At 40.7% G+C, this 63,846-nt stretch overlaps 1 protein-coding gene across 1 annotated transcript; it reads left to right on the plus strand.

Annotated features, from left to right (window-relative positions):
- The first annotated feature begins 11,017 nt into the window (after positions 1-11,017).
- Ube2w (ubiquitin conjugating enzyme E2 W) lies at positions 11,018-60,427 on the plus strand. Its single transcript, XM_055603406.1, has 6 exons — positions 11,018-11,077; positions 29,849-29,940; positions 33,523-33,625; positions 46,131-46,286; positions 49,474-49,549; positions 57,050-60,427. Exons 1-6 carry the CDS (start codon positions 11,063-11,065, stop codon positions 57,061-57,063), a joined length of 456 nt encoding a protein of 151 aa, XP_055459381.1. The 5' UTR covers positions 11,018-11,062; the 3' UTR covers positions 57,064-60,427.
- The last annotated feature ends 3,419 nt before the right edge of the window (positions 60,428-63,846 follow it).

Genomic DNA, 63,846 nt, shown 5'->3' on the forward strand with positions numbered 1-63,846 from the left:
TGTCATTGACACACAGGAAAATTAATGATTTTGTAATATAATTATACTGCAATTAACTGCCACTTTGCTGGAAGTGGTGATCTTCTGGCATATATTTAGAATCTCTTATGTATAGAATCATATCATTTACATACAATCCTTTGGCTTCTTCCTCTCCTGTTTGTATCTGTTTTATTTGCTTCTCTTGTATTATTGCTCTAGCTGAGACTGTATGGAGTGAGAACAGGGAAAGTGGACAATCTTGTCTATTTCTGATTTTGAGTTTTTCCCTACTTAATATAATGTTGGTTACATGTTTGTTGTATGTAGCCTTTTCATTCTCTTTCTCCTCTCTTTCTACCTCTATCTCTCTCTCTTGAGACAAAGTCTCTCTATGCAGTCTTGGCTGTCCTGGAACTCACACACCTCAAACCCACAGTCTCTAAAGGCTAATACACATGATGATACATTCGTTTTTTCCATTCGTCTGTAGAACTGTCAACCACCTAATTAGTTCTGGTTCAAGTATTTTCTGCAAGAACGATGTGCTTGGTTACATCAGTGACCACTGCCCAGAGATTCTAGCCATTCTCTTTACCTCTACAGCAAGCTCCGTGAGCATTGTCTCCAACCCAAGGTTATGTGTTCTTTTGGAAGTTGTGATCTTGATACCATGGTTTGCATGTAAAATGTGTCCCTCAGACTCATGTGTTTAAGCACTCGGTCACCAGTGGGTGGCATTGTTTTGGGTGGGGCCTTGAGGAGGTGAGAACGCTGCGAGCACGGCCTGTGTGTATCACAGGCTTCCACCAACGCAGCCTTACCACGGCTTGCCTGGCACAACGAACTCCAGCTCCTCAACCGCAAACTTTTCCTGTCTTAGGTTGTTCCTCAGGTATCTGGTCACGGCAACAAGAACAGTAGCTATATTCAACTCACAGTGGAACTATTTGGACATAAACCATACCACAAGTCAGACAGCAGCTGCGTTTCTCATTTGGCTTCGTATTGTTGAATATTTCTTTGGTCACTCTGGTTTTCTTCAGAAACCATCAGCTTTGCCTATATGTTTAATGGCACACTCACAACTCAAGTCTCCACCATTTCCTCATTAGTGGGTTTTTAATCTGTTTTTTTTTTTTTGTTAGAACACTATCCAGTCTGTGGTGAAATCTCTATTGCTTCAAAAATACTTTTGCTGTTCTTTTGTTTGAATTAAGATCCAAACAAGGCAAGCGTTTTGCCTCTGTTTACTATGTGTCTTAAATATCTTTTAATCCATGAGGTTTTATTTTCATCCTCTTCTCTCTTATGACATTTGTGGAAGAAACTGACTCATTTGTCTTGATGAATTTCCTATAATCTGACTTTGGCTGTTTCAAGATATGATTCAACAAGTTCTTATTCATGCACCTTCCTCATCCGGTATTTCTCATAAACACTGATCATGAGATATAACATCGTGATTAGATTCTTTTAGCTATAACACGTTCTATTTACTTCCTCTTGTACTATTTTAGGAGGCACATAAAATCTGGCTGCCTTGCTTTTAATGATGTAACACTGATCAATACGTTCATGTGGATAGCCTGATTCATTTTCTACAGCTGGCCCTCAGTGTCTGCAGAGGACGCAGCGTGCTTCCAAGACTGCCCTGCAAACAACAGAATATGCAAATGCTCTGTCCTTACATATACAATCATTTATTATTTACATATGACCTATACATATCTTCGGAATAGCTCTACATGGCACAATGTAATGTAAATGCTGTGTAAACAGTTGCTCTACTGTATTGTTTAAGGAAAAATGATAAGCAAAAACATCCGTATTCATTTAGACATAAGCAATATAGGCCTGAAGAAGCACGATACAGGAATGAGATGTCAGGTGAACACTGCTAGAATGGTGGGGATGGCAAAAAGAGTGGAAGGCAAATTAGGACAAAATTATGAAGTTTCTGTTTTGCTTGAGACAGGGTCTCATTATGTAGCTCTGGCTTAGCTGGACTTTGCCCTTGAACATGGAGGTAACTATCTTGCCTCAGCTTCTGCCTCACACCTGGGATTATAGGTGTAAGCCACCAAATGTGACAGGTTTAGATAAGGAAAATCGTTCATCTGGATATCGATGAAGAAATATGCAACACTCCATTTTACAGTGAAGAATTCCAAAGCCAGAAGACCTCTGGATCCCTTACCCTGCTAGGGGAAACAGACTGAGATTCAGCAGAGGGGCTGCAGTAAGACAGCCAAGTTCTCCTGTGGCTGGGTGCGATGCACACACCTGTAATTCTGGCACTTGGAAGGTGGAGGCAGGAGGATCAAGAATTCAAGGTCAATTTCATCTACTCAGTGAAAACAGGTTGACCAGGATTATGTGAGACCCTGTCTCAAAAAAACAAACAGAAATAAGGTTAGGAGCACTGGCTGCTCTTCCAGAGGTTCTGAGTTCAATCGCCAGCAACAAGAAGACAGGTCATAACATTTACAATGACAGCCGGTGCCCTCTTCTGGAGTGCAAGTATACACGCAGACAGAACACTATATGTAATGCATAAATAAATAAATTACAAACAAACAAAACGGAAACAACGAACACAACATGAAATACAATTAACAGTTTCTTTACGAGTGGTTTTAAAAGAGGCGGTCCCTGAACTCCTGCCTCTGTGTTTCTGCCTCAGCTTCCCGGTTGGCTAGTACTACAGCTGCTTGCCACTCGGGCTCATCTTCCTTCCCTGCCTCCACCTCCATCACTCTCTTCTCCCGTCTTTGCTTCTCCTTTTCTCCCCGTTCTCCATGGTCTTGCTATGTAGCCAGGCTGCTCAGCCTCAGAAGAGCTGGTTGAAATCAATTGCTGAGATCACAGAAGTACTCCACCATACCTTCTCTCTTTTTATAACAAGTTTATTAAGGTATTACTTTACATATATAAACGATTGCTATATGTGTATAATTCAGTACAACCATGAGTACAATCTTATTTTAGAATATTTCCACAGCCTCAACAAGAAATCATAGAAGGTTCGGGAGATGGGCCAGTGTTTAATTCTATTCCATTTATCTTTTTATTTATATACATTTTAAACTCCATGACTAAGAAAAAGTTGCAGGGCTAGTGGGCACAGTAAAAAACAAACAAACAAACAAACAAACAAAAAAACTCAGAGAGGATCTGAGTTCAAGTCCGAGCAGCCACAAGACACCTTACAGTGGTCGGTAATCCAGTTCCAGAAGACCTAATACCCTCTTCTGGCCTCTGTGGTACTGCATGCATCTGGTGCAGATATATATATATATATATATATATATATATATATATATATATATATATATATATATATATATATATACACACACACACACACACACACACATTTCGCAAACAACCATACAATAAAATAATAAGACTTTTTAAAATCTCAAATATAATAAACATCACACACCAGAATTAACTCAGTTTGCTCAGTTGTTAAAGCACTTACCACACAAGCCTGGGAAACTGGTGTTTGGGTCCCCAAAACTCACATAAATGTGTGGTATATTCCATCCTCAGAAGGGAGAAAAAGGGGGGCAGGAGTACTCAGTGGTTAAGAGCACTGGCAGTTTTCCAGAGGACCTGGGTTCAGTTCCCAGAGCCCTCACAGCAGTTCACAACTGCCTACAGCTCCAGTTTGAGGGAACCTGACACCCGTCACATAGACATATATGCAGGTAAAACAGCAATACAAATAAAATCAATTAAATATTCAGCATGGCAAGGTGGTGCATGCCTTTAATCCCCGAACTTGGAAGGCAGAGGCAGGCAGATCTCTATGAGTTCAAGGTCAATCTGGTCTACAGAGAGAGTTCCAGGACCGCCAGAGCGATTCAGAGAAACCCTGTCTCAAAACAAAACCAAAACCAAAACAAAACAAAATGAAAAAGGGCTGGGTGAGGTGGTGAACTCCTTTAATCCCAGCACTTAGGAGGCAGAGGCAGGTGGATCTCTGTGAGTTAGAGGCCAGACTGGTCTACAGAACCAGTTCTGGGACAGCCAAGACTATACAGAGAAACCCTGTCTTGAAAAACCAAAAAAGAAAGGAAAGAAAGAAAGAAAAAGAAAGAAAGAAAGGAGGGAGGGAGGGAGGGAAAGAGGAAGGAAGGAAGGAAGGAAGGAAAGAGAGAGAGAGAGAGAGAAAGAAAGAAAGAAGGAAAGAAGGAAAGAAAGAAAGAGAGAGAGAGAGAAAAGAAAAAAGGAAAAAAAAAATAAATCAATAGCTATTGTCCTACAGTCCCCAAAGACTGTAGGACACTCCTAGACTCTCCTAGACTCTCCTGCAGTCAGCAGCATCCGCAATGAATGGGCAGCTAGCACCATCATTTTAGGATTACTTGGGAAGACACGAGGCAAGCACTCATTTCTTGGGTATTCACATGTTTTATGGTTTTCAAAACTCCATGCATTGGAAGCTCAGTTCCCATCTTGTGACACTCTTGGAAGTTGGTAGAACCTATAGAGCAGCAGACTGGAAAGACATTAGCTCCCTGAGGGGGCGGTGCCTTTGAAGGGTAGTAGGTCAATAGATTCCATTTTATATTATTTTAATTATTTTCTTGGGGGGGGGTTGTTTTGTTTCTTTAGACACGGCTTCTCTGTGTAGCTTTGGCTGTCCTGGAACTTGCTCTGTAGCCAGGCTGGCCTTGAACTCAAGAGATCCACCTGACCCTGTGTTCCAAGTGCTGGATTTAAAGGCATTCATCACCGCTACCTGGTTGATATATATTTTTTTCAAGACAGGGTTTCTCTGTGTAGACTTGGCTACCCTGGATTCAGTTTGTAGACCAGGCTGGCCTCGAACTCACAGAGATCTGCCTGCCTCTGCCTCCTGATTGCTGGGATCACAGGTGTGTGCCACCGTGCCCAGCTACTTGGCTGATTTTTTTTCAATGTCAAATATTTCATGCATGTATGATGCATGTATATTTGTGCATGTGTGATGTATGTGAATGATCTGTATGTGTATGGGCAGCAGTGTAGAGGTCAGAGGGCAATTTACAGGAACTAGTTTTTCCCTTCCACCATGTGGGTCCTGAGGTTCTAACATAGGTCATCTGGTTTGGCAGCAAGTGCCTTTACCCCCTGAGCCATTTCACTAGCTCTCATTAGATTTTTAAACTTTTTCTAGTATTTAATAGCATTTAGATTGTAATCACATAATTTCCCCTCTTATCTTTCCTTTCTCCAATCCCTGCTCTGTAAGCTTTGGCCATCATTCAGATTCACGGCTCGTTTTTCTTTGTTGGTGGTGGTGTCTGTGTGTGTATTCATAAATATATAAATACAACCTGCTCAGTCTGTATATTATTATTTTTGTATATGTTTTCAGGTTTGACCTTTTGGTATTGGATGCCAATTGGTGTGCTCTTCCCTGAGGAAGACTATTTCTCCAGCTCTCAGCATTCCTTAGTTGTCTGTAGTTCTTTGTCCAGAGTTGAGGCCTTTCACATTCCCCACTCTTGAGCATGTCTATTGGCGCCATTCTTGTCCGGGTCATGATTAGGAAGCCATATTAATGAGACTTTATGGTTGCAGCTTCTCTGCCATTTCTCAGAGACGCAGTGTCATAGCACACTTCCCAAGCCTTTGCTCTTAGAATCTTCCCACCCTCTCTTCTGCAGTGATCCCTGGATCTTAGGTGAGGGAATAGTCCTGTTGTAGATTATCAGTTGGACTAGGCTGTACAACTCTGCGCTTGGGTTGGTTGTGGTTTTCTGCAACGGTCTTTGTTTATTGAAGAGATAATTAGTTGCCTGGACCGATGGTGAGGGGTACACTTATCTGTGGGTGGGAGGATGAGTATTTACATCATTTGATTTTTTTTTAACATATGATGTAAATGCTTTATCTAACAGGTACACGTCATCTCGTGGACCAAGTAGTGGACATCCAAGACCCAGCAGCAAGCCTCTTTCTGATGCCAACAAGTGAGCACTCACCCTCTCACACATGGCCCTTCATGTTTCAGATTATAGGGTGACTGGTGTCATCTATAAATTCCATGTACAGCTTGGCTACTCTAGCTGGCTTGACTGACTGCATGAGACTCATGTCTCATGATGATCTAAGAGAATGCATCTCACTTGGGTTTTAAAGAGGTTTATAGAAAAACAAAAAGGAACCATATCCATCTCAAATAATCACTAAAAGCCTATCTAAAGAAATCTGGGGGAAAAATAAGGCTCAGGGAAAAGAATGAAGCCCAGATAATCCCTGGTTTGTTTCAAGCACTAATTTTTGAATTTTGTGATACTATGAAAGTAATGCATATACAGTAGAAACTGAACTTTGAATTTTGACCATTTCTTAAAATGAGTGCTGGCTGTTACTACACTTACCTATGGTGCTAGACAGTTGCAGTGAACCACTAAAATTCCAGATATTTCTATATAGACTACAAGGAAATTCCAAGTTAATTCCTATGATTTAAAGCTCAAAATGGAGCCCGATGTGGTGGCCCACATCTTTAATCCCAGCACTTGGGGAGGCAGAAGCAGGCAGATCTCTGTGGGTTCCAGGCTAGCCTGGTCTACAAAGTGAGTAGAGGGCAGCCAGGGCTACATAGAGAAACCCTGTCTTGAAAAAAACAAAACCAAACCAAACAAACAACAAACAAGCTCAAAATGATGTTTCAATCGTGTCTTAGAGTTTTTGGTTATTGTGTTTGTTTTGTGCAGTGTTGAGGGTGGAAACCCCAGGTCTTGAGCATGGCAGGCAAGAAGACCCCATCGCTGAACTATGCTCCTTGCCCCTTAGGATGGCATGTTAAGCAAATCATTTAAGATTTCCATTTTCAAAAGCTGGGCATTGTCGTACATACCTTTGATCCCAGCAAGCAGAGATAGGTGGATTTCTGAGTCTGAGGTCAGCCTAGTATACAGAGCTAGGGCTACACCAGAGAAACCCTATCTTGAAAAAAAAAAGTTTTTTTTAAAATTTTGTTTTACTAGCTCTACAAAATTTGAAATACAGAGAAAACCATGCAGGTTGTGCCATAGGAAATAGACTGGCAGGGCTAGAATGAGAATGCAAACCTCAAATTCTCATTTAATGCCTTTTCTATCCTCCAGTAAGCTGTTTGTTGTTGAATGCCTCCATTTCAACCATGGACGGCTCCTTGGAGACGGACTCAGGCAAGAAGACCCTTGCCTCTGCCCTACCTCCTTGTACTTCAGTGAGCAAAGCCTCAGCAGATTGCTGCTGACATTCTGGTCTAGGGAGTCATAGACCCAAACCATCTAGGTACATTGCATTACAAACATCGCAGTTGTGACCCAGTGTCTTTTGTGGGTCCCCCGATATTACTAGAGGGTCTCATCTTTCCTCCATCTAATCAGAATGTGCGGTGGTTATCCAGGTCTACATTATCTAATTTCCTTTTCCCCCAGGAAGGGGTAATCCAGACACCTGCTCACCTATTATAATCTGTTTTTTTTTTTGTTTGTTTGTTTGTTTGTTTTCTTCCTTACAAGAGTTGGAAGTGAGAACAGTTGAGGAGATGAGGAAGACCTGCCTCTACTTCCCAGCTGATATTTGCTGTGGAACTGAAAGACTGAATACCATTGTAAGCATCTACATTTTAAATATTTTAATGGGGTTTGTTTCTTTGTATTTCTTCTTCCCTTCTCCTTTATCCACCCTAATACCTTCCAACCTCCACCCCCCCCCCAATATTAGGTAGGAGAGAAAGCAAGTTAGTGGGTAGAGGGGACATAGTTCTCTTTAGCTACTTCCTGCTAGTTAGGGTTCTTGGGTTCCTTGGGGGCAAGTCCAATCTTTGTTTCAGGATCTCTCCAACTTCTTCTCATCAAACTGCATCAACAACAACCAGGAGCAGCAGGGAATCGAGAGCATCATCAGCCTTCTTTGAGGACCCTCTTCCCCATCTCTCTCCAGGCTCTGGCATTTATTCCCTCTCCAGAGTTCTCAGAATTAAACTATCTGCAGCTGGCAAAGATCAAACCCCTTTCAGAGTCTGCACTAGGCAAATAGTCTGCTGCTGTGGCCACTCTAAAGCAGCCCCATATCCTACACCTAGAATTAAAACATAAGTAAGTTTTTAAAGACATCAAAACTTCCACTACATACCATTATTAATTTTTCTTTTTTAAGCTGGGTGTGGTGCCCCCCACCTGTAATCCCAGCGCTTGGGAGACAGAGGCAGGTAGATCCCTGTGAGTTTGAGGCCAGCCTGGTTTACAAAGCATGTCCACGACAGCCAATGCTACACAGAGAAACCCTGCCTCAAAAATGTTTGTGTGTGTGTGTGTGTGTGTGTGTGTGTGTGTGTGTGTAATTTTTGTTTGTTTTTCTGCATAGCCTTGGCTGTCCTGTACTTGCTTACTTGCTTTGTAGACCAGGCTGGCCTTGAACTTCCAGAGATCTGCCTCCTGAATGCTGGGATTAAAGTAGTACACCACCACGACTAGCACCATTATTAAATTTTGTATAAATAACAACCCTCCCTTTAGAGACAGGGTTTCTCTGAATAGTCCTAGATGTCCTAGAATTTGCTCTGTAGACCAGGTTGACCATGAGCCAGAGTGCTGGGACTAAAGGCATGCGCCTAGCTGAACAATAATAACAATTCCTTAATATTCATTGTATTTTTATTCCAGTTGTCTCAAAGGTATCTTTTTACAATTTGTTTGAATCATTATGTGACATTAACACATTGCATTTTTAATACTTATGTTTTATTGCAAATACTGCTTGTTTGTTTCCAAATAGAACAGGCTGGCGTCAAACAGAGATCCAGCTGCCTCTACCTCCCTAAGTGCTGAGATTACAGGCGTACACCACCACATCACACCCAGCTGCAAATACTGCTTTTCAACAGCTTCTCTTTTACTTCATTGTTGCTGAGCCATTTTCTAACAGAGTTGTGTCAACTCCAACTTTATGGTTAAAGATTCACTTCTTCTTCCCCTTTTGGTATTATCAGGCATTTTTTTTAAAAAGTTGCCTGTCTACTAATAAGCCACATGCTGAGAAAGAAATGTAAGCATCTTCATCCAATAATGGGCAGCCAAGAGTTTTAGAGAACACTTTATGGTCACTGAAGATATTCCTCTATACCACCTGAAAGCCACATTCTTTGCTCCTGAGCATGTTGGGAACATTCTATTGTGTACTTTTGGCCTTAGTTTTGCTTTCAGTGCTTGGAGATCAAATCCTGCATGTTAACCATGGACTTTTCCATTAACTATACACCCCATCCCTCTATTATGTATTAACTAAAGTATAAAGATGATAGGCTTAAAGTTTCCTAGGCTATGACTGATTTTTTTCCCCGCCTGTGAAGATGCTTTGAACACATATGAGGCTAAGACCTACTGTAAGCAACACCAAAATTCCTGTAACTACTTTTCTCCCTCCTGAGTAGCTTGCCTGGCAGGGTATTTGCTCTGTGATGAAGTCATAATGCTTTGTTTGTGCTGTCACCTTTTGTCACTTACACCTTTAGGAAGAATCAGCTTTGAAACAAAATTAACATTAGCTGGTAAATTACAACCTGAAATCACAGGGTCAGAGGTGTCTGGAATGAATAGTTGGGAACCTTTCCTACAAGCTTACCTCTTTCACTGGTCTATGTAGGTTTTATTCTATGTTGTAATGGTGATGACACAACTGAACGGACACCCGATATGCTTCTGGTTGAATCTTGATTTCCGAGTCATGCAAACTCCCTCAAGATCACATTTTCCATAGAAAAGGAGAAAGCCCGTTTCTGGTAAAAGAGTGAAGAGACTAGGGAGGGCAGAGAATACCCAAGGAAAGCGTCTCTGTGATGAGGATAAGCTGTCTCGATTATGCCATAGAATAACTGGCATAAAGATCTCTTCCTTTTTTGAACACATTTCCTTACGGATGTTCCCAGAGAACATCATGATCTATCTTAAGTGTGAAGAGTGATATCCTACACTGCCATTATATTTATATCTTAGAGAAATGTCTAAAAAAGAAGCCAAGTCAATAAAAATAAAGATTTAAATTTCCATTCGGGTAAAGCAGAAGGCTTCTCCTCAACATGTCAGCCTCCTTGACTCTTTTAGAGCTAGGACACGAGGTGCAAGCTTTTGGCTTCCATTTTCCTCTTATAAACCAAATGACATCTTCGGTTCCGGAAGAGCTTTAAAAATGTGACTTCTGATAAACGTTGGCAGAACTGGTGCATTCCTAGAATAAATTCTGTATACTCAGCGTTTCCTACCCAAACTCTTTCATGGGTCGGCTGATCATGAAACTGCCCCAACACAGAACAGCTGAAGAGAAATCTAAGCATGGCACAAAGATTAAGTGTCTTACTGGAACTATGATTATACTGATAAATCGCGGCGAGTCAAATCGCTAATCAAGGTTAAATGATGTAACAACGATTACTGTAGAATACGGGGGTTTTACAATGCACAGCGTTGGGAAAGGGAGCTGGAATATTGCACACAAAAGAAAACTTTGCTATTCTCTCTTCGCTTCCCAGCACGTTTCAACTCTACAAATCCAACTGCTCTTGCTTTTAAGATCACAGCGTTGCCCTGGTCTCAGTTTTCATTCTGTCCTATAGGGAAACCTGTGACTCTCTGCCCTCCAAAGTAGAAGCCTCCCGGGGTCTGTCAAGACAGCATCCAAAGGCGAAGTTGTATCTGGCTCAGGAGTGAAACGCTTTTCATACGAAGCTGGGTTTAAAAAAAATAAAAATAAAAATCCCCATAAATCTTACATCTGTAGCTGGAAAACCCTCCTCTGCTCCCCCTCAGAAATAACCCGGCGGATCCAAACAGCTTTGTGACCTCAGTCTACACTGCGGCCCGAACACAGGGTGGGCCCGCGTGGAAACTGGCTGGGATGCAAGGTACCCAAGGCGCCCCGCCCCGCCCCGCCCCCGGGTGCCCGCGTGCCAGCCAATCGGACGCGCAGGCCCCTTCCCATCGTCGACCCCGCCCCCGTGCCCGGGATGTTGGGCCCCCGCGGTGTGACGCGAGCACGGCGGCTCCGCCCCCTGCGTCTCAGGCCTCGCTGGCCTTGGGGGGATGGTTTCATCATGGCGTCAATGCAGGTGAGCGGAGCTGCTCCAACGGGGTGGGCGAGGGGGCCACCGAGATGGGGCGAGCGATCGGAGAGGGGGCTTCGCCCGGGACCGCAGGGCCCGGCTCCGGGCGGCCTTCCCCGACCTCGGGGCGTCGGGGGATCGCCGGGCGGGCGGGCGGGCGGAGCGGGGGTGTCGGCCGGTGGCCGCGGACAGTCGCGGCCGCGAAGTTGTGGCATAAAGGCGGCGGAGGGGAAGAAAGGGCGAAGTTCGGCGTGCGCCCCGCGGGGGAGGCTCCCCTCCGCGCCCCTGCGCGAGGACGGCCGCCGCGGGGATGCTCCCCCCTCCTCCCCGGCGCTCCCCGGCAGGGTGGAAACAGCTGTGCCCGCGGTCCCACCGGCCGGAGACGGGCAGAGCGTGGGGCAGCCGGAGAGCGCCTCGCCGAGGGCCGAGGACGACCGCCTGCCCACGGCGATCCGCGGCCTCTGCCCGGCCTCCCACGCGCAGCGTCGGATTCCCGGGCTCCTGCCCGCTGCTCTCCGGTCGTCATCCCGTGCCCCGTGGGTGCCTGCTCTCTGTCAAGCCCGCACTCCCGGGCATTCCCCGGCAGCCCACGTCTCTTCTTCGAAGCCGCCCTTCGTCCGTGTCCCCAGCGTCCTGTGCCACCCAGGATGCGAGCTCGTGGGCCTGGTCCTCGGATTCGGGAGAAACTCGCCCTCTTAAATTTTTTTTTTTCTTCTTTCGATGCCCCACCCTTGCGGACTCGGTAAGGCCGTGTCTCCTTTGCCCTTCTTCCCCAGACCTTTAAAACCTTAGTTAGGTAGAAGACGGCTGTTAACCCGTGTGATATCCTCCTGGTTGGCCCTTGTTTTTCTTAAAATTCTTTTTAATTCTTACCCCCCCCCCCCCCATCCCCTTCACTGCATCCTCTTTCAACCTGCTTTCCTTAACAATATTCTTTTTGCATTTGGCTGTCCTTCTGGCCTCTCCTGCAGAACAATAAAACTGCAAGGAACATTTCTAGTTGAAGAGGTGTCATGAAATGGTGCAGCGAAACAAGAACAATTTCAGGAAACGTTACACTTTACCCGTCTCCCCAGAGACGGTAGAGAAGTTTCGTCATTTGAGGCCAAAAAAGGAACTGTGGAACACTAGTTGGACAGCGGATGGGCTATATGATTGCTTTAAGATTCTTATCTCTCTTAAGACATTTGTTATGAACACTTGAAGATGATCTGTCTTAAGATACAGGCATTATTTAAGGCTAAAGAAAAAAGATTAAAATCCACCACCCTTGTGATTGTATTTGGCCGTGTGTTTGTATTTGGCAAGAGAGCTGGTTAGCTTTTCCACTTTTACAGTATTTGGAAAAGGCAGTTGTTTGTAAGAGAGATATTTTTGGAATTTATTCGGAGACTTTAACTTAACGGTGGGGAAAATGCTTTTTATGCCTGTTTCTGTGCATCAACCACTACCTTAGCCTCTAGCAGCAGTGTGTCATTCTTTTGTCTGTTGATTAGAGTGGGGAACTGACCCTTTCTGTTTTAATTAAAGTTAAACCTTGACGTTTTATATGCATTTCAAAGTATCTGATAATTTTTCTTGGAAATAGTATTTGGACGAAGATGTATTTCATTTACTTAATTATTTAGGTCTTTTGAGGTAGGGTTTCTCTGTGTGTAGTTTTGGCTGTCCTGGAACTCACCCTGTAGACCAGGCTAGCCTCAAACTCACAGAGAGAAATGGGCCTGCCTCTGCCACCAGAGTGCTGGGATTAAAGGCGTGCAACACTGCTACTCAGCTTGTATTTTTATTTCTTGATTGTATGTGTTTTGTGTCTGTGTGTGGGTGTGTGCTTGTGAGTTCAGGTGCCTTCGGAGGCCATGTCTGATTTGGAACTGTAGTTACACGTGCTTGGAAATTGCTCCGTATGGTCCTGGGAATAAGCTGGGGTCCTTTGCAAGAAATAGCTGGAGAGCTATCTCTCCAGCTCCATAGCCTACTTTGAAGGGCACTCAGTGTGGTTTTTGTTTCAGTAATTTCAGTATCTTTGTTTACTTCCTGACCATCTTAACAGCATTAGTTAGCTCTTTTCAAAATAACTTAATTAAGCATAACACTACAACTAAATGATCAAATGTATTCATTAACTCAGCAAGTATTTTAGATAAGATTAGGTTTCCGTAGCTAACCACAGGGGTTATTACTATTGCTGAAGAAGAGATCAGTTAAGCTGCAATAGGAGCTGTATTTTAAAAACATGGATCCTGTGCATGTGTGATGTGTCATTTGATCACTTGATAGCAATCAGATAATTTTTATATGCAGTAAAACCAAATTAGGACAGTCTTTCAGTTTCTTACTAGAGGATATGGATGTTAAAGCTGAGTTATAATTGCTTTTATGTTGTCTTGGTTTTGGTTTTGGTTTTGGTTTGGTTTGGCTGTTCAGGAACTCTTGTAGACTGAGCTATCCTTGAACCCAGAGATCTACCTGCCTCTGCTGAGATTAAAGGCGTGAGCTTTTTTGGTGTACTTTATCTTCATTTTTAAAAACCAGACTCTTGCTGGGTAGACCAGGCTGGCCTCAAACTCAAGAGATCCACCCTGCCTTTGTCTCCCTAAGTGCTGGGATCACAGGCGTGTGCCACCGCGCCCAGCTTAAGAACTCATCCTTAAAAGAATGTTTTGCTAACGGTAATACTTAAAATAGGTAGGAGATAAAGAAATAAACATAAACTTGATTGTGGTAATTCAAGAAATCTTAAAAAATTAAGTGAAAAGTTCTTTGTAATAGGTTTCAGTGCTAGCACTTGAAAGATGAGTGTTGTTGAAAACTTCCCCCATAGACTGCAGAAGCATCATTTTATTAGTGTTTATGTGATTCTGAAAATGTTTGTAAAGTATAACAATATTAGTGTATTAATTTTAGCCAAACCCTAAAATTGCATTTTTGTGTTCATGTCTTGAAATACTTAAAGTTTGATTTTCATATTTTTTTCATTCAGTATTTATAGCCTTTTTTGTTCAGATTCCTTTTTAAACTAGAAGTTTTAAAATTTACCTAGTTGAAGCTGGGCATAGGGCTTAAGCCTTTGATCCCAATACTTGGGAGGCGGAGGCAGGAAGATATCTGAGTACAAGTTCAGTTTCAGTCTGGTCTACACAGTGGGTTCCAGGACAGCCAGGGCCACCTAAAGACACCCTGTCTCAACAACAACTTTGTTTTTTTTTTTTTTTTTTTTTTTTCAAACCTAGTTTGAACAAGGTGTCTGAGTGAGTAAGGCAGTGGACTATTAAAATTATATCTGATGTACTTTCCTAATTTGATGCCTTTTATGTCTATGGTCTTAGGAATTTAGCACATACTAGCTGATGTTTGTCAACTCTAAATAATGCAATTATAAGAAATGGTTATTCTTTGTGGACAACTTTCTCCCTTCCTTCTTCCTTCTCCCTTCCTTCCTTCCTTTCTTCCTTCCTTCCTTCCTTCCTTCCTTCCTTCCTTCCTTCCTTCCTTCCTTCCTTCCTTCCTTCCTCTTCTCTCTTTTTTTGAGACAGTGTCTTACCATGTAGCCATGGCTGTCCTGGAACTGGTTATGTAGACCAGAACTCACAGATCTTCTCTGCCTCTGTCTCCTGAGTGCTTAGAATGAAGGTATGCATCAAAATTGACAGCACTGAGTTTTCATCCTCTGCCACTTAATTGGATCTGATCTTGGATTGTTCACAACTCTTGGCTCAAGTTATTTCGCTAGCGAGATTGAGAGAGGTAGTATATGGGCTCTTACGATATTGTCATAGTAGTCTGGTTGCCTTGACAATGAAATGCTCCCTTACTACTTGTTGATGTCATAATTATGTCATAGCATAATCAGAAATTGGAAAATTGTCATCTGGGATCCTGAAGCTTATTTACTGTCGGGAAACTTGGAATCTGATGTCTGAGGTTTGCTAGATTCTTTAGTAATAGGGTAGCCAGAGGTGTCAGAGCAAGCGCCAAGGTTGGACTAGGGAATCTGCATAGTGTAGAACCGAGGGTGTTCTATGTAGATGACAAACGTAAGTGATCAAAAGCAAAAAGTGATGGTAATTCTGTCCGTTTTATTTTTGTGTTCTATCACTTAGGCTTTATGGGATCTCTTGCGTATTTGTCTTAGGACTGTATAGATTTTTAACCCTTCAAGCTCCCCTCCTCAGTGACTCCATGAAAGCCCGATAAAATTGCTTTAATCTTTTAAAAGCTTGTGAGTTTAATAAATATTTGTCCATCACTTGCCACCCACTTGAAGAAGCATTCATGGATAGCAAATTCTCCATTAATTTTACTTCAGGGAAATCAGTTAAGCAAGTTTTTAGTGGCAAGGTTAAAGAGCTATACAGTAATACTTTAAAATTCAGATTCACATTATCTAGTAAAGAAAGTTGTTCATTGTATTGTATGTGTTTGTAAAACTTTTTCTAAGTACTTTTTTTTTTTTCCCTAATCTGGTACTGCAGTTTTGTAAAAGTCAGGAAACTCTTTTATTATGACTTAGCCATTTCTGTAAGCTACTTATTTGGGGAAGTGAGTGACCTCTTCAAAATTATATAATTAATGAAACATTTGAAACCAAGTTCTGAAATCTAGCAATGATGTTCATCTGTAAGGTAATGATTTTACGAAGTTTGGCGTTGTGGAGAAGTTATTGGGGCCATTAGTTAGCTTGTCAGTCAAGAGTTAAGATGGGCTGGGGATTCATTGCTCAGCGGTAGCACAGCTGCCTAGTGCACTTGAGGGTCCAGGTTCCACCCCCAGCACTGAAGGAGAGAGGAGACAAGTCCTCCTCAGTACAGTGATGTCCAGCCTCTGTCACTAAGAAACTGAAAGGAAGCTGTTGTGGTAGTGCACACCTTTAATCCCCAGCATCCAGGAGACAGAGAGAGACAGGCAGATCTGTCGCAGAATTCTGGCCTACACAGCCAGTTCCAGAATGGCTGGGGTTACACAGAGAGACCCTCTCTCAAAAGTCATTGGGAGGAGAAAATATCCGTTAACAGTCATAATGAAATTACTTTGGGGATCAAAATATGTGTGCACTAGCTGTGTACTGAGAAAGTGATAATGGTGAGTTTTCAGTGTTGGAAAAAACTTCTCTGTCAAGGAGGATTGAAAGGGTGACCTGGCGCCTTTTAGATGATGCCCTTTGGTTTCACATACTTGATGATGGCCATTGCATCACTCTGTAATTGGTGTCTGCTTGTGATTAATATCTGTAAAAGACTTGTTTTAGTTTTTCAGCTGCTTTTAGAAATTTACTCACTTGATAGTTTTTTGAGTACAGGTTTTTAATCACAAAGAAATATTTCATACCTCTGAGATGTTTGAAATAAAACAAAGAAAAAGAAATCTTATCATTCAGAGGTGTTCGCAAGACTATTACGAATAAAGAACCTGGACTCTGGAATCAGAGGCTCCAGAGTGGAGACTGTTTTGAGACCTGAGAAATCTGTGCTACAGAAAACAAGATGCATTGTAGTGTAAGACAGAGAGTGGAAGAGGTAAACTTGTCTAAACTGCTTTTATTTCATTTTGAGATAGGATCTTCTAATATGTAGCCCAGGGGGGCTGCAAATTTGTAACCTTCCAAGTGCTGGGACTACAGGCATGTACCATTACATTCAGCTATCAAATTGCTTTTTTAAAATTCTCTTCCCCAAACCTGTTTTCTCCTTGTTGGTACTTGCCAACTTTGTTTTTTTCTAAACTAGGAACCTTAGAGTCATCCCACCCCATCATCAGACCATCTGCAAATGATGGCAATTCCGCCTACAAAAGAGATTGAGAAATGTTGTATCTTACATCATCATCATTCCTTTCTGGATTTTATATTAGCAGTTTCACAGAAGATTTTTCTAGCTTCATCCTTGAACTCTTACTGTCTTTTTTCTCCAACTCATTACACTCTCAACAGAAGGCAAATGGCCACTTGAGTCACAGCCTGACTCTGGCTTCCTTATTTTCTTCAGACTGTGATAGGACTAAGAACAGGGTTTTCAGCCTGTAGGTCCTAACCCCCATGGGGCGGCATATCAAGATCCTGCATATCCGGTATTTACCTTATGATTCATAACAGTAGCAAAATTACACTTATGAAGTAGCAATGAAATAATTTTATGGTGGGGGTCACCACAACATGAAGAACTATATTAAAAGGTGTCGGCATGAGGAAGGTTGAGAACCATTGAACTAAGGCCTTATCCTTTCCCAGATACTCAGGTTCCTGTTATGTGTTGGCTCCTTGCTGTTTCCATCAGGCCTGTCCCCCCTCCCTGCCCCTAACTCAAATCCTTGGAGCATTTCTTCAGTGAGGCCCTTGGACTACCTAGTACGAACAGCACTCCTCCCTCACACTAACTCACGTTTCTAAGTCCCTGAGAATTAGGGTCTGTTGAAAATTAATTAGCTTTCCATTTCCTCGGCGTGCAACGATGGCTAGTGTATAGGAGGCCCTCTGTAAATGGTGAATGAATGAGCACAGCTTCTGGAATCCAATAAATTTGGATTTGATTCTAATTTTGCATTTTAATAGCTGTGTAACCTTTTTTTCTACTAGGCTTAATATAGGGATGATAAACGGTCCTATTTGAAAAAGCTGCAGATTATCTCATTTCATGAATTTTTTTGAAGTGCTTGTGAGTTCTAATTATGGAACCACAGGACTCCATATTTAAACTCTTGTGCACGAGTTTTGTTTGTTCTTTTGATTTCTGGTCTTTGACTATCAGAAAATAAAACAGATTTCTTTTATGATTATTTGTCATATGAGGACTATTTATTTCCATATCCTAGGAAGAATGGAAGTATGGATTCCAGTTAGAGTACATTCTTGATCAGTCACCTTCATAATTTGAGCCAAGTACAATTACGATCCTTCCATGCCTCTTTGAAAGGCCTAGTTTTTTCCTTTAACTTGAAGTGTGTGGGCTGGGTTCTAGCTCAGTGGTGAAGTTTTGTCTAGCACAAGAAGCTTCGGTCATATATGGAGCACGCCCTCTCCAAAATAAAGAACTACAATAAAGAATTCCTGTGTTATAAAGTGTGTATTGCAAGGTTTTTGATTTACTCGTTATCATGACTCTCTATCACTACTCTCTTTTCATATTCTCATCAACCCGAAAAGGAGCCTGTGTGTTTGCAGTCACTCCCGTGGCCCTCTTGGCCCCAGCATCAGGCCAGGGTAGCTGGGTTTGGAAGCTGTGCATCTTGGAGTTCATCTGTGCTGCAGATCTTATCAGAGGGTGTGGAGATAAACAATAGTGTATTTTATGGGCTTAAGGGGTTTGTCTCTCCATTTGCCAAGTTCATTCTGTTTTCTGCTTTCATTCATCAGTTGGTAACTCAGATTGTTTCCCTGTTGGGATGAACAATGGTGCTGTGATTATGCTGTCCACATTTTTCTGTACCTGCATATTTGATTTGTTTCAGATGTGTATTGAGGAGTGGAGTAGTTGTATTTTAACTTTCTAGGTCCATAGAGAAAACTTTATGCTCTGTACTCATAACACTTGATACTTTACTACTGACTTCATTTCCTCCAGAAAGCATTTATCTGCTGCCAGAGTTACTCAGGTCCTACAAGGCTGCCCCTGCTTAGATGCCAGTTGCAAGCATAGCCTTCAACTTACTTCCAACTTCTGTCAGACTAGCCTCCAAATTGGAGAGTCTCAGCTAACTAACTCCCCTTCCCCTTCAATAATTTTCTTGCATTGGGTCACAGTACTCCAAGACAGTGTGCACAGTTGGTTGTGTATTACGAAGGAATTTGTGATTTTTGTTGTTGGCGTTTCTGTCGTAGTCACGAGTACTGATATTACAGACACAAGCCACCATCCCTGACTATGAAAGGTTTTGTTGCTGTGTTATTTTGAGACAGGGTCTCTCTATATAGAATTACAGACACCTATAAGCTGTGATGTGGGTGCTGGGAATTGAACTGGAAGAGCAGCCAGTGCTCTTGCCCCTGGCTTCCTCCTCTTAAGAAGTGCATGGATTAAAGCTGGGTGGTGATGTAACCTTTAATCCCAGCAGTTGGGAGGTAAAGGCAGGCCGATCTCTTGGGTTCAAGACTAGCCTGGTCTTCTGGGAGTTCCAGGACAGCCAAGGCTACATGGAAGAAGCCATGTCGCAAGCAAAAATGAACTTCTGGGGTTAGAGGTGTGGGCTACCACGCTGGACTTTATTTTTAGTTATGTCTGTGCATGTGTGTCTGTGCGGGGGGTGTGTTCATATGAGTGCACTTGATGGAGGCCTGAAGAGGGCATCTTGGATCCTTTGGAGCTGGAGTTACAGGCCACGTAAGTCACCTGATGTGGTGCTTAAGACCCAAACTAGAGTCCTCAGCAAGCATGCCATTTCTCCAGCCCTGTAAGAGTTTGTACACATGTAGACCAGGCTGGCCTGTAAACACACAGCAGCCTGCCCTGGTTCACAAGGGCTCGGATCAGAGGCGGTTTGCCAGCACTCCACCTACATCTATATTTTCTAAGACTAGAATTGTACTCATGCATTTAGGTCTTTGGGTTAATGTAAAGTTCCTTTTGAATATGGTGTAGGATGTATTGAGTATTTACACAGCAGCTTATTTTCGTTTTGAAGTTGTCCACACTGAAAGTTCGTCAGGTTTGATGATATGAAGCCAGTAAGTGGAGAGCCGCTGCAGAGAATTTATATTGTAGCCCTACTAGAAAGTTGGCTTTTATCCTAACAGACTATTACTAAGACTCCATGTATTTCTGTGTTAGTCTTCATTTTAATTAAAAAAGGTACACTGGCATTAGACTTTAAAAAATGCCACAGGACAGATATCTTACAGAGTGAGTGTTCCGGTTATAAACAACCTTTTTTTGTTTGTTTAAACTGTAGTTACATTTTATAAAGGACTCCATAAAATCCGACTTCAGTCGTGCAAATAAAATGTAGAAATTAAACCTACTTTGTGCTACACTAAGGAGAATCATAAGGAAATTGGGTATGCTGAACTTTGGGAGCCGGATGATGCTGGGTCCTCGTTCTTACAGATTCTGTATTTGAATCCACCTACTTGTTTAAATTTGTCTGAAGCCCTGAATCAATTCTGAAAGTGTTTTGGGGTCACATTTGCAGTGAGGGTGTGTTTCCCTAAGCACACACTGAAGGACAAACAAGACACTGTTCTGCTGACAGCAAGCATCCTTTCTGGGGTCCATTTGGTGCCCTGTGTTTTGCATTTTTTGTGCTTTTGTTGATGATTTCTCTGTTTAAAATTAGCTGCAAACCTATTATTAAAGTGCTGTTTAGGGGTCCTGAGTTCATGCATGCTATCATGTGCCTTAGAGAAAAATGCTTGTGTCAGATAAGATTCACTCAAGCATAAATTACAGTGCTGTGGCTGTGAGTTTGATGTTAATGAGTTAACAATGTATAGTAAATGAGCGACATGTATTTATTTAGTTATTGTGTGTTGTGCTGGGTAGGGCCTCCTGTGTGCTAGGCAAGGGCTCTACTGATTAACTGTATGTTCAACCCAGTAAGGGATCTTTAAAGAGAATGGGGTTTATTAGTGGTTGACTGATGCACTAGACCACTAGAGAATTCTGTTCCCTCTAGAGCAGCGAGTTCCATACTCACCAACTCAGTGTTTGCTAAGATACAAACTACAGTGAATACTGCAAATTGACTGTCTTAGGTTTCAGGCTGTCTTTGAGTTGGAAGTGTAAGCCAGGTTAGAGCTGGTAAAATGTGCTCCTGCAGCCAAGTTCCTTGTTTTCACTTTCTCCTGAAGTTTAGTGACTTCTCTCTGCTGTGTTTGGTTTTGTTTTTCAAGTTGGCCCACACAATTCAAACCAGCTGTTTTCAACTTTGACCTCATATTGAAGTCAGCTGGAAAACTTACAAGTCCCCAGATTATGAGTCAATTGTCCTGGCATGCATTTTGGAATTTTCTCTTGACTCCTTAGGTAATTCTTTTTTCTTCTTCTTAAAAAGATTTATTACTATTTTATGTGCCTGGGTGTTTTGCCTGCCTGTGTGTCTGCACCCTACTTGTATACCTTGCCTGAGATGTCCAGAGGAGGGCATTGGATCTCTTGGAACTGGAGTTACAGACAGCTGTGAGCTGCCACGTTGGTGCTGGGGGTGGAATCCAGGTCCTGTGGAAGAGCAGCCCTCTCTCCAGCCCCTCCTTAGTTAATTCTAACATGCAGCCTCAGTTAAACATGTGTCTTTACATTACCACATAGGGATTTTAGATGAACAACTTATAAACTGGATTAGTTATAATACAATTTGTTATTGTTTCCAATGTAGCGTTCAGGAGACCTAAAACATTTCTAAGTTTAATCTTCTGTAGGATATTTAAGAATCAGATTTAAAACTATAGAAATATTTTTGTATTTCCTGTTTTTCTACATAATTACAGTTCTATCAAAGAACTATATTTCTCATCTATAATAAAACATTAATAATCTTACTAATTTTCTCAAAATTTCTTGTTTAATGGCCATTTTTCTGTGAGCAGACACAATTCTGCAAAGAAATTTCATTGTGGAGCAGAATTAGAGTATCAAGTATGCTCAGATTGACATGATTGACTGTTTGCTATAGCTGTTAGGAATTTATTCTTAACAATTGTGTGTGCCTAGAAGAATTTATAAGGTATTTATTTTAAAAGCTGTACTTAGATTTTTGTTTTGCTTTTTAAAACAAGGTTTCTCTGTATAGTCCTGGTTGTTTTGCAACTTGCTCTGTAGACCAGGCTGGCCTCAAACTCAGAGATCCCCCTGCCTCTGCCTCCTGAGTCCTGGGATTACAGGTGTGTGCCACCACCACCCAAGTATGGTATTTATTTTATTTAATTTGGCTCTTCCCTCCCCCCCTCCCACCATGTGTATATGTTTGTGTTTGCCATGTGTATGCAGGTGCCTGGGGAGGCCAGTAGAGACTTCAGATTCCATGGAGCTGGAGTTACAACCAAATTGAGAGCTGCCCAACAGGGGTACTAGGAACCAAAGTGGACCCTCTGGAAAACCAGCAAGTACTCACTGCTGACCCATGACTCTTGTTTCTTGGGTTTTTTGTGCAGTGTAGCTCAGACTGGCCTAGAACTCACTATGTGGGAGAACTTCTGTTATCTTCACCTTCCAAGGACTGGGACCTCTATGCCTGGCCATACATTATCTTAAAAAATGCATCATTTTGTAATGTATTCTTTTTTCCACTCATAACCACCCTCTTCTTCTTCCTCTTCTACCCCCACCTGTATGCACCTAGGTCTGTGAGGCCATGCCCTTGGGTATTGGCTACTAGTAGTTACATCAGCAGAGGAGTGTGATTTCTGCTTCTCAGCAGCCATCAGCTGCCTGGGTGTGGGCCCTTGTGTACCTCTCTCTGTCCAGTCTGGAATTTTGACTGCCTGGGTCTTGGTGAGGTCTTGGTCAGCACTCATAGCTCTTGTGAGTTTGTGAGTATAACAGCCATGTCAAGGCAGAAGACAGGATTTCCCAGCATATCTCCTCATTCTCTGGCTTTTACATTTGTTTTCTTCTCTTCTGCATGATGTTCCAGGGCCTTGAGGGAAAGGAATTGACGTACATATCCCATTTAGGGCTGAGCAGTACAATCAACTCTTTCTCAGTACTTTGACCAGTTACGGGTCTCTGTATTAATTGTTGCCCTCTGCAAAGCGAAGTTTCTCTGACCAGGGTTGTGAGTGGCACAGTTGCAGATGGAATTGCTGGCACAACGGCTGAGTTGGAAGGTGAGGTTATTGGGTCCCTCTGCTTGGCAGGTCCGTGATGTATGTGTGTTGAGGAGTGGAGAGAGTCATTGATCTCTGCAGCCTCAGTGTTCCTGGGATTTTGGCTTGGGGAAGGGAAAGTTGTAATTTCCCTTAGACATTTGCACTCCTCTGCAGCCTCCCTTGCAATTTCTTGGTCTATTTACTGTTTTTGAGACAGGGTTTCATTCTATAGCCTTGGCTGTCCTAGACTTGCTTTGTAGACCAGGCTGGCCTTGAACTCACAGCAGTCCACCTGGACTCACTTTGTGGACCAGGCTGGCCTCACTCACACAGATCCACCTACTTCTGCTTCTCCAAGTGCTGGGATTACATGCGTGCATCGTACTAAAGATAATTCTTTTTTTTTTTTTTTTTTTTTTTTTTTTAAAGATTTATGTATTTATTAGTTATAGAGTATTCTACCTGTTTGAGAGCCAGCAGGCCAGAAGAGGGTATCAGATCTCATTATAGATGGTTATGAGCCACCATGTGGTTAATGGGAGTTAAACTTGGGACATTTGAAAGAACAGCCAGTGCTTTTAACCTCTGAGCCAACTCTCCACCCCCTAAAGATAATTTTTAAAATTGGAAAATAGTGTCATTCTGCTCATTTTTTAACTTTTTATTGGTTCTTTTTGAATTTCATATTATGTACCCCAAATCCACTAATCTCCCCATCCCTCCATATCTGTCCTCTGCCTTTGCAAACCCCCAAAAGGAAAAAAATAAAGTAAAAATGAACCCAAAACAAAAACCAAAAAACAAACAAAATCTTGCTGTTGAAGCTGCAGTCAGTGTCTCACACTTTTGCCTGAACAGCTTTACTTGCAAAATGTTCATTGCAATGAGTCATTGGTCTGGTTCCTGGCCTCTGGCTTCTGCCACACCATCAGTACTGGATCCTTACTGGGACGCCTCTCAGATATCCTGTTGTTGCCCTGTGTCATGGAGATCCTGCAGCTTTGGTTCTGCAAGACTGGTCCCTTCACTCACGCTAGCACTTCATCGACGGGGTAGATGTTGGGGTGGGCCTGGATCTGGGCCTGGGTGGTAGCTGAATTGGTCAGCTCTCCTGCACCTGTGCCACCAGGACCAGCTTTCCTGCTTTGCCCAGGTGTGGGTCAGGACAGGCTCTCCCATGCTCATGCCACCAGAGCCATCTTTCCAGCACTGACCCCTGGATAGTTGGGGCTAGCTCTCCCACACCGATGCCCTCACCCTTGCCCTCGCCCTCAGTGCTCTCCAGGCCCACACTACCAGGGCCAGTTCTACTGTGCTGCCCAGGGGAGATGTAAAGGCTGCTTTCCCAAGTGCCGCAGCTGGTGAGGAGCAGGGACAGCTCTGCTGCACTCATGCCCTCGGGTCTGGTTCACCCAAGCCCATGCCACCAGGGCCACCGCTACCATGGCACAGCTGGTGGCGGGGAGAGCCACCTCTGTGCTGCCTTCAGACGTCAACATGGCCCCAGACAGCAGCCCAGACCAGGGACGTCCACATGGTGGTAACATGGGCCCAGACTTAGCCCTCAGTGGAAGTGTGGGCTGGGATATCACCATGGCCTCAGGTGCCAGTACAGGCTCCTCACATCAGGCTGTTCCTCACTACCCTCAAGTCTCCAGTGTGCACACAGCCATTCTGCTTCTCTTCTCTCCCATCTCTCCACTATATGTTTGCTCACCTTAGTGGCACCTGGCCCTCTGGATAGTCCTCACTCTGCCAGGACTACATGGTGGCGTGGGGGGGGGGGGGCGCTAGAGGAGTCCTGGCTGTTCTCCACCTCTGCTCATAATTTCACTTTAGAGACAGTTCCTGTTGTCTAATAGGTTTATTTGTTTGTTTGTTTGACTTCATTTTTATGTGTGTGAAGTTTTGTTTTTCTGTGTAGCTCTGTACCAGGTGCCCACTGAAGGAGCTGGACGTCTGGATGTTGTGAGTCTCCCTGTGGGTGCTGGGAATTGAGCCCAGGTCTTCTGTAAGAACAAGTACTTAGACTTGCTGAGTCACCCCGCCAGCCCCTGTTTATTTTTCTCTGAGACAGAGCCTCATTATGTAGCCCTGGCTGTACTAGAACTCCCTACATAGACCAGGCTAACCTCAAATTCACAGACCCACCTGCCTGTGCCTTCCTGAGTACTGTGATCAAAGGTGTGAACCCACTGTATCCTGTGTATCTTACGTAAATTTTAAACGTTTAATTTTGTGTGAAGTATCAGTAGATGTGCTTTTCTTTCTTTCTCACTTTCTTTTTCTTTCTCTCTCTCTTTCTCTTTTGCTCTTTTTTTCTTTCTTTTTTTTTAGACAGGGTTTCTCTGCAGCCTTGGCTGTTCTGGAACTCACTCTGGGGGCCAGGCTCACAGAGATCTGCCTCCCTCTGACTCCTTAGTGCTGGTATTAAAGGCGTGTGCCACCATGGCTGGCTGAGATGTGCTTTACTTTACGCTGTATTTTCTCCTTCCTCCCATTATTGGTTGTGTTGTTGTAAAAATGCTGTGTTGAGGTTTGGTTGAAGTCACCACTGTAAAGCACAGACTGTATTCCTGGATTTCAGGGTTACTGTATTTATTTTGTTGTTGTTTTCTAGAGTTACCCAGGATATCCACACTGCTGGAAATGGAAGCCATCTTAGCCCTTGACACTGTTTGGCTTTTAGTATATAGCTGTTTTCTCCTGTACCTTTTGGGCATGGAAAAGTATTTAACCCCACCCCTCTCCTTCACGAGGGTCTATAGCCAGGCTGGCCCCAGGCAGTCCTCTGACCTCAGTTCCAGTAAGTTTTGTATTTACAGGTCCCCACTGTGCTGCTTACTATTGGGAGCTACACCTGTCAGATTTCTCACTTTCTGGGTCCTTTTCAGGTTGTTGAAAGTGCTATTTTAAAGAATGAAAACGGTTGTTTTGGGCATTCCTTTTCCTCAAAGAGGAAAACGCAACAAATAACAGAAGTTAAGGTCTGTAGAAAATGAGCTCAGAATTCAGTTGAGAGAAAGTTTTTCGTCTGTGTTGTTTGGATAATGTAATGTTATTTCAGTGCTAGACTATTACTAAAATCGTTTCTAAATATTAGAGTAATGGCTGGTCATGGTGACACACACCTCCATGTGTAAAGCCAGCAAGGGAAGGCAGGAAGAGCCAGTGTTCAAGGTCATTCTCGGCTCCAGAACAAGTTCCAGGGAGGCCTGGATTACATGCAGCCCTGCCTGAAAAAGGGAGGAATATGAATACGGTTGTAAGTGTAATCCTGGTGTTGTGTAGGGGGTTCTTTTTTCTCCTGTCCCGTGGTTACTTTCCACCCTCAGTGTCAGTTAGATGAAATTGGAGAAAGTTTTGTTGGTATTTTACAGTACTGGGAATTGAACTTAGGGCCTCACTAATACTACATAAACATTCTACCACTGAGCCATTCACTGCCAGTCTTTTAATCTTCATTATTACATCTTCCTCTTACTTATTACTTTATTCTCATATATTACCTCCCCACCACGGTTACCTCCTCCCTGTGTCCACACTTTTTTTTTTTTTTAAGATAGGGTCTCAATATGTCACCCTGGCTGGCCTAGAACTAGCCATGTAGACCAGGCTGTAAACTCAGGAGATCTACCTCTCAGTTACTGAGATTAAAGGCATAGGCCACCTTAGCCAGCTGCTCCTTCATTTTGAATGTATTCTTTCTCTTGTCTGCATTGCTCTTTTCCTTCAGTGAGAATTTCTACTCTTTAGCTACCCAACAGAAACAACCGTAACACCAAAAGGCATTTTTTCAAGATTTCAGTGAGATAAAACTTTTACAAGATATGATACCTGTTCTTTTTTTCTTTTAAACATCAGTACGCATACTTATTTGTTTTCTTTTTTTAAAGATTTGTTTATTTTATGTATACAAGTGCACTGTTTTCATGCACACCAGAAGAGGGCACCAAATTTCACTCTAGATAGTCATGAGCCACCATGTGGTTGCTGGGAATTGAACTCAGAACCTCTTGAAGAGCAGCCAGTGCTCTTAACTGTGGAGCCATCTCTCCAGCCCTGCCCGCCTGTTCTTTAATCATTCCATTTTTATAAACTATATAGAATACTTTGTTTTACGTCGTTTACTGTCAGTTTTGACAATTGTTGTGTTGTTGTTACCATTGTCAATTCAGAACTTCGTCCTGGTGTTGTGCCTTAGAGTTACACATGTTGGTACACACGAAAGATGAATTAATGGAGCTCTAGAGAGATGGCTCAGGAGTTGAGTACTGGCTGATCTTTCAGAGGACCAGAGTTAGGATCCCAGAACCTACTTCTGGTAGCTCACGAGTGCCTGTAAGTCTAGCTCCAGGAAATCCAGCATCTTCTGGCCTCTGTGATCACCAGCATGTACATCTGCACACACACAGCAGACAAATGTACAAATAAACAAATGAGTCTTTAGAAAAATGAATTAGGGGGTGGAGAGATGGCTCTGTTCTTCCAGAGGTCCTGAGTGCAATTCCCAGCACCCATATGGTGGCTCACAACCATCTATACTGGAAATTGATGCCCTCTTCTGGCATGTAGGTATATATGCAGAAAGAGCACTCATATACATAAAGTAAATAAATAAAATCTTTAAAAAGTGAGGTAATGTAAAAATGGAGCCACTTTAGAAATGAGGGAGTTTTTTTTTTTTTTTTAATTGCAGTGAAAAAAAAATGCATAGTTTAGAACTGGGAATATTTTTCTTGATATGTAGTCTTTAGTCTTCTAAAATAGTAATGTATATGCTGAATAACTATAGGTTATTGAAGGACCCTTATACCACTCTGTTAAACAGGAAAATCTCAAGCTAATATCTAAGCACGTAATATTGGGAAAAATTAACAGAAAGCAAAGGGGCAAAGACTGTAGTAAAAATGTAGTCTAATAGCACTGAGGTCAGACACAGACCTGCCTGCTTTTCCCTTGATAAAAATGGGGTGTTTGTAACTTCTCCAGGCTTCACAAATTACTGACAGTAAATATATGGCAATTTAAAAAAACAAAACAAAACAAAGAGAAACAAGAGCACCAGGCTGTCAGAGTGAATTAGCTGAGTTTATGACCCTTACCAATACCACAGCAGTCGCCGTCAGTGGATCTGGCTACACGCAGTAAGCACGGTGAGGGGCACAGTGCTAGGCTTCAGAAAGAGCTCTTCTGCATTCATTTTTAACAGCTGATACTTGAAAAATCTTAGTCTTCATATTTCTCAACTGCTCTCCTTTCCTGATTATGCCAGGGCTGCTTTTAGTGCATTCAAATTTGTCTTGTCACTGTGAGCTTATGTTTGTATGGGCATTGGAACAGGGCTCATTCGGTCACCACATCTTTACTCTTCTAGTAAAGTCCTCTAGATGTGGAGGACTTCCGCAGTGTTCTTCTCAAAATGAGGTCACTGAAATAAGGTGTCTCTGAGATATGCCAGGGAGGGTTCCATTATTTGAACTCTCTTTCTCTCCCTCTCCCATTCTCTGTGCTCTTTTCTCCTTCCTTCCCTCTGCCCTTCCTCCCCTTTGTCTTTGAAGTAGTATCTCACTATGTAGTCCAGGCTGATTGCAAATTGGTTATTCTACTTCAGGTTCCTGAGTTCTGGAATGGAGTGACTGAGAGACCATTTAAGAAACCATTTGCTAGTTATAAATATTTGTGTTTGTTCTTTTTACTCCAAGGATTAGGTGTTAGGGGCTAGAGGGATGGCTTAGCGGTTACACATGTTACAGAGGACCTGGTTCATTTCCCGGCACCAACATGGTGGCTCACGATCATCTCTAACTACAGTTCCCAGGGCACTGGATGCCCTCTTCTGACATCCGAGGGCACTGGGCATGCATGATGATATTGGTATACATACATGTAGGCATACACATAAATTCATACACATAAAATAAAGCAACAAAAAAATCCCCAAAGACTTAGAAATTAAACATCCAGGGAGACGGCTCTGTGGGGAAAGGTGCTTGCTCAGCAAGCCTTGATAACCTGAGTTCAGTCCCCAAGACCCCACATGGTGGAAGGAGAAACGACTCCCCCACGTGTCCTCTGACTGTCATATGTGCACTCACACACACATTTAAATAAATAGTAAGTGATGCCAGGCTGGAGAGATGGGTCAGTAGTTTAAGAGCGCTTGCTGGTCTTCCAGAGGAGCAGAGTTAGGACTCCAGATAAAATCATGAAGTGTGATTTAAAAGGCTCTCTATGATGTTACATACAGTTGTAACATTAGTTACGGTTTTTGTGGTGTGAGGATTAGGCTCAGAGCCTTGTACCAGCCAGCCGAGAACGCGGAACACAGCGGAACACAGGTTACACTCTCAGTTGTGCTGTGGCTTCTGCCCTGCCCGTATACACCGAGAAGGAACGTCTGCTGATGGTAACTGGGGGAGGAGACGAACACTGGAGTTGTCCAGGTAAAAGGTATAAAACAGAAAGCCATTTAGAAACTTAGTGTGTGAAGAAAACAAAAACAAAAACAGCCTTCTTCTAATGTACAATGAAAAGTGTTTGTGAAAATAGCCTTTAAGAGAGTGAATTATATTCAGATGATCCTATTTAAGAAGATAAATACAGAATTAGGTTACAAGTTGAATTGAAGTTGTTTTTCAGAAGGCTTTTGTGGAATGAGTTACGTTCATAATTTCCTTGGAAAGCTTATCTGTCTCCATGGCTACAGAGTAGAGTGTTTGTTACTGGAAAGCAGCAGAGGAAGAATGCTGAGCAGTAGGTCTTTAGCCCACGCAGCAGCCCTGCGCCCTCAGTGGCACAGCTGGGAAGCTGTGGACTGCGGTCCCTGGCCGCCCTTCAGAACTGTGGTACCGCAGCACCGTGGGACAACACCGACCTGCTTGTGAATTGTAGGGCTGAGCATAGTTGAAGGATTAACTGTAAACATTACGTAGAGATCCGAGGACCTTGTAAAGAGGTTCAAGCACTGGGAGGAAATTTAATCACCGATTTTAGACGGGATGGAAGAAAGATGTTAAATGTAAACTATTGATATTTTCTAGAAACGACTACAAAAAGAACTGTTGGCGTTGCAAAATGATCCACCTCCTGGAATGACTTTAAACGAAAAGAGCGTTCAAAACTCAATTACGCAGTGAGTATTTGCTTCTTAAAGGCCTTGCTTGTGCTGTTCAAGTGTGTACTCATTTTTAAAAAAGTTAATTTTGTGTTTCATTGCCTTCTGTTACACCATTAGGTAAATACAGGAAAAAGGTTTTACTCCATATATTTGCGTATTTATTTCTTTAACCTTACTGGGCTACCGTAGGTTTGTTGTCACATAATTTGTAAAGCTTCCTTTTTTTCTTAAAACAGTGTTTGTGTCTCTCAGGTCCCTTATTATTATGTTTTTATTCTTGGTGTAGCTTGGGACTAGCCTTCGTCTCCAGAACACTGGCAGTACAGCCAGGTATGTGCCACCATATGGCTCTGTGCTCATGCGCTCTGCATCCAGACTTGCAGCCCAGGAAACCCTTCAAAAACTATGACTACCATACTGTAGACACAGTCAGTAAAATAGCCCATGCTGTGCTAAAGAAAGAACAAAGCTGGGAAGAGAGTTACCTGGCACAAATTATACTTTTTTTTTTAAAGCATCTCTAGTTGTAAGGATAAGTTAGAAACTGTGTCACCGATAGGGAAGGGTGACACAGTGAAATGCTGTCCCTATAGTCTGTAGTCAGTTTGTAAGGTAGAAATTTTGTTTAGTCATAAATTGCAATTATCTTTGAAAATTGTGTAGAAAGGCTTTATTGGCTGAGTGCAGTTCTACCTACCTGTAGTCCTGGCCAGGTTGAGGTAGGAGAATGAGCCCGAAAGTTCAGGACCACTCGGGGCCACGTGGTGAAATCTGAAGAACAACCCATGCCCCAAGGAAAGACAGCATTAGCATGCTGCTTGTCTTAGTCCGTAGAACCCATCTCTTCTGTGGGTCAGCATATAGACCTATTTCTTTATTAGAAACCAGAATGTGTAAAAAAAACAAATTCAAACCATTATGTTTTAAAAAGGAGGAATGATTACAGAGTGGAGACTCATTAGAGAAAGGTATGTTTGCTTCTCGAATTACATTCTTACTCCGAGGCATATGCTCATGATTGGAACCTAAGTACTTGATGGTTCAAATTTGTATGATTTGGCTGGTGAGATGGCTCAGCTGCTAAGGGTGTTTGCTGCATAAGTCTGATGATCAGAGTTTCATCTTTGGAACCCACATAAAGATGGAAGGTGAGAACCAACTGCACAGAGTTGTCCACTGATCATCACCCATGCCACGGCATGCATACCCATACCCACACACAGTAGACATCACACGAATCATGAATAAAGCAAAAAATTACATAATTTAAGCGTGCATATAGTAAAAAGTACTATATTTCTCGTCATCAGTGATGTAGTAAACTGCAAAACCGTAAGAATCAAATACACCCCCCTCAAATGTAACAGTGGCTATTCCTAGTCTCTTTTTAAATTCAGTAAGCATATATTACTTTTTTAATTAGCAAAGATTAAAAGTTTATTGCACATAGTATTAGGAATCATGTCTTTGACCTGTTTCATGCAAATATTGCATGATTAATGATGTTTGCCTTGCTGTCATTTAAAAACTCTGCTTTGTTATGTCATGAGTAAATTGGTTGTGTTTGCCAGTGGTAAAATCTGCTACGTAAAGAAAATGAAGGAGCACCAGGAAATTCTGTTTCCTTGCATTGCCGCTCTGCATAGTAGGTGTGCACAGCTGGGAGAAAAATGGATTTCGAAGAGGAAAAAAAGACCTAGTTTTGGTTTTTGTTTTTTTTTTTTTTTAAATAAGAGCGAGCATGCGTGGGTGCGTGGGTGCATGGGTGCGTGGGTGCGTGTGTGTGTGTGTGTGTGTGTGTGTGTGTGTGTGTGTATAGAGCTGGGTATTGAACCCAGGCCTGTTAGCATGCTGTGCAAGGGCTCCGTCACTGATCTGTATGCCCTCACAGATTTTTTGCTTTCTATACAGTTTTGTGTTTTGTTTAATTTACTGTGTACCACCTCTGAGGGTAGAAATGTGTGAGGTATTTTTTTTCTTTAAACATAGGCACTATCATTTCCCTCTCCCTTCTATCTCCTTCTATATCGAAGGTACTCAGCATACATTCCGAAAATGAATTGTCATGTTTTTTAAGGGTTTCTGTACTTTAATTGGTTTCTTTCATAGACTAAGCCCAGCCCATGTTATTATTCTATACATTCCTAGTTCCATATCACATGAGACATGAGTAGAACCTTATCCCAATATTCTCTGTCTTCTCTGCTCTTCCTGGACATCTATCTATCTGGATAGAAGAGTGGATGATACTGGCTGGCAGTACTGGGTTTCAAATTCAGGGCCTTGCTGAGTGCTCTACTGCTGAGGTGCAGCCTCAATCCACGTTTTCCTGTATTTAAAATCAGGATGTTTTTGTGCCTGAGAAGCTTGAGGTTAAAGGATTTGGCCAGCTACAGTAACCTCATGTGACAGCTGTAATTCAATAGTCGTTCCCAGTGACTTTCGTTCAAGTCTAAACGCTGCCCTATCTTTGCTGTTCTTATTTTCTATTTCCTTTTCTAAAGGCTAGCATTGGTTACAGAATATTAACAAAAACATTTATGTTCCTGACAGTTACACATGAAGACAAAACTAGCTTACATAGATGCTGTAGAAATCTGTGTGTGCATCATTAAAGTGTGAAAAGTGAGCTAGCAGGGAAAGGCAGTGGAAAGTCTTGCTTGTAACCTTGCCTTTCTTGTAACCTTCCAAGTATATGGATGGGGTTCAATTTAGCTTCCCTTCTTTAGAGTGCTGATAAGAGATAGGTTTCCCAGCTACAGTCCTCTGTAGCCTTTGTTGATAGCACTCTCTCCCATTGCTTCTAATACAGGAAGGTGGCTAATGAGCTTGATACTGTCTAAGAAGTTCTCAGGAATTGTAGCAAGTAGTCTTTGAAAGAAAAATAAGATGGTTTGATCTGAAGGGAAGAGCACAATATAGACTGATATTAGCAGACTTTGGAGTTTTTATTTGTTTGTTTGTAGTTTGTTTCAGACCTGGGTTACAAGCCTGACGCTGACCTTGACGTAATTTCTTTAATCTGGATAGGGAAGAGAGTGTTACTCTAGGGTTGGAGAGATATCTCTTCAGTTAAGAGATGTGTTGCTATTCCAGAGTGCCCTAGTGTATGCCCTGACCTCTGCGTCACTGGTGGCTCCCAACAGGCCGTTAACTCCAGCTTGAGGGGATGTGATGCCCTCTTCTGGCCTCCATGGGCACTAGCACACATAGAGCATACACGCATAGGTCAGACAACCAACCTTGCACTGAGGTTCAGGAAGCTAGAAGCACAAGGTAGTAACCCGAGTTCAATCCCTGGAACCCACACAGAGGTGGAAGGAAAGGGTCAATTCCACAAAGCTATGTGTTGTGTGCTGTGGTTGTGCAAGTCCCCCTCCCCCGTAATAATATTACTCAAACACGTATAATATACGCGTAGTAATAAATTTATAAAGTTCTCCACAAAGACATCCTCAGTGTGAGAGTTGCTGGGTGAAGTGCCCCGCTAGACTCCGCCCGGTGCCTGGCGTCTCATGATCTCTTTTTCCTTTTGCCCAATCCTTTTTACCTTGTTTCAAATTTGTTTCCTTACTGTTTTCCTTTCTCCTGTCCTAGGTGGATTGTAGACATGGAAGGTGCACCAGGAACCTTATATGAAGGGGAAAAATTTCAACTTCTCTTTAAATTTAGTAGTCGATACCCTTTTGACTCTCCTCAGGTAAACGCCTTGCATGTACCGTTTTATTGTAGTTTTAGATTATAGCAGATGCTAAATTGGTTATTTTTGCCTAAGTAAAACCTATGTCAGAAACCCAGTGTAAATATGTAGTTAGCCTTGTTTTCGCACTGTTGTACGGAAGTGAAGATTTTATGAAGTTTATTGGTGCACAGGCTTTGTTGCTGCCAAGTGCTTCCCTGGGCTTCAGCTTCTCTGTCATCATCCATGGGTTTCAAGGGCAACAGGGAAAAGTTAGCATTTTTTGTTGTAGTCTGTGTAACAGCCCTGGCTGTCCTGGACTTTGTAGACCAGGTTGGCCCCCAACTCACAGAGATCCACCTGCCTCTGCCTCCTGAGTGCTGGGATTACAGGCCTGCACCACCACACCCTGCTGAAAAGGTAGCATTTTTTTAATAACTACAGACACTCTTTCCAGGACAAGTGATCATGCTAGTAAAGATGCAAAGGCTCCTTTAGAAGGGCTTGTGTCTTTGGTTTTCAGCCTTCAGAAACAAGTGTGTTTACAGATGTTAAATACATGAAGTCAGCCTGAAGTTTGAGGCAAACATAGTTTAATTAGTGGTTTAATGATTAAGACTTACATCTATTTATTTATTTATTTATTTATTTATTTATTTATTTATTTATTTTAGTTTATGTGTGTTAGTGGTTTACCTGCATATATGTCTGTGTACCACATGTGTGTCTGATGCCCTCAGAGGTCAGAAGAGGGTTTTGAATTTCCTAGAACTGGAGTTATACGTGTTTGTGAGCAGCAATGTTGGTGCTGGGAATTGAACCTGGGTTTTCTGGAAGAACAAGTGCTCTTAACAGCTGAGCTCTCTCCAGCCGCAGGGAATGTTTTTAAAAGGTATTTAACTAGTAAATCATTAATTGGAGGTTAGAGGAGATTCTGGGATGATTTCCAGGTTCCTGACTTGGAAGATGATGAGTTACTAGAATTACTAGAATTACTTAGTCTTCACCGAATTAAAACATTGGTATGTGATTAAAAATGTGCTGTTTTGAGCAAAGTCATATTTCATTGTTGTCTTCAACATAACATTCTGAATATAGCTTAAGTATTTTTTTGGCCACAAGAGAAAACAAAGGAACTTGGTTATTGTGTTATGCTGTAAAGGGAATTGTACAAAGAGATAGGGCTAACTAGATACTTAATGGCATGTGAGCAGAAGGTTGTTAAGCCTCAAGGCTCAGTTGGGCTTGTTCTAGAACTTTGTCATGACCTCTAGGCATCTGTGGACGGGTGGGATGCACAGCTGTCTGCCTTCCCACCAAGAATGGGTCTTCACTGTCTTTAACCTCTGCTAGCCTTCATAGTCATAGTGTGCTCTTCTCCCTGCTCCTTTGATTTTACTAACTTTACATTTGTTATTCAGCACTATCTTATTCTTTGATGTTAAGATATGTTAAACAGCTAACTCAGATCACTGCTGTGTGTGCATATCCTTCTAAAATTTCATAAGTCTTTTGGACTACAATTTTTCCCCCAGACAGTGTTTCTCTGTGTAGCTCTGTCTGTCCTGGAGCTTACTCTGGCCTGGAGCTCACAGAGACCCAGCTCCCTGTGCCTCCTGAGTGCTGGGATTAAGAGAGCGCACCATCACTGACAATGCCCTGCTGACATTTCAGATTTACTACATCTAAACACAACCCGTTCCAGGAGTGAAATAGAATATATATATTTTTATTTATGTTGGGTTCCTCTTCGCCTTCCGCATTGTTTTAAATTGTCTCCTTTCACTCACTGGTGTACAGCCTTTCAAATCCTTTTGCAGTCTCTCAGTCAGCCCATTCCTTTCTTATCTTACTATCTGGGCTATAGCACAAGGTCTTAGCTTTCACCTGGGTTGTTTCAATAGTTATTATTTCAGTAGTTTCTATTTGTATTACATACCTTTCCACAGTTAGATTTCTTGGTAAGCATATTCATTATCTGTATATGTATATTTTTAAAGTGTATGTTTAAGAATTCTCTTTTGCAGTGTTGGAGATCAAACCTTGTGCTTGTTTCATTTCAGTCCTTCACTCTTTATGGCACACATGGGCCACCCACATGCCCTCCTGTACCCCTACTCCATTCTTTCTTTCCTTAGCAAAATCTGCAGGTAATTATTTTCTACAGGATCAAGTCTTTACCTTGGCTATCAAGTCACTTTATAGACGTGTTAAAACTTAACCATTTCTTGCACAGATTACCTCTACTGTATGTTAATGCTTATATATTATATTTCATAATTTAACTTCCATTCTGATTTTATCACCTAATAGCTCTTAATAAAGTAGTTATGAGACATAGAGTCAAGGGTTTTTTTGTTTGTTTTTGTTTTAAAGTGAAATAACTAAAGCTTGTAGAAAGGTCTTATTAATGGTTTGATTACTTGTTAGAACAATCAGGAGTCAAAACCAAATCATTTCTCTCCTCTCTGCTCTGCTGCCAAATAGATATATTACTAGCACGGGAAAAGTATCTGCTCGTCCTTATAGTGATCTCTAGGAAAGAAAAAAAATTATATAAGGAATCTGAAATTGCCTTAGAGCAATTATTCCCATTCTTTTGGAATGCTAGTATTCTTTTCTAACAACTTACAGTATATTGATGTTGTAGAAGTTCTGCATTCTAATTTATATTGGTTAAGAAAATGACAACTACTCTAAGAGTAGGGATTTTTAAAAATTATTAAAATTATTTCATTAATCACATCATCTGTATGGCTTTAAAGTAAATGTAATGGGTCTAACAATCAAGACTTGTGTACATGTAAATTACAAGATTTTTTTCCAATAACTGAACCTTTCTAGGTGTTCACTGTGATGGGAAATTGGTTGAAATGTTCCTTTGAGGTCAGTTCCCGAAATACAGGGTATTTTGAGGAAACAGAGGAATTGGCAGTTATTAGATACCAGTTTTTCATCTTCCTACAGATTAAGCAACACTGAATGTATGACATCTTAGAAAAATAAAATTTTTGGAGGGTCCCTGAATCATTGCGAAATGCCCACTATTGAATCTGTGATGCATACAGGCCATCCCATCTCTGTGTAGCTTGATGTGTTTTCTTCTTATTCATGATTAGTTTCTCACATTATATGCCATTTTGCTGTGAAAAGCTGCCTGCCTAAATAATAATGTTTGGCCTGAGCTATCAATCTTTAAGAAGAAAAAAGACAACTTTCTCAGTTACTATAGGAGCAGAGGTGAAGCACTGTTTCATCGTCATTTCCATTGATACGCAGTTAAGGTCAGCCTTTTTACCCAGGAAGTGCCTTTCTGTGTAAATGCTGTATTTATGATAACCTGTAGGTTATGGCTGTCTAATTTACTGTGTCTTTAGCATTTAACCTGTGCCAAACACTTACCTTTATACCAAGAAATAGAAGAGAATATAGAGACTAAAAAGACAGTAAGTTGCCTCTAACAGACTTTAATCTGCTTCTTATCTGGATAGGTCAGCATTTCCTTATTTGTAGTCTGTTATGAATAACTCACCTGTCTGTTAAGGATTGAATATATAACATGGACTCAGATCTGTGTGGCTCAATTTGCAAATTTTCCTTGGGGCGGTGCATGCTTGTAGCACTAGTACCCATGAGGTTGAATATTACTTAAGCAGAGGGTTCTAGACTAACCTAGGCAACAAAACAAGACCCTGTCTCAAAAAAGAAAAAAAAAAAAATTGGCAAGATAGTTTTGGAAGGAGAGTTTTGTTATGTAGATACGAGGACCCGATTTCAAGCTCCAGCACCAGATAAAAGCCAAATGTCACAGGCAGTGCCCACCTGTGACCTCTAACTCGGGGGAAGCAGAGACAGGATGGTCCCTGAGATTGCTGACCAGGCAGCTGAGTTGAATCAAGGAGTGCCAAGTTGAGTATGATGCCCTTCCTCAAAAAAAAAAAAAAAAAAAAAAAAAAAAAAAAAAAAGTGGAGCGTGAACATCTGATATCCTCCATATGTTTACATAGACATATAATCCAAACCAATAATTTTTTTTTAACTTGAAAAAGGAAAACAACACAAGAATTTCATGACAGCAGCAACAACAAAATTCCCTTTCATGTAACGTTCTTTTGGGGAAGATACATAAGCAATAAATAAGCTAGTGCAGGAGAGAGGTGGGGCAAGGAGGGCATGCTCAGTAGAGTTCATGCTTAGCTGCTCAAGAAGTGAGACCAAAGGTTGACAGATGGGGACCTCCTGAAAGCACAAAGCCCCTTCAGAGCAAAGCAAGCAGTGCATCAAGCGAAGAGACAGCGTATAGAGAGAGAGACAATGTGTACACACTGTGCTTTTGATAGAATGTAATAGAGATGTAGAAAGAATAGGGATACAGAAACACCTCAAACTATATAATAAGAAATGAGGGGGCTGGAGAGATGGCTCAGAGGTTAAGAGCAATGACTGCTCTTCCAGAGGTCCTGAGTTCAATTCCCAGCAGTCACATGGTGGCTCACAACCATCTGTAATGAGCTCTGGTGCTCTCTTCTGGCATTGAGGTGTGTGTACATGCAGACAGAACATTATATACATAATAAATAAATCCTAAAAAAAAAAAAAAAAGAAATTAGATAGTCCAATCGGATGGAATGCACATCGCTAGTAAAGGTTGGGAAAAGTGTTCAATTTCTCTTAACCATTAGAGAAATGCAAATCAAAACTACATTGAGATACCATCTTATTCCAGTCAGTTTTCATTCATCAAAAAAACAAAAGCTTGTGAGGATATGGACAAGAGAGAGCCTTATAGGTATATTTGTAGCCCAGATGTTTGCTCTAGTGAAATGGAATATTTTTGAGCAGAGCTGTGGAATCATATCTAAAATGAAAAGGAACTTAGCTGGTTGGAGACCAGGTTGGAGATGGGGTTAACTTGTAGCAGCAGGTGCTAGTGGAGGGTAGGGAAGGTGAGCACAATCTGCTCCTTTAGAGTTTGAGTCAGTAGACAGGAGTGATGGTAGAGTGATAGGCATTTGAATAAAGGAGTCAAAACTCCATGAAGGACAATGAAATGCTTTGAAACAAAATGGAAAGCAGTAGCTAATTTAGAGTCAGTCAAGGAGGCAGAAGAAAACCTACTTGAACTGGTTGAACTGGTCTTCAGAGGACACAAAGGGTTTATGTGAAATGTACAGGGCAGGGCATGAAAGGACCCAGCGTCTTAGATCTGGCCGCATATGCTCTTGTACATCTGTGCTTAACAACCAAAGGGCTGTAGATGTGAGTGTGGGAGTGCTTATGGTTTGCTCAAAGAAGATTCTACAGTAGGAAGGACTTGGCTGTTTATTTCACAGGCTTTGGGAGATGTGGTCAGATGGTCAACTGTAGAGTTCTCAAAGCTTAATATCTTTCTTGACCCTTGGTGCTCTTTTGTTCTGCCTCTTTTTTTACGTTGGTTCTTCCCACCCTTCTAATGCCCACTACTTACACACCTCGTCAAAACAGTCTTTTTCAAAGAAACATCTGAGATACTTAGAGATCTTTGTAAATGTTTTGGTGTACTAGCTTTAAACTTTTCAAGTGCATTTTTTTGCTGAGAAGTTATTTTAGCCCATAATTTCTCTTTGCAACAGTAGGGGCAATGGTTGCTTTGGAGGAGGAGTCCCTGTCCCTTCAGTTCTGAAGCCGGACTCATGCTTTGAAAGAGCTAGGGCAACAGGATGACCCAGCTTGTCGGCCTCCTTCCCACTGGTTTCTGATCCCTTCACCCAGACCCTCACTTTGTCTGCTCGCTGCAGATCAGGGCGTGTTTGTTGGTACCCAGTTCTTTTTTAGACCTGCTCAGATGCTCTTTTTATATAGTCATGGTCCAGTTCCCCCGGTGTTCACGCTTTCTTAAAAAAAGAGAGCACTAATATGCCAGAATGAATGAGGAGTGTGGACATTAATAAATGACAAAGGAATGGTTAACTTCCCAAACTTAGCTTCATTGTGTGTAAGAAGTTTGTCTATGGGGACTGGACAGACAGTCCGCTTGTTAAGAGCACTGGCTGCTCTTCCACAGGACCTGGGTTCCCCTCCGAGCACCCACATAGTTCACAACTGTCAGGAAATCCAGCTCTGCCATCACAGGCAGTGCATGCATATGGTGTACAAGACATACATGTAGGCAAAACACCCATGCACAGAAAATAAAACTAAAAATTAAAAAAAAAGAGGACCTCTTTTTTGAAGTATACTTAGAGCTACATAGTGATGATAATCATGAAAAAGTAGAAAAACTGTTGTCATAGATGCTAGTGATCTGTTTGAGTGCTAAAGGAGAGACTGGAAACTCATGAAATTTCAATCCCGTCACTTTTATAGTAATTTGTTTGAAATTATATTTACATCACATGCCCCCTTTCTTTTCTTTTCATCACTCCCTTCCATGCGTCCCTCGGTCTCTTTCTCTCAAATTTGTGGCCTCTTTTTCATCATTCAGTCTGTCTGTCTATCTATATCTATATGTCTGACTCTTTTTCTCTCACACACATATTCTTAAATACTACCTAATTCCTCTGTATAATTTTACATGTATGTGTTTGTGATCTCCCTAGCCATTTTTGTTGGTTATTATAAGTCCTGACATTTACACTTCTAAAATTTTTTTATTAATTATTTTATTACAATTTATTCACTTTGTATCTAGGATGTGGCCCTCCCTCAGCTCCTCCCAATTCCTCCCTCCCTCCTTCTTCTCCTATGCCCTTCACCTAGTCTACTGATAGGGGAGGTCCTCCTCCCCTTCTGTCTGACCCTAGCCTATCAGGTTACTATTTATTTTTGAATGTTTGAGACATGTTTTTGTCTCTCTCTCTTTCTCGTTCCTTAAAAACAACCAATTTGTCTGTATGTATGTGATCTCTCGAGCCACTTTTGTCAGTTATTATTATCAACCTTATTTATATCACATTCCATTTTTATGTTTCATTTACTTATTTTGATTGTTTGCGACATGGCGTCATGTATTCTGGGCTGGCTTATAAACTTGGCTTTGTAACAAAGGATGATCTGGAGCATCTGGTCTTATTGTTTTTACCTCCCAAATGCTAGGATTGGGAGTGGCAACTCCCAGTCCTAGGTGTGTATAGGCCACCAGCATGGCTATGCTAATCACAAGAGAAAACCTTGCCTCGTGTTATCTCTGACAGGAAGCCTCGGTAACTGTGTGGCAGGTAGACTTGATTTTATAATCACAGCTAGTGTTTGGTTGGTTGACTTTCTGGCTGCCCCCCCTCTATCCTGATGCTAGAAACGGATTGATAATCTAGGGCTTATGCATTACAGGTGCAGGAGCACTGAGCTGCACTTCCTGCCTGTTTTGTTTGGTTTGGTTCATTGTGTGCATACTGTCTGCACTTAGCTTGACATAAGTAACTTTTTTTTTTCTAAGCTGCTCATGAAACACTGTTGTATCTTCTTTGTAAATAAGTATTGTAAAGTCTTTCATTATTGGGCCTGATGTTGAGAAATTCTTGAATTTTGTATATAAAAGTTACCTGAATTCCATTCCATCCCTTACTTCCTTAGTAGTAATGCCAAGATATAATAAACATGCTGAAGTGTAGAGTTAAATGCCTAGTTGTAGTTGGTTTATATTGGATTATTGTAGATATCAGCAGCTGTCAGATCAAATTGTTATGACTTGTCAAATTTGAGTAGTGAGTCAGACATAAGTAGCATATACCTGTAGTCCCAGAGACTTTTAGCGCTTCAGTAGGAGAAATGCCTGAGCCCAGGGGTTTGTGACAGCCTAGGGGACAGGAAGGCTCTGTGCCTGCCCCCTCCACCCCAAACCTGAGAGGTGGTGGTTTTCATCATTCTGATGCCTCTGTTTGGATTGTAATAGGTACTACATTCATGGTGCTCAAAAGTTAATCCAAGATTGGCCTCATTAAATTCTTAGACTGGATATGGACTAGGCGTATATACTTCCAAAATTGTCCGAGTGTAGTTGTATCATAGCTCTTACCTACTTTTAAAAATGAACTACAGCAATAAGGAGGTGATTAAAACTACAGAGCCATTACGGATGTCTTCTTATGCAGTCTTGGGATTCAGAGTTCTAATTCTACATCCTGGAGTTGTACCTTTACTTCCTCTCTGAAACACCATTTTCCTCGGTTGGGATTCTGCAGGAAGGGAAGTATATAGTTTTCATTTAACTTTTTAACAGTGTGATTGTGTATCCGGTTTTTACCCAAGGCCAAATAAATTGAGTGTAGTTTCAGATCACTTGTATTCAGTGGTCTTGTGTCAGTCCTAGATAGTTTATCAGCTACATGAGACTACCCCAATTTTATTTTTAAAACTCCGGAAACAACAGCATTTTGAGTTTCCAGTACTTGCTTGCCTGAGTTAAAACAACAGAGATGCCATTTTTTCTTCTTTGATGTGTATACTGGGTAAAGATGGAAAACAATATGTGTTTAAATTTAGCCTTGGTTACGCTCCCATAATGGGTGGAGAACCAGAATGGCAGAGATTATACTGAAACTCTCCATGGAAATGGAAAATACTTGGTAATGCCTTTTACATGAACAGACTTTTTATTTTTTTTTAAGTTGTTTTATTTCAGGAATTTACCCCTGGAAGGGCAAGCAGCCCTTCCCCGCTTAGACAAGCATCTAAAATGCCCGGGAACTAAGGGTTGCTTAATTTGTGCAAGAAGTCATGCTGTGTCTCATTGCTTCAAGTTCACCCTGGCTGCGCCTGTCTTGCCTGAACTATGTTAAAAACCTAATGGAGGTTACCTAGTTTTGTTTTGAGTTGGTTTCATTCTTTCTTTTTTTAAAAAATTCCCCAGTGTTTATTTTTATTCGATGTGTGTTGGTATTCCATCTGCATACATGTCTGTGTGAAGATATTGAATCCTGCAGAACCAGAGCCACAGGCAGGCGTGAGCTTCTACATGGGTGCTGGGACCCGAACCCTCGTCCCCTGAAAGAGCCACCAGCCCCCTCAACCACTGAGCCCTTGGGTTGGTTTCTTGAGACAGGGTCTCACTGCATAGTCCAGGCTGGCTGTCAGCCTACTCTGCCTCTGCCTTCTGAGTACTGGGATTACAGTTGTGGGTCCCTGCACCCAGCAAGGGACTCAACTTTTGTTTGGCTTCTGATATGAGAGCTCTTTAGTCTTGCTCTCTGTTCTGCTTGTAGATTGTCTACTGCTTCTGCCCTAATGCCCTTGCTACTCATCACTTTTTCTCTGCTGGGATTTTCTTTAGGTCCTTGCACAGTTCCTGGCTCATAGATATTGTTATCCATTTTTTCTTGAAGGAGAATCCTGCTTTCCTTTTGAATGACCAGTTACTGTGCTATGACCTTTGCTTCTGGTTGCCTAGGTATTGTTTTTGGTGATTGCTGATAGCCATGTTGTTGTTGTTGTTGTTGTTATTATTATTATTATTATTATTATTATTATTATTTAATATTTTGGCACTTTCAGAGTACTAGTTTCATAAACTTCTTAATTAAGAGACTTTGATGGGTGGGTGGGTGGATGGGTAGGTGGGGGAGATAACCTTAAAAAATAGTTGTGACCAGGGAGTAAATTCTGAAGACATTGCCCGTGTTCTCTGTAAAAACCCTGCTGGTCAAATGGCTCTTTAGGACAAAATGAATAACCCAGAACAAATCTGTGTTCCATGACGTTTGTAAATTCCTGTTCTAGACATGTGTAACACAATCTACAATAAATATGTTGTAACAAGCTGTGTGTGGTTCATACTTCTGAAATTCCACTAAAAAGCAGTTGTGAACAGACTTAAGTATAGAATTCAAGAGTTCTCAAAGCAGGATGTTTTTAGGGCAAGAGCAGTGACATCAGCTACATAAGTGGCGTTTGGGAGAACGCAGTCAGGTTAAAAATGAACCTTTTGCAATCATGTAAGACAAGTAGTCGGTTGCCCTCGTGAGACTTGGCTTTTTTGCTTAAACCTTTCTTCTGTGGGGAGGGCAGAGGTGGGTGGGCAGCCAAATCTTGTTTGTTTTCTGTTTTTGATCTTTTGAGATAAGGACAGGGTTTCTCTGTGTAGCCCTGGCTGTTCTAGAATTCACTCTGAGGACCAGGCTGGCTTTGAGCTCATAGATTCAAGTGCTGCTGCTGGCATATGCCGCCACTGTCCGATCTTCAGGGCTAAGGAAAGCAAGTCTGAAGGTGATCCTTTTGAAAAATGCTAGTTCACCTTGGCCAACAGACTGAGGCCTGCTTGTTAGTAATGTTTACAGAGCTAGCAGACTCCCTGTTACATGCAAGTTTTTGTTGTTGTTTTTTTTGGGGGCACTTGAGACAGGGTCTCTCTCTTAGCCTTCGCTGTTCTGGACTGGTTTTGTAGACTAGGCTGGCCTGGCCTCAAACTCTCAGAGATTCACCTGCCTCTGCCTCCCTGAGAGCTAGAATTACATGTGTACACCACCAAGACCAGCTGGATGATTGGTCTGTTAATGTGAATGTTTGTAAGAATCTTAAAGTCAGATTTGTGGCTAGATACTTAAAATATCTCCAAAAACTTTAGTGCATTTTAATTTTACCATATCTATTCTATATTAAATGTGGGCATACCTCCCTCTAGCCAAATGGATTTCATTGACTGTCTTCTGTAGAGCAACAAGTGTTTCCTCAGTTTCTGTCATAATTTGAAGTTCACTTTCTCCTTGGTATTCTGCAAGGTTCCGTGGCTGTTAGTCTAGATTGAAAACTGTTAGCTTGCATGTGGGCGCTCAGGCTTCTCAAATGGTTGTTGTTACTGTTCGTTTCAGAGAAAGCTTTGCTCTTTTCTCAAGACTGACCTTGAACTTCTAGGCTCTAGTAAAGTTCCTCTTTCCAGAAGTCGCTCCTGCAGTGGTACACCATCACACCCAGCCTGGTTATAATTTTTTTTTTTTTGAACAGGGTTTTCCTGTGTGCCCTTGGCTGTCCTGGATTCACTTTCTAGACCAGGCTGTCTTCAGACTCACAGAGATCCACCTGCCTCTGCCTCCCCTAGTGCTGTGATTACAGGCATTCGCCACCTCGCCTGGCTATGGTTGTGAAATTTTAACTGATGGACATCACTTTTGTGTGTTTTTAATATAGTTGCATAGTATTTCTTTTAGCTAATGTCTACATAGTTTGTCTTTCTTTATTTCTTTTTTTTTTTTTGAGACAGGGCTTTTATGTAGCCTTGGCTGTTCTGAACTTGCTTTGCAGACTAGTCTGACTTGGAAGTCACAGACATCCACCTGCCTCTGCCTCCCCAAGTGCTGGGATTACAGGCCTTTGCCACCATGCCTGGCATACATAATGAGCCTTTACTGATCCTTATTTGCAGCCTTTGTAGCTTCTTACATGGAATGTGTGTCTCCTGTAAATAGTCTACCTCATACCTTGAATAAGTCATTTCATTCAAGTGATACTGGTGATTTTCTTTGTTTGGCGAGATCGCTAGTTAGGAATGACTGCTAAACTACAGAATTAATATGGTATGACTACCTTACAAAATGTATTGAAGACTGGGGAGTTAACTTAATTGGAATTTATGTAACATCAAGTGTCTCGGAGAACAGCCTTGTGTAGCATGTACAAGGACCCGGTGTTACAAAATAGAGAGGAACACATGTGTAATTGTTCTGAAGCTCATCTGCTGCCTTTGAATTGTCTCAGAATGTGTGCAATGCTATTTCAAGATGTGGATTTATTCTCTTTCTTATCTGGATGCTTAGAGGGTTTACTTGAAGTGTTAGGGCAGAGGAAGACCATTTACAGTCATGCCAAGGTAAGGTAAAGGAACATGAGTGAGTAAAAGGCAAAGGAGAGAGACAGCAGCCAATGGAGACTCAGCTTTCTTTCTTTCTTTCTTTCTTTTTTTTAACCTAAAAAGATTTTTGGTTTTGTTTGATTTTTGTTATTGTATTAAAATTAAATACTTTTGGAATCTTAGTGCAGTTGGAATTTTGCCTTGTTTTGTTGTATTTTGGTTTTTAAAATACGCTCTCAGCATGTAGCCCAAGCGAGCTAGCCTGGAACTTACTATGTAGAAGTCCAGACTGGCCTCACATTCACTGAGCTCTACCTGCCTCTGCCCCCCAAGTGCTTGTGTTAAAGGCATGAGTAATGAGTATTCAGTGAGTGATGAGTAGAATTTCAAAAACAAAAACATCGTATGAGTGTAGTTTGCTATTTACTAGTAAATAAGTTTGGAAAATTTCGGTGGACTATATAAGGAGAGACAAGAGCTCCCTTCGACTCCATGGCTATTTGTACAGGGAGGCTGTTATTTAATTGTTGGTATTTAATTTAATTAATTTAATTTAATTAATTGTTGGTATTTATTTAATTGTTGGTATTTAAATTGTTGGTATTGGCTGTTATTAAATTGTTGGTGATGAGTGAGCATTTGCTCCTTTCCGAAATCTGCTTGCTTGTATTTTATGTTTTAAAAATTAATACTTAATAAATTTGGAGAATATTTTAGTTGTTAATACTAGAGAATATTCAGCGTTAATGGAATTTTATCTTTTCTTAGGTCATGTTTACTGGTGAAAATATTCCCGTTCATCCTCATGTGTATAGCAATGGTCATATCTGTTTATCCATTCTAACAGAAGACTGGTCCCCAGCGCTCTCAGTCCAGTCAGTCTGTCTTAGCATTATTAGCATGCTTTCCAGCTGCAAAGAAAAGGTAGGACTTTCGTGATTACTCCAGGTAATGTCTCCTCTTTCAGCATAGGTAGGTTAACAGTTTCAAAATATAATTATTTGTATCGGGAGAAAGAGTCATGCTTTTTGTTTTTAAATTACACTGAATGACATTTTTAGTAATAGACGGATACGTTATTTTGTTATGTTTCATTCAAAATAGACCAGAAGTCAAATTCAGTGTTTTATATCTATTCCTGAAGTGTAGTGCACTGTGTAGGCAGTGAGTCATAAGTCTATAGCTGTTGTTTAGTCAGTGTGAACAGGACGTTCATGCGCGTGTTCTTATTCTGACTATTGTTTGCATGATCCAGCACAGAGCACATGTGTATAGCACATTCCCGTTTGTAGATTTCACAGTGGGAAAGTTAGAAAGGAACAGCCCCTCGTTCCTTAGCCCTCTTGGCCAGTTTCCTACCCAAGGCAGCATTTTTCAGAATTTCCCAGAATCCAGAGCTTTCCCATCTCAGTGGTTAGATTGAAGGAGGCACAAATTACCAGTAGAGTTTTTGGAACCTTCCCTCTTGTTCTCCTTTATTCACCCACAGAACCGTCTCTAATGAAAGTGGGGGAAAAGACCAGATGAAAAATGGTATGAGCTAAAATTTAGATACCTTTAAAATAAGGAGCCCTTGGCGTGTACACGTGTCATTAGCAGATCCACTGCTGTTTTATTAATTAGAATTTAGAGAATCTTTAAGATAATATAGTTCATTTTTAAGCAATAGGTTGTTTAGAATCTGGAACACCCAGAGTTCCTGTTTCACTAAGTAAGTTTCTTGAAATGATAAGTCAAAAGAGGGCATTTTTTTTTTTTTTTTTTTGGAGGGTGGGTGCATCGAGATGGGTGAACAGCTGAGCCTGCTCACTGTGTAAGCCTGACAGTTGATCCCTGGAGCCTACATTTGAGCAAAAACAGAGCCTGAAAGTTTTTCTGTGATCACCATCTGCAGTGTGGTACACACATGTGCTTACAAACAAACATGCCCTCACACATAATAACATATTTTAACGTTTTTCTGGTGTTCTTTCTCAAAAACAAGATTTTGTTTTTGTTCTATTCAAATAGGTACAAAGACTAATAGGCTAAATTTTGTTTTTATTTTTTTCACTTGTAAAAGCCATTTATCCAGTTTTTATGTATTTATAAGAAAACACCCTACCATTAAATTTTGACAAGTTTTTAAATAAAAGACATATCCCCGTTCAGAAATACTAAAATGTGTAATGATACTTTTAGGTGAAATGTGATATGTGCATCTTAATAACACTTAAAATTATTTTATTATATATATAATATATGTGTGGAGATGTTTTACCTCTATACATGTCTATCAACCATGAGCTTGGCTGGTGCCTGTGGAGGCCAGAAGAGGGCCTTGTATTCCCCAGAACTGGAGTTACAGATGCTTGTGGGGCATCATGTGGGTGCTGTGAATCGGACAGTGTCTTTGGAAGGAACAGCCAGTGCTTTTAACTGCTGAGCCATCTCTCCAGCCCCTTAATAGCACATTAACTTAAGTTTTTCTATATTTTGAGGCTGTAATCAAGCTTTGTTTAACCATAGGAGTTGCTATGACCTTTGTTGTTTATTGCTTCAATACACACACACACCACACACACACATACACACAGCTTTTCTTCTGTGGGACAGAGCAGTTTTTTCTTACAAGGGCTCCCGTGTCCTTTTGATTCTTCACAGTGAGGTGATGACTACAGGGTTTGATGTGCACTGAGATTGAGATGGTCGTTGGGGATTGTCAATTGCTCTGCATGGCCTGATGGTCACTGGCTTGTTTGCATTTATGTGGAACACATTACACCAAATGCTGGAGAGTGACTCTTGCCCAGTGTGCCTCTCATCCTTCAACCCTCATCATTCTACTCACTGCTTGGTTTGCTGCTAGTGTGTTCTGTAATATACATAGTATAAAACTAATCATTTCACTTAAATTATTGATAAACTATTTTTAGTAGACTTGTTGTATGATAGGTTTAGCCATGATGATAATTTAAGAGTTAGAATTTCTGTGAGTTTAACATTTATTAGATGCTTGCTGTTTTTACCCTACTAAGTGCTAGGTAACAAGAAAAAGAAGTAAGGTACTTTTAATTATTAAAATTTTTTTCTCAAATTGTGTCAGGGTAATCTTGGAGTACTTAACAGATTGTACCCAAGTAGTCTTTTTGTGGTTGTTGATTGAAATTACCATTGCCATGCATTCCTAAGGGCATCGTAAAGGTCAGCTGACAGCTAAGTACATGAGCATTAGAAGCATCACGTCGCGTGGATGGGCTGCTTTCTTCCTGCCCGTCTGTGTTATCCACACACTTCCTACTGCTTTCTGGCTGGCACCTTCTTAAATGATGCACCTCTTGATCAGCCTCAGTAGAAGAGAGAGTTCTTTTAATCTCTCATCTTCATTACTCTAAATAGCCAATTAAGTCTAAATACTACAAAAGATACTGAATAGGGAGAAAGGCATCGTTTTATCAGAGTTGTTATAAAAGTTGGCCAGAAGCACGGGTGAGGCTCTCTGTCATGCTGTTGGAAGTTGTCCCTCAGGATAACATTAGAACAAATTTGACATTTGAACTCTTGACAGCAAGTCACATACTCATGTCTGGCTCATACCCAGAAGTTTTCAGGCAGAGTTTCTCCCAGCCTTCATCCAGTGTGGTTCGCATCACTCTTGCCTAGCTGTCCTGCAGAGCTGCCAGGTTTCCCGTGTTGTTCCTGTGAGGGCAGATGAAGAACAGCTAGGCCACTGTTCCACACAAGCACTAAAACATGTATCCTCTTAGATACTGTTTAATTCAGAATCCATTTGATCTGTCCTTAATACATTATAATAAAATGATAAGATGATGTGGGTATTTGAAAGTTGCTGTAGTTCTTCAGACAACCTTAGATAGGCCTTCTGTCTAGTTAGATCAGGTAAGTAGTCGTTAGATGACTTGATGGGAGAGGTAAGTATGAAGAATCTGGATGTCATACATGAACTGATCCCCCCATACTCCCTTTTAAAACAACTGATGTACACATTCTCTAGTTACGCTTTTACTGTTTCTGTTGTTTTCATACGTTCTATAATAATTTTGCTAAACTTACTGCTGTCCTAGTGATTTTCTTTCAGAATTTACCTATTTAAATTCTGTCTTTGTTTCAGAGACGACCACCAGATAATTCCTTTTATGTGCGAACATGTAACAAGAATCCAAAGAAAACAAAATGGTGGTATCATGGTGAGCAGTTTTAAGTTATAATGACAAATTTTGGGTATTTTTATTTAGAAGATGTTTGTAAGACTTGGGAAAATAGTGGGGGTATGTAATTGAGATATTGTAATACTACATTTTAGAAAATCTTGGAAAATGTTGATATTAGACTTTTTTATTTTTGTTTTTGTTTTTCTAGACAGGGTTTCTCTGTGTAGCCATGGCTGTCCTGGAACTCGCTCTATAGACCAGGCTGGCCTCGAACTCCTGCTTCTGCCTCCCAAGTGCTGGGGCTAAAGTCATGTACCACTACCCAGCTTAGACTAAATTTTTAGAACAAAATCATGTCTATCATAGAAGAAGCAAAATTAGCATTACTTCAATAACTTCAACAGTATCATTTTGATATCTTCCAGATTTTGTTTTGCTGCACTTGAGGGTTGAGACAATTTTGCTTATTTATATAAGCCTTTCCTGAAACTAGCTATGTAGACCAGGCGGGCCCTGAACTTACAGCTTTTCCCCTTGCCCCTGCCTTCCAAGTGCTGAGATTATAGGTGTGTACAGCCGTGACCAACTGAAGTCCATAATAATCTTTATCATAAAATACAGCTAGCTGTGGGGAACTCTTTATATGAAGTAGAAGTTCTGATGCCCTGTGCACTCAGTTCTAGTACTTTTTGTAATTTGGAGGCAATTTGGACCCAACAGCTTGTCTTGGTCAGAGTTCTAGTGCTGTGAAGAAACCCCATGACCATGGCAACTGCTGTGAATGAAAGCATTTAATTGGAGCTGGCTCACAGTGTTAGAAGTTTAGTCCATTATCATCATGGTGGAAAGTGTGGGAATATGGGGGCAGATGTGAAGTCCTGAGTTTGAGTCTGAGCCTGAACCCCACCTCAAAAGAATAAGTGAGTGATTTATTGCACAGGTGAAAAACGGATATAGCACACTAATTACAAATTTAAGATTTCTGAAACTTAATTGTGAATTAGCAAGTTACAGGATGACTATAGTGCCAGAAGATAGATAGGAAAGAGAAGAACAAAGTTTTCCATACTGCTTGTGACACGTCATGTTATTACCATTTTTTTCCTTGTGTGGTGTCTTTTTTTTTTTTTTAAGATTCATTCATTTATTTCTCTATTATGTATAGTGTTCTGCTTGCATGGTTGCTTACACTCTGCAAAGGGCACCAGATCTCATACATGGTTATGAGCCATCATGTGGTTACTGGGAATTGAACTGAGGACCTTTGAAAGAGCAGACAGTGCATGCACATTATGTGTTTCGTTCAAATGTATTCCATCCTCTTTCCTCCGACTCTTCCCCTTTTCCCCACTGACACGTCTCTCCCAGCTTCGTGTGTTCTCCCTCCACCTCTTTGTTCTTTTAAATCCACAGTGTCCCCACGGTGCTGTAGGAAGTCCGGCCTGTAGGGCTCCTACTAGGACAGTGGCTCTCACCCTTCCTCATGCTGTGACCCTTTAATACAGCTCCTCATGTTTTGGTGATCTTCAAGAGTTGTCGCTACTTCAACAGCTGTAATTTTACTGCTGTTATGAATCCTAATGTAAAGATCTGTGTTTTCTGATGGTCTAGGCAGCCCCTGTGAAAGGGTCATTGAACCCCAGAGGGTTTAGAACTGCCGTGCTAGAGCAAGGGTAGCTTTCCAGGGTCCACATCTCTTAAGAAAGCTGATGCCTCCTCACCAGGTAGGGATGAGACTTTGTCAGGCCCCGTTGACATCCATGGCGTCATTTTGACTGTCAGGTACAGATCATATACACGCAGTCACACTTACTCTGAGTTCAGGTGTGCAGCAGCACCTCACTATTATTGTGCGCTTGTATGTGGAGGTCAGGTTTGTACTGCAAACATTTTACCCCCTGAGCCATCGTTCTCACTCACATATGATTCTGTTCAACGTCGCCTTGATTTGTTGGCTAACAGCGGCTCTCTTTGTATTTTTAAATATCCTTTCTTTCCCTACATGAACCCTGAATGCCTGGATAATCTTGTACCATCCCCCTTTGAGACAAATGTACTGCAGATGTAAGTTTTATATGTATTCAAGAAAGGGACAGTGTTTGCTGTTAGTTGAGATAGTAGAACAGATGATGTATCTTCCAACTAGGAAGCTGCAGAGCATCGTGTTTGAATTTTTCTACTCTGTATAAGAAGCTTAAACCTTTTAACAATTGGGTTATGGTATTGTCTTTTCCTTCATGAACATCTAAATGCCCAGGTAGTTACAGGCAGTATAAATAACATTATCATTATAATTGAGCATTATAGTTGAATTTGCATGGAGCAGTAATATCCATTCTCAGAAAACGTAACCCATTAGTTAGCTTTGTTGGAACTTTTCATTTTATCTTTTTCCTACGTAGTAGGTTCAATTTCATATCTTCATTATTCATGTTCTTCCTTTAACACTAATTTTTCAAGAAATGTGCATCAGTGTTCTGTCCTTTTCCCCCTCTTTCCCTTCCATCCCTTTTCTCCTAACTATGTAGCCCTGGCTCTCCTGGGTGGCCTTGAACTTGTGGTCGTCCTCTTGCCTTCTGAGTGCTAGGAGTGCAGGTGTGTGCCACCACATCCAGATCATGAATATGTATTCATTCTTGTGCTTTTTATTTTTGCGTTATCTCTGAGATGGAGAACCCCTGTGTTTACCAGGCTACCTCTTCAACTTAGCTGCAACTAGATGGTCATATTATCAAACCCTACAGACTCTTGTTATTTCTTAGCTGTCTTAGGGGTTGCTGTGAAAAAACACCATGACCAAAAACAGCCTGGGGAGGAAAGGGCTTATTAGAGCTTTACACACAGGGCACAGTCCGTCACTGAAGGAAGTCAGGCTAGGGACTCAAGGTAGGAACAGAAGCAGAAGCCACAGAGGAACACTGTTTCCTGGTTTGCTCCTCTGTGGCTCACTTAGCCTGCTTCCTTTTACATATCCAGGATGACCTGATTATTGGTGATACAGTTCATAGTAGGCTGGGCCCTCCCTTATCAGTCATTGATCAAAGCAGTCTCCCAGGCCAGTCTTATGAAGGCACTCTGTCAGTTGAAGTTCCCTCTTCTCAAACGACTCTCACTTGTTTCAAGTTGACACACAAAAAATAAACCAGTCAGGACATTAGCGTTATCTAATTCTCTGAGGATTATAAGGACAGATCATTTTTCCTATGTGACCTCTGAAGTTGTTCCAAAAGATTCAAGTCCAAGAGTGGGATGTGTCTCAGTGTCCACATGTATGCTTAATATGTGTGAGGCCGAGGCTCAACAGACAGATGTGCCCACGCGAACATGCTCACCCATACATAGAATTTAACATTTCAGTTTTAGGAGACTAAGTTTTAGGCATCCAGCTCTCCAGCCACCCTGTGTGGCTCTAGCAGCATGCACGGCTCAGCATTGTATAGTATAGATGTGATGTAAGCAGAGAGGTCTAGTTGAGATAATGTGTGTGCTGTAAAAGGGGCTTCCTGTGGGCAGGGTGCAGGCACTAATAGTGGAAAATCACAAGTCTGAAATCATTTAAAACCCTGAGCAGGAAATGGAGCTACCAGACAACAGTCGGATCTTCACAGAAATACTCCTAGCTTAAATTTCACTTGTCTACATCATTATTTAGAATCTCCTACAGATTAAGTCAGTCCTGTCAGCTTCCTGCTACTGCATTTGAAAACTCCATACCTCATATTGATTGCTTTTGATGGCTTTTAGTGCACAGTGGTTTATTGAAACAAAAGGTAGGAGTCTAGAGAGATGGCTCAGAGTTTAAGACACACTGTCTGCTCTTCCAGAGGTTTTGAGTTCAATTCCCAGCATCCACATGGTGGCTCACAACCATCTATAAGGAGAGCTTTTATGTCAAGCAGGTGTGCATGCAGATAGAGCACTCATATACATAAAATAAATAAATCTTTAAAAATGTATTTCATTTTACTAGGATATATTAAAATGAGTGGACATTTTATTAAAAAGTAATTATATTATGCAGAGTTTTGGAATATAAAGATTGTATTGGCATGTGAATATACATTCTTTACTATTACTTGAAATTAGGACCACTTTCCAAGACTCTTTAGTTTCTAATTAGGTTATGTGTGATTGGATGCAAGCATATCATGTTGCCACTTAACACAGGGGTTCATTTGCTCTGAAAAATAAATTAAGCAGAGACAATTAGGGCCAGAAACTGAAAGCTTAATCAAAATAGGTTGTGAAATAGATGATTCACTTGAGTATACAAATGAGTTTGAGAATTTGCCATGATGCAGACATGGACTCTTCCTGTCTAGATTTGTGTCTGTGTGCCCAGCTGAATGAATGAATGATTTAGAACTCAGGGGGTTTTTGTTTGTTACTTTTTTTAACAATAATTTTGAGAATTTCATACAGTACATTGTGGTCACACGCACATCACCTCCTCCCAGATCCACCCCCACCTTTCCATGTACCCCCACCCTCCTTCCAACCTCATGCCCACTTTCTTTCTCCTTTTTACATACCCTGCTGAGTCCAGTTTGGGATTCTCATCTCCTCAGCGTGAGGCCAGCGGCTGGAGTGTGGGAGATCTACCAGGGCCACGCTGTTGAGGAGCACTGACTCTCTCTCTCCTTAAAGCTGTCACTTGTCGATAGCGTCTCCGTGAGGGCTGAGAGCTTCTGAGCAGAACGTTGGCTGGCTTGGTTTTGTGCAAGTCTTGTGCAGACAGCCAGAGCTGCTGGGAGGTCAGGGCTGCACTTTAGACTCCAGAGTTTTGTTTTGTTTTTTGTCAGACAAAAATTGTTCATAGCCAAGGTACAAAGTATCATTTTGTTAACTCGAAAAGTATTACACTGAAGTGCACAACCAGAATCCATTGATAATAAGAGCTTGTTTCCTGGAATCAGTATTAAAAAATATTCATGCAGTAATTTTCCAGAGGGGAGTCCAGACCCTTGATTGTTAAAGCACTCATAAGGTGATGTGGTCAGTTAAACATTAGGTAAGTCTCACACTTGAGTGTTCACATCATAAACATAGGTTTGTAGGCAATGAGTGCATTAACATAATGTTTAGATAGCATATGTTGCAAAGGTTGAGTTTAGTATGGGAAGACATTGAGGAATCTTTTCTTTAGGGCTCTACCTGGAGCATTCCTGGAGCATTATACAGAATTTAGGAAGACAGGAGCATAAAATTGTCTCAGATTAGTGATGTGGAACTCTTAGGGGCTCGGATGATAGAATGTTCGCATAACATGTGAGAAGCCCCGAGTTCGTGCCCAGCCTCATAGAAGTAGGAGTAGGGGCACACATGTCACCCAGCTTCAGGAGGTGGGGTGCATCAACTCCTTATCTGCATTTCCAGTTCAAAGCCAGTATGGGCTAACTGAGCCATGTCTCAAGAATGAAAACAAAAACACCTCTTTTTATTCCTGCTGTATAGCCTCTGTCCATAGATTCACAAATTTACACTAATTGTGAACCCTTTTGGTTCAAGGCTACAGAATCAGTAAATTCCTGAAATAAACTTGAGTGGTTTAGCAGTACCCACTCCCTCCTAATGGGTGACGGTTCTATTGCCTGTGTGCTCTAAAGCCTTTCTTGAATCCATTTGTCAAAGGAAAATGAATTTCCTAAGCTCTTAGGAGATAAAGTTTAACTGTGAATATTTTGTCCATTTTGCTTTTAGCCTTCCACTGCATGTCACAGAACTGCTTTACTATGTTTTTCTTCTAGACTTGTGTTTGGTGATATTTGGGGAAATGAGTTTTCAGTGCAATGTGCCTTTTATAATTGTAGCGGGATGCAATGACCTTTCTCTAGGTCATTTCCATAAGCTCACTGAAGTTAGCTGTGATGGAGGTAGCTGGAGTCAGCAGTCTGTGTGTTATATTGGAGAATGTGGCTTTAGTAGAGGCTTTTGGTAGTTCTGGAGAAGATTGAAATCATTATTATAAAATAGTTTTGTTTTGTTTTGTTTTCAAGGTATCATATTGTCACAGGTATTTTAGCCAAGAAACTAAAGACTATTATGGTCTTTCACAATCTTTTATAGTCGTATATTTGTCTTGACCCCAATGGGCTTTATTCCATACCCATTTTCAAGTCCCTGGAAGTCCTGTTATTAGAGATTGTGGAATTTAAACTTTAGAACTTAACACATTTCCTCAAAACTAAGATGTTCAAGGCAGGTAAAACCATATCAGACCTAAGTTTATTTTAATATGTGATCCAAGATGGAGTTTGGGATAAGAGAATAGCTTTAGGGGATTTCTGATCATTTTAGTAGCACATTTTCCAGAAGCCTACCATGCTGAGAACACTTTGTAGACCAGGCTGGCCTCAGACTCAGAGATCCACCTGCCTCTGCCTCCCCAGCATTGGGATTAAAGGCGTGTGCCACTACTGCCAGGCTTTGTTTTAATAGAGGATCTTGCCTTGTAGCCCAAGTTGGCTACCTACTCAAAATATGCCAGCCTTTTTTGTCTGTTTGTTGATGCTGGGGATTGAGCTTATGGCTGTAGACATGCTTTTTCCTTTTCTTTTCCCTTCCTTTCCTTTCTTTTCTTTTCTTCCTTTCCTTTTCCTTTACTTCTTCTTTTCTTTTTTCTTTGTTTTAATGATTAAACTATGCCCAGTATTGCTGCTGAGCTTTATCACCAATCTATGATTTATTTTTAAAATCTCATTTATTTCACCATGTACATTATACCCATGAATTCCCCTACCATAACAGACTTCATGTAGTCTTTACTAGTGGAAAATTTTATTAGCACTGCATCAGCTTTGACATGGAATTATTCGTAAAACATTTGACAGGGATTTCCTCTACAAGCTTTCATAACTCTTTGGAGTTGCTGCTAGTCCAAAGCTTCTTTCTGAAAAATAACAAATTCTCAAATTCCTCAGATACATTTTTGTGAAATCAGTTTGTAAAATAAGTCATAGACCCTACAGTTATGTACTACCTAAAAATAATATGTTGGGGCAACCAGAAGGTATTACAGAATAATTCTTTGGGGTTTTAAATGACTTTGCATATATATATATATATATATATATATATATATATACACTTTCTGAAAATTGGTCTTCTGAAGGGACATTAATGGCATTAAATGTCTATTGATTGAATTGAAAGTTGTATGTTATTGTTGAAGGGAGTTGCCTCGTAGACTAAAGACGTGCTATATTACTTAGTGTAAAATGTCAATACTGTTTTAAGTATTGCTCATAGGAAAACTCGTAAGATGTGTCCTGAGTATGTGCTACCTTAGTATATCAATTTCCTTTTCTAAATTGAACTAATATACTAATCGTATTATTTTAAAGGGTTTTTTTTTGTTTTGTTTTGTTTTTTTTTTAACAAACCATCATTTTCTTGAAAGAGTAAAGGTCGGTTTGCTTATTATATAATTCAGTCAGCCATGTTCTTGCCTCTTGATATTATTTCTCTATGAGATTAACTTGTAGATTACTTACACATGTATAACTTTCTAACTTTCTTTTTCTCCTTTTCTTAAAGATGATACTTGTTGATGCCACTGTTGTCATCCTCGTAGCAGAAGATAGTCCTACTGAGAAAATGAGCACTTTGATCATTCAGTCTTTGAACTTTAACCTTTGACTGGAAGTGACCTATAGGCAATGAAGACTACTTCCTTTTACTGCATTTTTACTCGTGTGCATTCTGGGCGCATGTTGATCGCTGGTTCAGTCCAGGCAACTGACATGCTTTTATTAGTCATACAGTATTAATGCAGGTGTCAGGAAATGTCAAATATAATTCCATTTTTTATTTTTATTTTTTTAAGCTTTTGGAAAAGTTCCAGGTCCTCATGTATTGTGCAATAACAGTGACTTCCTCGGTGGTTTGGGGGTGTTCATTGCCGGCAATGGACGTTGCAACAGGAAGAGTTTTCTTAACTCCTGCCACTCAGTGATTAATGCATGATAGGGCCTGTGAAATGAATTTATCGGTTATTGTGGGATTATAAGGAAAGTGAGGGATCCAGTATTACATTGAAAGTCACCCCAATTGTTTATATTTGGATTCTATGCACTGTGATCCTGAGGCTAACAGCATGAAATAACATGCGTCTTTCAAGGACCGTAAGAAAGATCATTGCATATTTATTTAATTGTTTATATCTGCTGTCAAATTGTTTTGACATGGAAGGTTTTCGAGGAACATTGGCAGAGAGGTACAATATGTTATCCCTATGGTGAAAATAAATTCATTTGTTGTATATAGTCCTCAATCTCTGAAGTAAAGGTGTGAATAATATAGGGTGTGAATGGTTTAACCAAGGCTTTATTTTGGAAGTAAAAAAAATGGCAGTGATGACTAAATTACTGCCATCCATTATTTGGGCCTGTTTTTTTTTTTTTTTTTCCAAGTCTATTATACTCTGTTACTTCCTGCTAGCCATCAGCATGAGCCCTATTGCCTAAACACTATTTTGTTTATTTATGTTTGGAAAATCCATAAACATTTTGTTTGTAATCTTGTTTCTTTTGTTACGTTTTAAGTTGTTTGAATGTTACAATACTTTAATTGAAAGGCTTTTGTCAAGTTTCTTTTCTTGTAAATTTTCTTGTATCATCTTGTCCTTCAATACTGTACCCTAAAATGAGAAATACATTTTTGACAGAGGCTTAATGTTTTAACAAAAGAGTGTGGACATTTTTATTTTAAGAATTTGGCAAATGAACACTATAAAATGATATGTTTGCTTATTTGTCTCACATAACCATTGTATAGGTTTTCTTGGAAGAATTTGTTATGCTTGTTGAAAAGATTTTGCTTACAGTTAGATGAATTTTTCTATCTATCTGTGTCTGTCTCTATCTATCTATCTATCTATCTATCTATCTATCTTATCTATCTATCTATCTGATTTCTCTGATCTATAAAACAGTTGTTGAAAAGGTTTCATTCTAAGTACCATGTACCATGTAAGTTAATGATGCTATAACTAGGTCTTTTTAAGAAGCGATTAATGTATTTTATAAATGACCTTTTCACATATGCAAGATCTGTTTCTATGACAATGTTATTTTTACTAATGCCTTACTGTTGCCCTCTTTTTGAATATCCTGCAGTGAATATATTAATCAATTTGGGCTTAAAAATAAAAGCCAATTGGCTGAAAGGTCTGACATATGTAACCCCATGAAAATCATCCAATTGATAATTGGTAAAGAATATTTTAAAGATTGTTTTTCATCTCTGTGTAGATGGCATTTTGTAGCTTTGTACATGTTGTTGATTAAGGGCATATAATTTTACACTCTGAAACTATAACTGCTGAACTCAGGGGCGGGTAGACTTCAAAACTCTGTCTGCTGTAGAAATAACTTGAAAAAAAAAATTAAAACCATGGCCAGCCACCAAATTGTGGACACTGTTTCTACTGCTAGGCAGCAATCACCATTTCTTAAAGACTAGAAACCCCTTTCTTCTGTCTCAACTCTGTTCATGTCCTCGCAGTGTTCATTACCTGTTTTACTAGTTGGCCTATCTAACATGAAAAAAAAATCTTTAAATTCTTAGCTTTTCACTGCTTTTAATATGAAATTACAGCTCTAAATTAGCTTTATGTCACTGCTCTGAAATACTAATGAACTTGATTGGGGGGATGGGAACACAGGGAGAACCTCTTACCTGTTTGTAGTCCTCTTACTAAAATCCTGTCATAAGAAATGGCCTGAGGCAGTATTCACCAAAGGAATTAACACACCAGGTCAAACATTTACAGTGCTGTAGTGTAGATTAATAGCTTCAGTTGTGTTTTTGTAACAGTGTTTTAATATACCTCTCTGTATACGGCTACTATAAAATAGATACAAATGAAATGGAAAATAGTTGAAAACCAAACAATTTTAGTTCATTTTTGGATCCAGGTGAAGAAAATAATATATCTAAAATAAGGAGCATCAACTATTAAGAATTCAGAATCAGATTAACATTACTCCCTTGACTTTAAGAGTCATTAAAAATTCTTTAACACTTGCATTTAGTTATTTGACATTAACATTCAAAAGATGTGTATCTGGGTCATTGTTCAGGTGAGGGCAAGTTGTGGCTTTTAATAAAACAAATATTTTCTATAACATATTATTGAAAGGGAACTGGAATTGCAAGAAACTTATATGAAATTCACTGTTCATTCCATCTTCCCTGCATTTCCTCCAATAGGTACTAACCTACAACATTGTATTTTCACACTTTGAGGCTGTGTCTGTCTCTTCCACATTTATTTTAGACCATTCCTAGTTTGCCAAATTTTGTTAAGATGTGATGTTTGCTGTTTGTTGTTTCTGCAGTTATGAACTTGGTGCCCTTCCGAATACAGACAAAATGCTGTAGGTTATTTCCAGTTTTGTGGCTCTTCTCTTAAGAAGTTAATATTTACTTCTAAAGAACTTATAATGTGTGATTTTCCTTTTAGCCAGTGGGGAAATAAACATTTTTTAAGCCCTATAGGAGACAGTTCAACTGGAGGAAGACTGTATTCCTTGTTACTTTGAGTGGGTCTATAAACAGTTGATTTACTATTTTCTACTTCTGAATTTTAAATATATGCAAGTACACACACACACCATTACTTACCTACCGTGGATAATAACTTCTAGAGATTCTAAAACAGATATCAAGTAACTGGTTGTTCCATCAAAGATAAATTGACAGTAATGGAAATGATTAGTGATATGAAAATGGTGTGTAAATGTGTTATTTCTGGAAATGTAGTCTTTTTTATTTTATTTTTACAGCCTACAGTTTTTGAGAATTGCGAAATTTAAAACTTGTTAAACTTCCTACAAGTAGAGTAGAAGAGGAGGTACTGTGTATTCAAAGTTTTTTTTTTTTTTCTTTTTTTAATAAAAAAAAATTAGTGTGGCTAGGTCTCAGCTTTCATGGTTACTGCTGCTTATATTTGTCTCTCATTTTTATTAGTTTTTTAATATATCTTAGTTGAAAGCTTATCATATATAATTATGTTTAATTGTATATACATGTAAATTGGTTCTCGCTGGAAATCTTCTTTCTGAGGATTCACTATCAGCCCACTGAAGGGCTTGGGAGTGTCAGTCAGTGGCAGCTGTGCTGGGAGGCCCCAAGCTCCATTTGCACCACAGAGCAGGCCAACCAGCTGAAGTCCAGTTGTGCGCTGCTCCAAGCAAGACCCCTAATGCCTCGGCATGGTCGCCATCTGTGGTGGCAGCTGCAGCAGCTGCTCCCACCCTCTGTAATTGTCCTTCTTAGGTTTTAGCCCCCCCCCCCCTTCGGTCACTTCCTTATCTCCTCATAGATGCTCAGTGTCTTCCCCAGTTTCCTTTTCTAACTTAGAAATTTGGTTTTTGTTTAAGGTTAAGGGATCTAGGGGAGAGTGATTGTTAAAATTATATCTGAAAATATTAAGAAATTAAAAATTACTTTCTATAAATAAGATACATGGGTTTTTTTGTTTTGTTTTGTTTTTTTTTTTTTTTTTTTTTTTTGTACCTCATCAGCAGGTAGCTAAATATATTGAGTAATTGACTATGAACTGTGGTTGAAATTTTCAGTAGTGACACAGAAATTTGTACTTGTTTTCTTTTAGATAGTGACTCTTCCAGAGTCTACTATTTCTTAAGTGAATTAAGTTGTTTTTATACTTAAATGTTTTATTTTACTGAAATTATTTGACTTTTTTCTCAACATAAATTGCTCATTAACTCAGATGGGGTTTTAGGCATCATTATCTTTGGAGGCTCATTGAATCTGAACGTTTCAGGCTTTGCTCTCTGTGCAGTTGTGTTGCTCTGGGAAGTGAGGTATTAGTTGTAATTTCAGTTCTCAGATTCGTTATTGATAACTTCTGTTTGGTGATGAGTGATTATATGATTGTCTTGAAAATCTTCTGTTGATAAAGTTGAATTGAGCTGCTTTGTCTGTGTGCAAGGAATCTCCGAGTAGACACGCTTCTCCAGCCCTTGGATCTGCGTTGTACTTGGTGAGAAAGGAGAGTCAGTTCTCTTGGCACCTACCGAGCCTGGATTTTTCAGAACTAGATGCAATCATGTAAGTTGTTTTCTCAAAGACAAAGCATACTGAAAACTCTGTACGTTTGTGAGATGTAACTTGTCACTGTCTCAAAGCCTGAGACAGTACTATTAACGCATTCTGAGATTTTTGTCAGTTGCCACAGAGGTTCAAGTCTCTTCATCATAACTTTCAAATAAATGCAAATTGTCAGGCACAGAATACAGAATTATTTGAGTGCATTATTGAATTACTTAGTAGTCAAGAATTAAGTACATGTTCAGGTCAAATTGAATTTGTTCATTTTGCTGCTGCCATAATTCTTTTGGTAATCACAATAGTGATTGTGCTTTTGATTAGGAATGGAAGCTCATGCTTGAGGATTTGAATAGGGTGGGTATATATATATATTTTATACATACAAATTGCAAAAATATGTAAAGTAACTACTTTTTAAATAGAATGTAAATGTTAAGACAGAAAAATCTGTGCTATATATTTTTCAGTACATGTACCAGCATTTTCTTAGTTGAATATAGGCTACTTTGTGTGCTTTATGGATCTTGAGTAACTTTTAATAATAAAGCAGTTGTCATTTTGCTCTCCCACCCTGTATACTTGGATTGGATAAGTACTAGAGTTCTTTGCACTTTATGATAATGCAAACTTTAATTTGTATAGTGCTTCTTTTTAATTTGTGTATGAAGGCCTGCTATTTAGAAGATTATGGAAACAAATAGCATCTGTTTCCAAATGAATGCAAGGTGTGCAGGGTATCCCCAAGGCTTCTCATTCGAAGGTGGTCTTTACTCAGCTGTGGCTGCTTATGCTTCAGTGAAGCACATCCTGGCCAGGTGTCATGTGGTCTGTGCTCCCATCTACTCGGCAAACACGTGGGAAGATTATCATTTATAATTCAGGGCAGCCTGGTAATTTACTAAGACCTTGTCCCTCACACTTTAAAGGGCTGGCGATGTAGTTCAGTGGTGTCTCCTGCCTGGCCTCGGTCCCTAGTCCTGAAACAGAAAAAATATAAATTTTACTAAAGAGTAGCAGGGCAAGCTGGGCCTAGTGGTGCACACCTTTAATCCCAGCACTAGGGGCAGAGGCAGGTGGCTCTCTGTGAGTTTGAGGCCAGCCTGCTCTGCAGAGCAAGTTCCAGGATAGCCAGAGCTTGTATGGCAAGTGAGACTCCGTCTCGACAAAACAAAACAAAAACAAGCAAAAACTAGTTCAGGGGAGGAAGAATTTGGGCTTCAGAAATTGAGACCTGGAGACTTTGAGTTACTATGAGTCCGACGTTGCTTAACTTAGGAGTGTTATGGTTAATTAGGTCACCATATAAAGAATTCCTTGACCTTTGTGGTTGTACCAACTGGTCAGGTAACTAACAGAGATGAGTGATTCTTGAAGCTTCCAAAAGAGAGAAGGAAGTGAGCAGGAGGACTCTGTCTGCCTCTCTCCAGGCAGGGAAGGAAGGAAGTGTGCTTTCTTGCACCGGTTTCTTTTTCTCAGGGCATTTGCTTGTCCTCGGAACACCTTCCTCTTCTAGTCTTCTGTCGGCAAGCTGCTGTTCCAGGCCTAGCCACTGGAACAGTGGATGGCTAGATGAACGCACCCCTTGCTTTTACTTTGCCATTCTCCGCAGTCTTAAAGTGATTTCTACTTTCCATAATAGGTCTGATTTTTCTCCACTAGTTTAAAGTGCTGTGAGTATGTGGCTGTGTTTAAGTTCCTTCTCCTCTTACCTAGTACATTCATACAAAGGCAGCATGCAGTCTGATGAGAACACAACTGAATTGAAAGGGCACGTGTACTTGAATACTTGAGGCCAGGACCACAGTGTTCTGTGTCTGCCTTGCTGGAAAGCTTTCCAAGCATTTTTTGATTGGTTATGTTATTTTAAAAAGTATTGTCATATTGATGCAAGGCATATACATGGGAATACCCATGGGACCTGCAGTCTAGTAAGATACACCTGTCATTCTCCTTAGGAAAAAGAAAGTGAAAATCCAAGATAGTATCTTCGCATGTCTACTTCACCTTTGAGGACACTGTGGATGAATGTGTATGACTAGGCGAGAATCAGAGTGTGGATGCCTATGTCCTGCAAATATTTAACTCAACGTGGAAAGCTTTTGAATCTAATAAAAAGCAAATTTCTGTTCTTCCTGTTGAAGTTTAATGGTGGTGGTGCCCAGATTATCCAAAATATCTGGCACTTTACCAAATCCTTTCTCACCTTTCTCTTTCTTTCTTTCTTTCTTTCTTTCTTTCTTTCTTTCTTTCTTTCT

This window comes from Psammomys obesus, unplaced genomic scaffold, assembly GCF_907164565.1.
Source record: "Psammomys obesus unplaced genomic scaffold, mPsaObe1.curated_primary_1811, whole genome shotgun sequence".
NCBI classification, from domain to species: Eukaryota; Metazoa; Chordata; class Mammalia; order Rodentia; family Muridae; genus Psammomys; species Psammomys obesus.

Bases quoted from the DNA above. Each gene is read 5' to 3' on its own strand.
- Ube2w (XM_055603406.1), top strand. The intron at 33,626-46,130 runs GTAAACGCCTTG...ATCTTTTCTTAG, and splicing joins ACCCTTTTGACTCTCCTCAG to GTCATGTTTACTGGTGAAAA. The intron at 46,287-49,473 runs GTAGGACTTTCG...TCTTTGTTTCAG, and splicing joins TTTCCAGCTGCAAAGAAAAG to AGACGACCACCAGATAATTC.